Source organism: Magallana gigas, chromosome 8 (assembly GCF_963853765.1).
Source record: "Magallana gigas chromosome 8, xbMagGiga1.1, whole genome shotgun sequence".
Classification (NCBI taxonomy): Eukaryota; Metazoa; Mollusca; class Bivalvia; order Ostreida; family Ostreidae; genus Magallana; species Magallana gigas.
The window spans coordinates 8,846,495-8,908,219 of NC_088860.1; the positions used below are offsets into that span (position 1 = coordinate 8,846,495).

Here is a 61,725-nt window from a genome sequence, read left to right on the forward strand (position 1 = left end):
ATTACAATAGATGATTAAATAACAATAGTAATTAACTTTAAATAAGATTCATAAAAAAGTTATGAGTATTTGATTCTTTATGCTCTAATATTTTACAACTAAACAATCAATTACTCCCATTACTCATTTAATCAATGATGTAATTGATTAGATAATTTTTGAAAAACATAATCCTTGTGGTCTGAAAGCGCCATGCTAAATAAAAAAATAAAAATACGTAACATTTTTTTCTTTTTTATATACATTTTCATGAAAAAGGAAGGTGGGGTTTGAGGACGGTTTAAAGATTGCTTTGAAAATGTTCAATGCTTAGCAATCGGCGTTCTGAAAAGAAAGTGAGAACAAACGCTATTGAAATGACGCTCCCACAATTTTACCGCGAAATAAATCCATTGGTTACATCTGGCAACGTTGTTTTTATGTCCATATATGAAGATACTGTATAACTTTTGATAATACTGCAGGAAAGATAACCCTCGCGGATTTAACAGAAATTTTCAATGTGTATAAAATATTTTTAAAAATCTAAAAATTCTTATAGAATATACTTTCAAACAAACTGAAATTTGAAATTTAAGATTTTTTTTATTTTCTGCATTGATATAAAATTCATTTGCATGAACGTTTTGGTTTCTTTAGTTTTTCTTTACCAGTCATGCAATTGAACAGTGTTATTATCCCGAACGTTGATACATTGCATTGTATTCATTGATAGGTATCTATCTTCCAACCAGATAAGTCAGATTACAGTGGTAGCAACGTTATTGTTGACAAACAACACGCACGATTCTGATACACGAACGATCACGCACGATACACGAACGATCACGCACGATACACGGACGATCACTAACTTACTGAATCTTCACGATACAGGAACAAAAACGATTAAACACGCAACCGAACGATTCTACACCATTAAACACGCAAAATCAAAATTAATTTTTAAGATTTGAATTAAGGAAACGTATTACTTTAATTTGTATTGCTTTATGTTTGTATGTTATTGAAAAGCGGCATGTACTTTAGTCATGCACTGTTTTGTATTTTACGAGTTAACACTTTTACACATCCATACACATAAAGGATTCACACAAATTATTTTTTTGTTTCAATATCGAATATAAACTTCTATCATAAGTTAAAAAAATTTACATGAAATAGAAATGAAGATAATGCATAAACTACACAAAATTATCTACGTACGAGTTGACTGTTTATGTAATTTAATTCTCTTACGTACGATTTAATTATGCGGGATACAGGTAAATTTGTTACCTTGTTCCATAGAATTTCGATTTTTCACATCCAGTATTTTCATAATTTACAGTACATAATTGATTTATTTCTATTTGTTCTAAATTTTAAGGCGTCTAAATAAATTTTATTTCAAACAAATGTGTATACAATCTTTTATATAATAATGCGTATCGTATTCTCATTTGAAAGGAAAACGTTGGGAATAATCGTTTAGTTTAAGGAAGTATGGGACTCACGATTTTGAATCTACCGCGCAACTCTGAATGACGTAAACCAATTCGCGGTCGTTAAATCTGTTTGTTCAATTCTAAGGTATTAAACAATACAATTTATAGTGGAAATGGTTTTATAGTTTTTTTTAAATAATAAAGCGTGAATATAAATAAAAATAAGAGTTAATTTAACCTAAAATATTTTTTTACGACATAAATATCGGTTCAGTTTTCGGCAATGCGGAGGAAACGTGGATTTGATTTTGAACGCTGAGAAGACCAATCGTCACAGAAAGGTTGCTAAAGTTCAGAAAAAGGATGGTCTAGTGCGAACGTGGACTCTCTCTTGGGCGGACCAATCACATATTTTGATATTACAGCTGAAAAATTCTCATCACAGATGGAGGAAGATGACCCGACGCCAGCAAAAGCGATCTGTCCAGGTTTGACTTACATTCATTGATAGAGTAAAAGTATTGGTAATCTCGGCAGGATTAAGTTCGTCGAAACTGGAAATTTTTGATAGTCGTTTTTTCAGATTTTCAGTTTCGGCGAATCTTGCTGAGACTAGAGTAAAAGTAAAATTGGTATGGACATCATTGAATTTTTCTTATATAAATGCTATGGCGTTGTAATGCACAAGCATTGGTATGTAAGATACCTATGCCTATCAAAGTAGGCATCGTACATATTCGTAAGTAAAGCCCCAAGCACCTGAGATGTAATTTCATAATTAAAAAAAAAATTATAATTATCAGAGACATAAATAACATGTTATTTATGTCTCTGTAATTATATTTAAACAAGTTTTTGACAGTATGCCACTATGGTTCAATACACATATCAGAACACAGTGGAATTCTTTGTCTCTCATTATTCTGTAATAGTGAAACTAAATTCTAACATATATCAGAATTTGTATCATGTCGTCACATGTTTCAGATAATCAGATGTTTCCAGTAGTCGATTTTAAATGTATGGTTCAAAATGATGTCATACCACACATACGAAATCTCCTGTCGTCTCTATGCATATTCATTAGTCAAATTATCTGGTATTCAATTTATATTTATACTCTGTCCCGAGTTTTTGCTTCCACTACTTTTCACTTGATACTTTTATAATCATAAATACCTTTGAGGTCAAACTACGTTCATCCACTATTATAAAAAATGTCCAGATTATATGTTTTGAAACGCCCCCTCTACCTCTTCGGGTTTCAATACACATCTCAAAATAAAAAGTCTGCTGAGATTTTGCATTGCATCAGCCATAAATAAGCCCGGATGTTAACGTTGAATAATTGTGCGAGGTGTCCGGAGTACTTCCGAATGGAGAAAAGATGTAAACATTCCCCATTATAAATCTCTGTAAGAAATTTGTTTTTGTTCCTGTGAACTTTTATGAGTGAAAAATGATAATTTGTCAATTAAGATAAATTGGATATTTTCCCTTTTATCGACTTCAACAGCATTTCTTTCACAGGTATGTGTATTTTTATTAAAAATAATCAAAAAGTGATGGAAGCAGTAACTCGGGACAGACTATAAGCTACAAGTTGAAACTGCAAATGATGATGACTTTGATTTTGTATCAGTAATTTCTGATGCTATATATGAGTGAGGTTAAAAATGATTTAGTTTTGATAGAAATTGTAAACTGACAGCCATTATGTGTGGGGTTAAGAGTTAGACTATTGGAAACCCATGACGTCAGGAGATGTATTTTAAAATAGAAAGACAGATTGAACACTTTATGTACATCTGTAAAGGTATGCACTATGGTATACACATTAACTCATAATTTACATATTGACAGCAAAATAAATTTCAAATAGGTGTAAAATAGATGTCAAGTACAATGTCAACCTCAGATGGTGTCTTTTTTTTCTGTTAAAACACTTTTACAGTGTCTGGAGTTTTTGTGTGACTTTCAGTCTTTCACAATAATACTCCCTCAAAAATTACTTTTGAAGTTTTCACAGCCCCATGCCCTTCTCCATGTTGAAATATTTGCATTTATCTGATTGGAGAACATCTAATTTAAAAGTAAAGATTTCAGAAGTCATTGTCTTATATTAACTATTTCTCTCTTAGTAAATATTACATGTATTATGTTTGTTAAATCTGAGTTAACCTTAGAGTCTGTTTATGTCTTTATAATATCAAGTACATATGCATATATTTTTTTTACTGATCAACTTTGCAACCAACTGGTGTTCCATTTAAAATTCTCTCATGGTGCAAAAATTCCTGATTATGTAACTTAATATTACAGATGTTGACCATGAAGAGGTTGTCCAAATGTCTGATTGTGGTTGGAGACAGTGGAGGAGTTTGGTGGAATTAGGGATGTAAGCAGATACGCATTTAAGAGAGCTCGATGGTCGAGGCCATTTTTAGACTGTATTGATCTCCTAATGAAGAAGAGCTATATATAGAAATATGCTGGTTGGCAGAATAGATAGAGTGAAGTCATGAGGGTTTATCAGGTATTTGATAAAATACTAGTACATAAACTACTGGGTAATTTCGTTTGGTACAGTGTATCACTGTGATGGGTTTAATTTTCATGGATTTCAAGGGTATACTCTTTCATATCAACAAATTAAAGCCCCCATACAGTAAGGTAAAAGTTAATGTATTATTCCATATATATTTTGACTGAATCCTTAGTCCCAGAGATTATCACTGTGCAATATATTTTTTGTCATTTATTTTATTCTTTTTAATACTCTAAGCATGAGTGTGCCAATTGAAAGTCTTTCATTCATTTAAAAAGTTTGTTTATTATATCAGTAAATTCTAAATTATATAATTTTTGAATGCCATGGAAATCAAATTGCATGTAGTTGAATAAACCCTGAATTGTCTGAGGCCTAGTCTTTGTGAATCATAATTGTACATCCTAAGAAATCCTTGTGTTTGAATGTCTCAACAGTTTTTAGATATTTCTCTACATATAAGTATTTAAGTTGATGCTATTTCCCATCTTTCAGGTCATTCATCTGTGATCGGGACATTTTCTGGAAAAATAGAAAACTTTTCAGATCGAAATCCTGTCGCACATGTACTTTGTCTCTCAATTCCAAATCAACACCTCTTCCACATGATTGCATTATTAACTGGAACGGGAAGTTCTATGAAGGCCATGGAGAGTGACATGATAGAAGAGATGGTCAAGGATGTGAATGATGGGTCTATTTGTATAAAGACAATAGTTGGTGATGAAGATAGCACAATGATTTCCAAACTTCGGACAAACATTGACACAAATATTGGTAAAACATTGGATGCTTATCATGTGAAGGAAATCTTAAGGAACAATCTATATTGTGAAAAAATTACACACAACTTTAACTTTCAAAGTCATGCAGTATCTCAAAAGATGTTTATACTACATCTTTGCCCAAATAAAAAGCAGATGTTGCAAGGATAAGCCAAGGATGTGCTTTGTCTGCTTCAATATTTATGTTAGATATATAATAAAATTGCTGATAGCGTTCATTCTGGAGCGGTAATTGTCAGCTTCATTAGTTATGCTAGATTGGTAATACATGTAACAATGTTGAAAGGGCTTTTGATTTGAGTGCATTATTTGTATAAGTTTGTTGATCTATTACATTGTACATATACATGTGAGGAGTTAAATGTCCAGTATAAACTTGATTGGTATTTAAAAACATTCATACCATAATATATGGTTGTAACAGTAATGGATGTTGTTCTGCCAAAATAGCTTAAAATTATATTCGGCATTTGTACTGTGCATTTTGTACATGATGTAATGCTGATTTCAATCTTTTTTTTATGTTTCAGAGTTGAAAAAAATAATTATAAGATACATGTAGCAAATCATAAATTAAATATTTATTTGTTTATACCTACTAGAATTATTTTGTTCCTACCTGGTATATTGTTATAAGGTGCAAATGGTTTAAGAATTTGTATTTTAGCAGAGGAATTTCAAGTTAAGCAGAGGAAATTTGGGATTTAAATGAATAATATTTTACTTTTTTGGTGAATTTTAAAAAGTACCAGCATTGTAGTAAAGATATTATTAATTGACTCAATGTTTATTGAACAAAAAGTTGGTATTGATTTTTTATCTACACTAGATTAGTGATCAAGTGAAAATGGCGCGAAATTGTAAAAACAGACCAGAGTAAATTCAGATTGCAATATCTTTTTATCTAAGTCATTGACATATGAGTTTCTCCTTTTCCAGTGAAAGCATAACATTTGTATATTTCTTTTAAGTTCAAAAATAAAACTTCCAATTATATCAAAACAGATTTTTTGACCATTTTGCATTGAAGGTCAACACAAAAAGCAACAAATTTGAACCATGCAGAGGAAATTCGGTCGCACATTGTATGATACTGAGGAGGCTTTCAGAAATTTTTTTTTAATAAATTGTTATTCTGTCAATGTTTTATAAATAGCATATAAGAAAAATGAAATAAAATTACTATAAATGATGTAGCATTGCTTCATTTCTGTTATAAGTGGTGTATTTTGATGAACGGAAGTATTTCCAACAAGGGTAAGTTTGGATACCGTTACCATGGAAACAAACATATTAACCTATCAAAAAATTGTTATATTTTGTTAGAAAAAATGCAATGCTATTTGTTGAACCAATTTTTAAAATTTTTTAATTACTTTGGTGTCAGTCCCATACTCCCTTAAAACGGGGAATGGGTAAGCCTGGCCGCTTTCATTCAACGTGTCGCTTTTGAAATTATTTGTCAAGACACAATTGATGCTTGATATAGGCTGATTATAAAATTAAGCAAAACTAACTCGACCGAACAAAGGATTGAATGAGCTATGGAAATACAAAAATGTATTTAACGACGAAAGAGAGAATGAATGTTAACAACTTTCAATGTTTTAATATAAAAAAGTTTTATTAAATTCACATTGTTTTACAAAAACTACTTGTCTTTGTTTTGAGAATAAATCCTGGCATTCCGTAAAAAAAGTTACAAAACGAAAAAACCGCACGATCACGCACGAACACGCACGATAAAAAACGCAAACCAATTTTCCTGATACACGCACGATCCTGCACGTTACACGAACGATCACCCACGTTACACGAACTATTTAACACGATTGGCTTGTCAACAATAACGTTGTTACCACTGTAATAATAATGCATTTCAAGGGCTGTCACAGCTTAGAAAATTGTGAGTAAAATGTTTTTAGTATATTAACATTTAGCATTGGTGTTATTTTACTTTGCAGAATATATTGTTTTGTAAAGAAAAATGATTAAATTGTCTATCTATGAGTAACGCTGTTATCATATTTTCCAAAAAAGATTGAACAGTTATCAAACTTTGTTTGTAACCCAAAGATATCTGTCTTCCATTCCTCCAATCCAATCCCAATTTCTCTAACTAAATTACAGTCGACAAAAATATGTTCTATTGTCTCAGGGGTCTGTTGACAAAAGTAACACAACGAAAAGTTTTATATCCCTACTCTATGTTAATAATAATTTTTTGGTTAGATCTTGAAAAAAAATTACTATTAAGTTTTTAAACCGCTTCAAAAAATCGCTTTGATTCCTGCGGTAAATGGACCTCGTCCGGTCCGTATTATTATTAGGGACTATGAGTGATAAAACTACTCGCAACTTTGCATACATACTGATTCCTTATAAAATTAACATTTCTTGACCCAAAAATTGAATAAATGTATTTAAAAACAGTAATAAACCAACTAATTTTTCCATACGTCAGTTTTCTTTTATAAATTTTACATTATAGAATATGCCTGATCAAAAGCTTTTGGTAAGCGTTATCATTTATAAACACTATTTATGATATTTCAAGGTTTAAAAAAAGTAGACAAAAATGAATCTAGTTGAAGTATTATACCTATGCTGAGGTCCATTGTTAAATTTTTACTTTAAAGTAGGTTAAATTAATTTGTATGTAAATTAATTTTCTATAAACTATACTTCAATGGGGTCTTTGAATATAATTTTGTAGTAGTGATTATCATTTTCAAGAATACTTCTGGCATTATTTAACTTAAGCGTTTTCCCATGGACATTATTGCATTTATTTCCTTGGTTATGAATTATCAATGACTTTCGAATCATTTTTATTCGTGGGGCTCAATGTTTGTGGGTAGCCAATTTTTCCTTCATCATGGGCATTTAATTTCGATGGTTGTGTATTCGGGATAATTTTAATAAATATTTAAACAAGTGAATATGTATAGGTTTGTTGGGATGCAAATTCGTTCGCAAGGGTATCCAATGAAAGCCACAGACGTTCGTCCCCCACGAAAAACGAAGATTCCATAGTATTGCACAATCTTGTATTTTATCAGAAAAAAATAAAATGGTCATCAAGTAAACATGATTTTTCCGCTTATCAGCGTAATAAAGCTGATGCCTTTTTGCGAAAATACGTGGAACGTTTAAGGTCTTTTAATTTGATAAATATAATTTTAAAAAACACACACTCATTTATTTTTCTTGTGTTTATAACATCACATCACATCGCATGTACAACAATGCAATGACAATTAGGAAACAAATGAGAATGAGTGTAAGAGTGATATCTTAGTTATGCTGGCAAGTATCTATAGAGGGTGCTGCATTTATATAGAGTATGTTTGTTTGTATTAATACACATGTAGATGTTAAAATGAATAGAACTTCTTGAATGTGCAAGAAATAAAATCGAATGTTTATCATTCAAAACTTGAACCTCCTATATGCAGATGAAAAAGGCACACCTTGGTATTCGAATACATTTGAAGATGTCTATTGTGACAAATATTTATCAGTGACAAAAGCAGTCAAAATGTTTGGTTGAAAGAAATTCTTATTCTGTTTAGATCATTGCATTCGTTAAATCATTGATTAACTAGGAACTAATTTTATTAATTGGGTGCACAAAGAAGAATCTAGCCTAATTTAAAGCAGTTTTTAGATACTGTGGAATTATTAGGTCCCGTGATGGCTCAATTTTCTTTATCACAAATAAACATCCTCCACGAATTGATTAATTCATTATGGTGATAAAGTCATATTTCCTTGTGTAGGTATAAGAAAACATGCGAAATTACGTCCTTGCGAACCTTTAGAATTTCAGCAATCCACCAATATTGATCCCCACGAATTTTAATGATTCTACAGTAAACTGATAAACTTTGTCTGTTTTAAATTATGTTGTGGCTTCATTGTGATTATATTTAGAATTTTAAAAAATGACCGAAATTACTAATGACCGAATATGTTTTAGTCATAAATTAAAGGAGCGCCATAATGAATATTTTTTCACCTAAACGTTGATTATTTTGTTATTGCATGACCGACGCACTTCACCGGTCAAAGTTATTAGCTGAGATCAACGCAACATTTCTCTCTCTCAAAATATTCAATTCATAAATGTCATTGCATAGCTCTCTAATTCATATTTGTAAAGGTTTAAATAAACATTCACCGAAAACATCAATTTCATACTTGTATTAAATGTAACAAACACTAACATGAATGAAGAGGGAAAAAATAACATGATTGTAATATGAATCGCAACGTACCTGCTAATATTATTGTATTTATTCTTGATATGCATGATAATCATCTCTCTTGGATTTGTATTGTAAATTTCCAAGTCTATCTTTTTCAATTGTTTGTTATTTTATTCATATGGGTACCTTTTTGACAATCGGATAAGTAAGATCGACAGCAAGGCCTTTCAGGGACTGTCACTGCTTCAATCACTGTAAGTCTATTACTCTGATGTATTATTCCTTAGAATAAATATTCTAATGTTAGATAAAACGATTAGTGCCTGGTTCTCATTCACGGTTCTAATCCACTGTAAGTAAACTTTTACTTAGTTGTCATTGTTATAGCGAAAATGATCAAATATTTTCTGAATAAAAAATATGTATTGATTTTGTAATAGTCGACTTAAACATGTTAGCAAATAAGATATGAATACGGTCCGAATAATGTTTCTCTAATATTTTTGTCTTTCAATAAGGAATAATATAAAGAACATGCAATAAATTGTGTTATGGCTGTTAAACATTTGCTATTGATACACCAAATGTGTTATTGACAACCATTTCTGAACAACAAACAAATATCATGATGGAAATAAAGGTCACTACACATTTCAGTTAGTATGGTCATAACCCTTTAGAGACCATGGTCATTTCTCAAAATGCATCACAGTATTTTCAATATCTCTATCAAAAATTTTATGTCTATAAAATCGAATGATAATATTCCAATACTATAACCATGAATTTGCGAGAATTATTAAAAGGTATTTGTTATGCCAGTTTCATAAAATGTTTCAAAAATATGACTGCGTATTAGGCGTTCTTTAACCCTAGGCGTTTACTTTGAACTTAAGGCATTAACTTGTTTTATTTTACAACGGTGCACCATACTTTTACAGTGTCGCCTTTTAGGACTGTTTAGAAGTAGACTGTCAAATTTTGTTTGGCTTGAAATATGAGTTTTGACTAGAAAACATCATATAAAAGTATGTACATAAACTGACAAAACACCGGAAGTAGAGAAATATTCCCTAATTAAAATTTTTAAAATATGATTAAAAAGCATACATTCAAGTAAATGTAAAAATAATATACATGACTGAGAAAAAATACAAGATGGTGCGTAACCTGCCTAATCATCTCATAAAACTTAAACAAAAAGAAAATGGAGGTAGGGGAGATGGTTGATTGAGAAAAACTGCAGCCAATGCTTACAAATAATGAAGACTATAATATGCATGTAAGAAATAATGTGCAAAAATAGACCTAAAACTATTGAATAATTTATAAGAATTATCTATTTAAAATAAAAGATTTGAAATATTGTCCTACACTTGCAACCAACATTGAATAATTTATCAAAATATATTGCACGATATTAAGCAAACAAAATACATACACATTATTTTATACCCTCTCGAAACAAAAGTCTTTAAAGTTCAAAATCCCACAGAAATGAAATTTTAATAGCTATTTTAGCAAGAGGTCTGCCTTTTCTTATTTTATTCACTTTTCAAAGAATAGTGTCAAAGAATGTTGCCATTATAAAGGTGTATGAGGTCAACGTAAAAATATTTGTCAGATACCAGGAATATGACTATGGTTTCATAAAAGAGGGGTATTCGACCATGCAAAGGACTTGTGTATTGTTGTAAAGGTGTGTTGTCGGTTCTTTGATTTTGCGCTATTTCATCCTTGTGTTAATTTGTTGCAACCTTGATGGATTTGTTGTCCTTTTGTAGTTTGAGTCGAAAAGCTATGGTAAGCACGTGCAAAAAGCTGTGTGACTGTTTTTGCATCATTGACAAAGATATGCATTTAAACATGCAAGACTGCCACAATTCCCCTTTAAATAAGCATTTGCTAATATGGTGAATGTTTGTCAAACGTTGATTCATGTACAATTGCCACGTCTATCTTTTTACTACTTCACAAGTTAACAATCATTATAAGCCATAGTCATTGCATGTTGTTAAAAAAATGTTTCTTCCCTCAGTCTAACGTCGTGTTTCTATCTGCCTTTGTGTAGAATGAGATAATGTTACTGAGGTATGTACGTAGATTTTTTGGGTCTCTATTTTATCATTTAATTTGTGTTTAATCTAACATAAGTAGAGCGTGATCAATTTGAAATTTTTTTTTACAAATTACATACCTATAGTGAGTGACGATGGGAGTCGTTGTCCAGAACTAATCGTTGATATCGTGATTTGATCAAAAGTTGTTTGTTAATAGAAATCAAGTTAGACCTAACCATGTCTTACGTTAATGAGAATGGTGATCCTTTCTTTCTCGTCGAATGTGATTGAACTATTTTTGGTACTGGTTAATATGTAAAAAATAATTAAAAAAAAATAAAACAGTGACAGAACAATTAGTTACTGATAACATTTTGTTCGTTAAGTAAAGAAAAGTAAAGTAGCAAAATTGTCTAACTTGTATTATACATTCAAACAATACTGTTACATTAAGTAAAGTAAATATTATAGATTAAAAATGTAAACTAATAGTTTTACTGTTGGCCTATCAGTAAGATTGTTTGGTTCCCAGTCTGACATAGTGTGTGTAATTGATGACATTTTGTGTTTTATTTCTATTTACAGTAATGGAAATGCTAATAAATATCATACATATCAAATGTACTCAAGAACTTCTACAATTGTTTTGACTGGACTGCTATCATATGCCTCCTGAATAATAGATAACGCAAATAAAGCGTGTTACTAGTCTGGATCTAAAACTAGCAAATAAAAATTGTAATGATTTGAACATGTATAAAGCAGAATATTTTAACTGATTATTTTGAAAAGCGTCTAATTTCTAATATTTTACTCGTATTTGTCTACGGAAGAATAAAACTAAATATCTATTTGTTTAATAAGGGTACAGGATTAATTCCATTGCCACAGAATCTCAGTGTGAGCTCGTCTCTGATATAACGCTCTTAATTCAAGTTTTTGTTAGCTCACAAACCGATTTGTCAGGAAAGCTGAAACTTGTGTGGAGGAATCGCATGGAAAGATTCGGAAGATTTAGGTTTGTTCAAATCATGACCCCCAGGATAGGATTGGGTCACAATGTGGAGGGGAGGGGAGAGACAAATTTTTCCATAGGAATATATGGAGAAAAATCTTCTAAATAAATCTTCGATTTTACAAGACATTTGCCTAGAAACCTGTAACTTTAGTAAAAGTTACCTTCGGTAGTGTAGATTCAAATTCGTTTATATCAAAATCTTAAAGAGTAGGGTAGGGTCACATTCGGAATCCATTTTTACAAAGGAAAACATATACTTTAATTCAGAAAAATGAATAATGATATATCGTTGTATTTAGAAAAAAACCATTTTGACAAATTGCTGATTCTCTAAAATTAAGACTTTGGCACATTGGCGATTCTTGGGCCTCACAAGGGGTTCAGAGTTTGATGTTTGTTGCTTTATCCCAAGTATAAACAATTGTCTAGGTTCTTGTTGAGAACTGCGATGCTCAATATGTGATATGACTATAAAATTGTCCTGTTAAAAAGGGACTTGATTATAAACATAAGAATAACCAAGGGGGAAATGAATTTTATTTATACCCTGTGTCAGGATCTAGACGTATTATATTACATTGTCCAAATAGTTTACATTATGGCTCCATTAACCTGATTTCATCATGCCTATTGTTGAATAGAAATGATCGAGTGAAGATGCAACACAAGATTATAATGGAGTTCAGTAAAAGTAAAATAAAATTAACCGTGGCTGGCTGTACCCCCTATATTTTGTTCGATCAAAAAACAAAGCATTGAATTCACAGAATTAAAATATATTGAATTATTATCAAAAAGGACATTAATTCTTCTTTTGTTTTAAAAAGTTGAATCTCATCATACTTTATAATTTAAAATTGTGTTTTACTCATAAATCATCATACTTTGTACTCATGTAGAACCCTTGGCAGTAATCAGATTAGTATGATTAACAACAACACCTTTCTGTGATTATCTCAGTTTCAAACACTATAAGTGTGGAACGGTTTCAACTTGTATCTTATTAATGTGTCATCAGCACGATCTACTCATCAAACTTTACATGTTGAATGATGCCAGCACGCTTCTTTGTGATAAATTACGTGTCTGATAATTAATCAATTAATGGACTTCACAATGCCTACTAGTAGCCTTGCACATTTCCCAATATCTAGCCATGCTACTCTTAAACATACCTTACTAGAAAATGGCTGTTTAATATATCAACGGCGTCTTTAGTTAAATGTGTTATGCAGTGAGATAATCATTACTTGCTCGATTTTTATTTATAGAAAATACGGATTTTTTTATCCTAAACGTATCATGAACTATAAAAATTACATGAAAAAAATGATTATTACGATATTTTTTATTTATTTGGCAATTATATATTTTTTTTCAAGCTGACATAAATCCATGAAAGTATGTGGTCGCCAAATAGTTCTCGATCGCTTCTTAACTACTACTGGGGTCTATTTAACGGTCGAAAAAGTTATGTTCGGTTGGTTTTTGATCGAGGTATACTGATTGCATTGACTTCTAAGTACATGAACAAGCGTAATTCCAAACATTTGGATCACATTTTTATTTGAAAAATTGTCTTTAAATATGACGATAAGCTTTTAAAAGGAGAAAATAACCAAAATACGTATCAAAAATGCAATTGAAGACCATTTGTAGATTATATCCGTCCTGTGAAAGGGGTGTGAAGACTATCTAACTCAGGGAAGGAACTCTTCTTACATAATGTTCGCCTTTCGAACTAATGCAAAATTCTTTTAGATTAAATGCGTGTTCGCGTACAGGTTAAAGTATAGTGGATAATAAGCCGGTGTAATGAAGAATAATGACCCCCGTAGAATAATGACCGGGGTCATTTTTCGACGTAGAATAATGACCCCCCGGTCATTATTCTACACAGACCTACACACGCCTTGTTTACATGACAAAGAATTGTGAGCCCTGTATCTTGCTTATAACTTTACAACTGACCCTCAAATTTCATTTGATCAGTAGAAATGCTTTCCGTAAGCATTGAAAATAATGAAAACAGAAAAAAAGAATTTGACCAAAATCGTGACCTTGCCCCTTTAACAATTATATTTACATATATCTATGGTGTTCTAATAGGGCCACTCCGACCATAATATAGGGCGAAGATGCGAAGTTGCAAAGGCGATAAGGCGAAGGAGCAAAAGTACGAAGATGCGACGACGAAGCGCGAAGATGTGATGCCTAAAGTGCGAAGGCGAAGAAGCGATACTACTATCGCTCCTTCCCAACTTCGCACTCTGGCCTTCGCATCTTCGCATTTTCGCACTTTCGCCTTTTTGATTGCATTCAGCAAGTTTCGGTCGATGACATAAAATTTAATGCAGGCACCGTACTCGTTAAGGTTTTTCGATTAACCCAGGCTATTATTGGTACGCATGCGCTAGGCCTTCGCGCTTACTATGAATGTTTATAAATATTTTAATGTGTACATGTGACATATATGTTTACCAGTGCTGGCTATGCCTAATCATTATATACTCCACACCAAATTTAATGCCCACCATAATGTGTACATACATGTACAATGTATGCACTTTCAGACTCCTATCACTTACCAGCCGTCTGTTTACCGTGGACCAAACACAGTAACATTCTAATTTCATTATGCGACACTCCTTGCTCATGCATGGATCTAGAGAGGGGAGAGGGGGTCCGTCCTCCGGGAAAATTCAATATTAATAATTTCACGCAGTAAAAGGGGAGAGGGGGTCTGGACTCTATCCCCATGAATAATTTAATTTTATTAATTTAATAAATAACACTGTGCCAGATAATTATGCCAGTGTCAAGGTGGCATTTTTGCACCCGCTTAAGAGGCATATATCGAAAAATTCAAATATGCCATATGATAGACCATTGCTTAAAGAGTTAATAACAACCTTTGTTGTCAGTGTATCTCACCTGTCAGGTAAGATATTTACCTTTCAATAAATTCCTATAGGAAAATAATTTTTCCCATAGGAAAATCAATATTCCTATTGGTAATTTGAAATGTCCAATCGGAATACAAGAACTTCCTGTAGGAATTTCAATTCCGATAGGATTTGATAAAATCCGATAAGAAAACTTAATATCCTATAGGTAAACTACATGTCTGAATCAAATTCCTACAGGAAATACTATTCTCCTGAAGGAAATATAATTCCTACAGGACTTTTTAAAAATCCTATAGGATTGCCAATATTTCCTGTAGGAGAGTCAATTCTTCTATGGGAATTATCATTTTCCGATGGGATATTAATTTTTAAAGATAAATATTTCACCTGTAAGGTGAAACACACTAAAAACAAAAGTGATTATATACTCTCTAGACAATGGTCTATCATTTGGTATTCATGGATTTTTTCGAAACTGCATCTTTAGCGAGTGCAAAAATACCACCTTGCCCTGGCAGAATTATCCGGCACAGTGTTAAATATAAAATTTCTAAAATATGCCTCGGAACTCTTAAACGATAGAGAGCTCCGCAATTATATAACATAGGTAATTACAAAGTTCACCGAGACGAGACATCACCTTTATGAGGCATCACCTATATGAGACCACCTTTATCATATTATATGAAAACCATCCTTTATGATCTTGGATATTCATGGATTCTGTTTTGACACATTATCGTATATCATCTGTTAAAAAATTGTATGATAATCATATGATCATATGTTAATCAATACAAAAATATAAAATTAAAAATTGCATCCTATCATATTTACAATATATATCATATAATACCATAAAATACCGTACAAAAATTGTGAGATATGATATTGTAACGTATGGTATGACATTGTATTGTGTTATACATTATTGTATTGGATCAAATAATACAATATCATAAAACATAATACAATATCGTATTATATAAAACAATATCATATTGCAATAATTCATCATAACATTGAAATATGTGTTATTATATTGTATAATATAGTATGATATTGTATTGTATGATACTGTATCATATTTGATAAATAATATGATATTGTATTATATGATACAATATAATTTGATACAACATTGTATCATATCAAATGATACAATATCATGGGATAAAATAAAATATTATATAATACAATTATCACTGTCGTGTATCCGCGCCGGTAGTGACGTGTTTGGATAAAGTGAAAATGGTGGTTCCGTTTGCTTCTTGAAAAGTTTTCGCGTTATTTAAGGCATACATTGTCTACTTTTACATTAAAAAGATCGTCAGATCTATTTAAAAGTGTATAAAATCTTTAAAGTTTTACGAAGTTTATGTTAAAATTATGTAAATAAGCAGTTTATGTCGATTAATTTTGAACAACGGAACAGGTTTGGATGACCTTGTTTTTCAAAACAGAACGGTTTGGATACGCATCTGATACGGTTTGGATGTAATTAATATGTGAGTGTAAACAGTTCCTTTAATTTCCCCTCGCGAAGGGGATATAGCATCGCTACTGTGCGATATACATGCCCTCATTGAAAAGCATGCTTTCAATATTATGGATATCATCATGTGATAGACATATAAAGTCACATTGTTTAAAAAAATAAACATACACGTTAAAGACTTGTGCATTTAAGCCAACAAAACTTACTATACCGTAATTTGAATTTAATTTTACACACGCTTCAAGTAACTTGCAATTGGCTTATAAAATGGCATACAGAGTGCTTTACAAATATGTTAAGTCTGTTGTATAATCATAATAATTGTAGAAATTTCTTTGTCTAGCGATGTACAGGCTTGGTATTGAATGAAAACGAGGCTCGCTTTCATAGTAGTATTACCAAGCACGTTCTCCGTTCAACTTACTTCACGATTATAAATATCATTTCAGAATAACTAAAAAACACATCATATAGTCGCTTGCCATAAAAGTAGTAGATAGTTGTCTGTTAAAGGACATATCGCATGTTTTTCAATTTTCGGATTTTTTAAAATAAAAAGTTTCTATACTCATTAAAAATGAAGTTTATTATCGTTTTCATAAAATAATCTGGTTAATTCGTGAGTTTGAAAGCGATGAAATTCAAATGTCGCGATATGCATAGTTAATATGATGTATTGATTTTCAGGTTAAAGGTGAAAATCTTTTTTTTTTTTCTTCTTTTTTTTTTTTATATTTTATTGTGTTCCTCATGTTTCAACTCATATTTTCTTTATAATTTAAAATTAAAGAAAGTAGTCTTTTGAAATGTTAGTAAAAAAACTTGATATAACTATATTTACAGTTTTCAGTGGGTTTTTTTCATGTGATAACACTAAGTATCAATTTGTTCATATTCAGTCCAGTAAATTCAAATGACGTTTGCTTATTCAAATATTTAAAAGTACAATTGCTTTGAATTAAATTAATATAAGTAATAAGAAATCATTCTTTCGATATTGTGAGGTGTAATTTCGTTTCAAGCTTTATTGGGTTTGACCACGCCCCGACCAAAATAATCAACTCATGATATTCGATCAAAGAATGATTCCTTATTTTTTAAATAGTCAATTTCTGATCAATTGTATACATGTACTAAATACATTTGTATACCATTTAATCAGAGGAAAAAAACATGCTTGTCTAAAGAAATGAACCTAGTCATCCAGTTTTAGTTCCCTTCGAACATGTGGAAGTATTTTGGTTTCATCACATAATTTTATAAAAATCTCGGACAGGAAAGAAAAATTCATCGTCTGTACATTATGTTCTTTTTACCTGACTTAAAATGCATCTTTTGCATGCTGTGTAATTGAATGACCCAATATTTTTTAAAAAGATGTATCTTCAGTTGCACACCGATAAAATGCAAACTGCTCTCTTTATGTCTAAAATATCAAAAATGCTATAACTTAAAATTATTCAAACCGTACCATTTGCACAATTTATATTTTAGCATCCAAACCGGAATAATTTATTTATCCAAACCGTACTACTTCTTTAACAGGTGCATGAAGTTATTGCTATTTTTATACATATTAATGTATTAAAAAAACATCGGTTTGATTTTATTTGGTTACTTTAATGTTTTAAATAAATTTTGGCTGCTTCAGATTTTTAGTATGTGTTATATTATCTACGTAATTTAGAAATAGTTCTTGGTTTTAGCGTTAAAATGACACGTTAACGATCGATTTTTCTACAAATAAGTCGTTTTTATTAACGATGAACAAAAATAACGCACACTTTTTTCAACTGCAAAACCTTCAGAAAAATATAAACGACTATTACGATATTTTAATTTATATTTACCTCGTTGTCGATAGAAAAAAGGACACAACACTCATTGTTTTTGCAATGGATACGCCATTTTCACGTTATCCAAACATGTCACTACCGGCGTGGATACACGACAGTGATTATATTATACATATTGTATCATATGATACAATAATATATATTACAACATCATAAAAAACAATTTCATGTAAGATGATATTAATATCATATTAACCAATATTATATTATATAATATCGTATGATACGATATTTTATAATATTACAATATCATATATACAATTTGATTTGATATAATTCTATACTACAGAAACCAATATAATATTATACAATACTGTATCATACAATATCATAGAATATACACTATTATATCATAGGATGCAATGTTATATATTGCAATATCATATGTAATAGTATAATGTGATTTTATAATTTATTAATAAAACAATATAATATTATACAATATTGTAATATAATATACAATACTATACAGAACAATATCATGATACAATATCATATCATGAAATATTTTAAAAAATGATTCAATATTATATCGTATCATATAACGTTTTACAATATAACGTATGGTATTATATTGTATCCTATTAAACAATAGTGTTTCATACAATACTTTATCATATGAATCATGTTATATCATTTAACAACAACTACATCTATCTATCAAGCAGGTTTGAGTGAGGTAGGAGATTTCTTTAGCATCCTTGATAATGGAGATCAGGCTCTGCATCTGATGCAACCTCTGCGTTTCATTTTTAATATAGTTCAATCAACTATGCAAGCTTTTATCTATAAAACATGTGACCTGTTCCGAATAACTAAACCTCATCAAGCATCATAAACCTATGGCTCAGATTCAGCATTCAAGCCCATCAGGTGCATCAGTATCATAAGACGCACCATCCATGCAAGTTTGGTGAAGTTAGGACCAGTAATAACTAAGATATCATCATCAGAGGGCACCAGCAATTAAAACCTTTACCTCCTCAAGCATTCCCAACCTATGGCTCTGATTCAGCATCCATGCCTGTCAGATGCATCTGTATCATAAGACTCACCATCCATTCAGGTTAGGTGAAGTAGTAATAGCTTAGATACAGGACCTGCACCAAAATCTTTAACCAGCTCTAGACGCCAACGCCGGGAGTATAAGATAAGCTCAACTTGACTTCGTCTCGATGAACTAAAAAGGCGAAAGCGCGAAGATTCGAAGGCGAGAGTGCGAAGGTGCAAAGGCAAAGAAGCGATAATAGTATCACTTCTTCCCCTTTGCAACTCGTCTTCGTCTTCGCATCTTCGCGCTTCGCCGTCGCATCTTTTATATTCTTCCCATTGTTAATGAATTATACTTGCATTGAGGATTTCCACTATTACAAACTGCTGGTTATGCAAGTGCATCACGCTGAATTAATGATGAAATTAAAATCATGAAAAGTTTACTCCACTGTTAGGCATTATAACCAAGCTGAAGTTAGTGGGCAGTGACAGCAGCCATTACGCCAGTAGAGGTTAACAGCCAATAAGGAAAATTGTCAAAGTATTGAGAGTACTCGTACATAAAATATATTTTACTTTATCGTCGGCATACTTTAGTAAGTTTGTTAATATCAAGATGATTAACAGGTCGAGACCACTATATTTTGTGAATTCGGCATAGATTTGCATACTAAATTAGGCATCTGTTTACTTTTATCGACAAACCAATCAGATGAATGAGTTGCAAGGCATTGTGAGCTACTACAAGTTTCAGTGTATACAAAGCGTATTGAATATTAATATATACCATTCTGAATTGTCCTTTGGAAATTCATTTTGAATGATTTTCCAGAATTTATGAAAGTAATATTGTAACGTGCGCCGAACTAGAAATCTAAAATTAGCCCAAAACTTTCCCCAATTCTAAATATAGCTACACTTACAAAAGACACCAGTCAAAACGATTAACGTTTACACATTTAATAGATTACACATATATCAAAACACACAAACGATAAACAAATACAGAATCAAATAATCTTAACAAAGTTTCACAGATACTCAGCTGATTGAATGGCGACAGGACGGTGTAGTTTTACGGGACGATACGCGCACACGGACGAATCACAGTTCCCAAGAAGATCACAGTTAACAGACGGATCACAGTTCACAGAAAATAAAAGACGGTCCAACAGTCACAGTTATATCTAGATCCCGCACAGCATGGCCGAATTACCGAGTATTCCTCAACGTCTTTTTCTCACCGATCCCTGGCGTCCCTCTAACCTCGCAGACGACACTACACATCCTGTCGCGCGCTATGACGTCACACATAAACATAAACACAAAACAGCTGATCATCATAACATCTCCCCCCCTTAAAGAAAAGTTTGAGTAAACGAAAACTTTTACACATTACAAAGTACACACACAAAAAAATATTACACAATAAAACTTCAATCTACAACAATTCTTGACAAAGCATCAGCAATAATATTTTCTTTCCCTTTAATATGTTTAATCACAATGTTATGCTCTTGCAGTTCTAAACTCCATCTCATCAATCTCTGATTTTTATTTCTCATTTTGTTCACAAAGGTGAGAGGGTTGTGATCAGTAAAAACAACTACTGGGTGAGCAGACGAATATAAATATACATCAAAGTGTTGCAATGCTAATAACATAGAAAGGCATTCTTTTTCAACAGTTGAATAGTTATGCTGACATTTAGAAAACTTTTTAGAAAAATATGCTACAGGATGACAAACATCATCTTCATCCTCTTGTAACAATACAGCACCACATCCCACATCACTTGCATCAATTTTTAACACAAATTCTTTGTCAAAATTTGGTGATGAAAGAACTGGAGAGACCATAAGAATGGCTTTGATTTGTTCAAATGCCTGCTGGCATGCTTCATTCCAAAGAAATTTAGAACTCTTTTTCAAAAGACAAGTCAATGGGTTTGCAATAGTTGAAAAATTGGGACAAAACTTCCTATAATATCCCGCCATTCCCAGGAATCTCATCAGTTCTTTCTTACATTGCGGTACTGGAAATTTTACAATTGCATCAACCTTTGCAAGAACAGGTTTTACATGGCCATTACCTACAACATGACCATGGTATTCTACAATAGCATGGCAGAATTCTGTTTTCACAAGACTAACAGTTAAATTTGCATCTAACAATTTCACAAACAATGCTCGAATATGTAACAAATGTTCTTCAAAAGTATCACTATGCACAATCACATCATCAATATACGCTTCACTCTCATTCAGATCACAAATCAAATGATTAATCATTCTTTGAAAGGTCGCAGGCGCATTCTTCATACCAAAAGGCATGCCCTTATATTGATAAAAACCTTTGGGAGTAACGAAAGCAGAAATCTCCTTAGCCCTCTCATTTAACGGGACCTGCCAATACCCTTTTAAAAGGTCGAACTTACTTACATATTTGGCACAACCAATCTTGTCAATGCAATCCTCAATTCGAGGTATAGGGTAAGAATCTGTCTTTGTTACTGCATTTACCTTGCGGAAGTCAGTGCAAAACCGAAATGAACCATCTGGCTTGGGAACAAGAATACAAGGGGAACTCCAAGGACTATTGCTATGTTCAATTATGTCATGTTCTACCATGTAAGCTATTTCTGAATGACAATATTCTTGTTTCACAGGGTTCATTCTATAAGGATGCTGTTTAATGGGAGATGAATCTCCAACATCTACATCATGATATACCAAATTTGTCTTTTGGGGTACATTAGGGAACAAGTCTGAAAATTCTTGTATAAGATTTGTAAGCTTCAATCTTTCAGTGTCATCTAAGTGAGCAAGTTTTAGCTTTAGATTAGCTAAAATGTCAGAGTTCTTCAACTTTGGTGTAGACTGATCATGGCACCAGTTCTGATTTGTAGTATATGTAATTGAAGAGTTTGATGCAACTACTTGTTCTGACTTGCAATAATGTGGATCTTGTCTGTCATGATATTGTTTAATCATGTTAATGTGGCAGAGCTGTTTGCTCTTGCGTCGACCTGGAGTTTTGATGATGTAATTAACATCATTGACCTTTTGCTCGACCTCAAATGGGCCAAAATACTTAGCATGCAATGGTTGACCTGGAATGGGTAATAAGACAAGGACTTTGTCTCCAGACTTAAAAACTCTAGATTTACTATGCTATGAAGGGTTCATCAAAAGCAGGGATTGGAATTAAAGGAGCAGGAGGAATTTTTTGATTGGGTTTCCCTACAACTTGGCACACATGACAGGACCTACAGTACTCAACTACATCCTTTCTCATCTTAGGCCAACAAAAATGAGCCAAAACCCTACAGTAAGTTTTCTTAATGCCCAAGTGACCTGACATAGGCGTGTCATGAGCGAGACCTATGACTGTTTGCCTGTATGCCCTAGGTACTACTATCTGATGGTGGACTTGCCACTCATGATCTACAGGAGCATCACGGGGACGCCATTTTCTCATAAGAACACCTTGATTCTTATAATAACAAATAGGGACCTTTTCTGCTTCCTCAGGAGACAAGACCTGGGTTCTTAGACCTTTAATTTCTAAATCTGATTCTTGCTCAGATATCAGCCTATCACTAGTAAGAGGTGTCTTATCAAGCATTTCATGTAAACCCAACACATCATCCTTAGATGCATGCTGATGTTGGTTCTCAGAGGAAGTATGACTTTCTGATTTCAACAAATTGGACATAAATGTCTCATTTAGACCAATATTTAAGTCATTTCCCTTTTCTAACCCCTCCCGACTTATCTTCAGATCAGGATCTCTAAGTTTCTTAGCCATGGCTCTAGTGACTGCACAAGAAGGAAATAACTCTGTATTCTCCTCCTCCCCTATGATACTAGGCCTATTACAAACAACTGGATCAGGAACAACCTTGCCCCCTGCCAAATCATTTCCTAACAGAAGAGATACACCTTTAACAGGTAAAGTAGGTCTTTGCCCAACTACTACATTTCCAGAGACTAAATCTGATTTCAAACCTATCTCATGAAGAGGAACTTTCACAAATCCCAACTCTACACCCTGAATCAACACATCGGAACCAGTATACGATTTCTCAGACAGTGGCAGCACGCCCTCTAAACACAAAGACTGAGAAGCACCTGTGTCCCTCAAAATTTTAATAGGATGCAAGTCAGTACCATCTAAAGACACAAAACTATCAAACACAAATGGTATAAATTCCTCCCTAAGAATATCAGATTCAGACTTTACTTGGGGGTTTTCAAACTTGCAACAGACAAACTTACCTTGTACAGAAGTAAGAGCACTGGGACTGGGACTATCAGAATTTAACTTCTTTCTCTGTAATGCCCAACATTCTGATTTAATATGGCCTTTTCTCTTACAATAATTACATATAGGACCTGACTTGGTAGTCATGTCATTCTTGTCAGTGACTTTCACTTGCTCGGATGAAGTTGATTTCGAACCAAGTGTTACCTGTGAATTGTCTGGTCGCCCGCGAGAATTGTCATTATTTGAATTTCTCTGCTTTGTAAATGACCCTTTATGACTTAGTGCATAGTCATCAGCTGCAGTTGCAGCCTGCTCCAAGTTTTCAACTTTCTGTTCATCTAAATATGTTCTAATTTCTGGATGAATGCAATTTTTGAATTCCTCAATCAAAATAATTTGCTTTAACTTTTCAAAGTTTGAACCCACATGCTTAGATGAGCACCATCTTTCAAACAAATTCTGTTTTTCACGAGAAAACTCAACATGAGTCTATTCATTGAATTTCTTATAGTTGCGAAACTTTTGTCTATAAGATTCTGGCACAAGTTCATATGCTTTTAAGACATTCTCTTTGATAATATCATAATCTGAACTTTGGTGCAGTGACAATGCCCCATAAATTTCACGAGCTTTTCCGATAAATGTACTTTGAAGCAAAAGTGGCCATATTTCTTTAGGCCAATTTAGATTTCGTGCCACTTTCTCAAAATGAATAAAGTACTTGTCAACGTCTTTCTCTTGAAATCTAGGAACAAGTCTTATATTTTTTGCGACATCAAAGTCAGGTTTAGATCTAGCATTTGCCTCAGCTTCTTCTCATTTCAATCTTTGAGTGTCAAATTCTAATTGCTTCATTGTCAATGCATGCTCATGTTCTCTTTCACTTCTCTCTTTTTCATACTCTCTCTCTTGTTCTCTGGCGAATCTCTCCTGTTCTCTAATCAACCTCTCTTGTTCAAATTTTCCCCTTTCATATGCACGTCTTTCTCGCTCTTGCTCTATCTCTAATTGTTTAAATTTCAACTCAAATTCATAATCTTTTTTCACAGGCTTTTCTACTTCAACAACTAATGACATAGCACTTGACTCTAAAATCCCTTCTTCTACCAAATACTGCACAACAACATTTCTTATCTCTGCTTTTCTAAAACTACGTTTCACATTCAATCCAAACTTTGTTACAAACAAAAACAGTTCATCTTTTGTAAGATGTTGAAGCCTGCTTGCGTCAGGAGATTTCAAAAAATCCTCTACGCTAAAAACCATTTTGACTGGCGTTTATAAAAATATTTCAACAAATTATACAAAGTTAATAAAAATATTCTAGATATCGACCCCTTTTAGCATTTACCAAATAAAATGCCGAATGTTCGATATCCCGGACGAGCCACCAATTTATAACGTGCGCCGAACTAGAAATCTAAAATTAGCCCAAAACTTTCCCCAATTCTAAATATAGCTACACTTACAAAAGACACCAGTCAAAACGATTAACGTTTACACATTTAATAGATTACACATATATCAAAACACACAAACGATAAACAAATACAGAATCAAATAATCTTAACAAAGTTTCACAGATACTCAGCTGATTGAATGGCGACAGGACGGTGTAGTTTTACGGGACGATACGCGCACACGGACGAATCACAGTTCCCAAGAAGATCACAGTTAACAGACGGATCACAGTTCACAGAAAATAAAAGACAGTCCAACAGTCACAGTTATATCTAGATCCCGCACAGCATGGCGGAATTACCGAGGATTCCTCAACGTCTTTTTCTCACCGATCCCTGGCGTCTCTCTAACCTCGCAGATGACACTACACATCCTGTCGCGCGCTATGACGTCACACATAAACATAAACACAAAACAGCTGATCATCATAACAATATGGACAATTATGTCTGAACTCCAATTTCTATGCTCACATTTAAAAAATATTGCATATGAGGACTTATATAATCAACCTATTTAAATACCCCATTGTCACTGTTTAAAAGAGAGGTACGTCCTATAGAATTAGAAGCAGCGAGTACCGTTTTTTCACGTGATATCCCATATTTGGGACAAAATTAGTAGAACGCGCGTTGATATTTTCTTCAGGGACATTCATCAGAATGCTTAACGGACAAACTACTTTATGCTGCATATAGCTTGCGCTTCTGCGTTTGTATATTTGTGCATTTCTACTACCGTGGCTATTCACGTATGTTAAAAATGTACAGTTACCTGTATTTATTTCTAGTGCACAATGATAAAGTCACCAATACACAAATGTGATTTTTTTTTCTTATCAAAATATGTTTGTACTTGTATGTGTATGTTTGTCAGTCGTTTGATACTGATCATTTTTGATGCAACAATTAATCAACTTAAAACAACAGTATTTTTTAATTCGAGCATTGAACAAAGTTAATGGTACGTAATCTTTCCTTTTTTACCTTCTAAAGTAGAAATCAAGATGTACAAACATTCCGGCAAGCAATTAAATATTGTGTATAAAACAGACAAATACCACGTGCGTTTGTTGAATCGTAAACACGTTATAGACCGTCATGCATTGCAACTCATTCACTGGATTGGAGAATCTGTTTGCCGAAAATACTGTCACGTGTTAAATAATGCTATCCATATAAGGTAGTGTACCCGACCTGATTAATGCATCAACAGTTTGTATGAACATTGGTAACTGTGGATACAATAAAGATCGTGTGATCAAAATCAAGGGGGGGGGGGGGTATAAACCCCAAACATGGGCCCTAACCTCTTATCAACGCTTTTAGAAACAATCTTTTCTTATTATAATCGATCAGTGTTTATTATGTATTAAAATTTACTATAGTCAGGTACTCTTAGCACATTTGCTCTAAAAGAATAAAGTCTATTCATGATCACAAATACAACATTACAACAAATGTTTAGAATATTGATGTTCATGTATCACGTAGAAGAAAACAAAACTAACGCAAAATGATTTTTTAAAAATCACTTTCCTCAAGAAATGTAAATAAGAAGAATACATATTCCTACGTTACTTGTCCCCTTAGTCTTTTTCCATAAAGATATATACATGTATCATTCTAAGATTGACAATTCATTCACCAGTGAATATTGCTTATATTATAACAACAATTATCCTTATGTAGCCGGTGTTTTATTAAGGAAAACAAGTCCGGTTGTGGGTTATCTCACTTTATTGCCTGACCCCAGGACTATATTATATATGGGATCAGCCCTACAATAATCAACATAAATATTAATATACAATATGACAAACAATAATTTCATTTGCACGCTAACATGTATTTGTTATATAAGTAAAACACACAGTCCCACAGCCTCTAACATTGGTAATAAAATAATTACGTTTATGTTATTGAACTTGATAATTTAAAATGATATCAGCAACTATATACTCAGTTACTTGCTATAATTTGCTATAAAATAGTACTCTAGAATTACATAGAATATAAATGTAATAATGTGCATATCTAAGGATATCGTACCGATTTATGGAATCGAGCTGAATCTAATCTAACTATATCTGGGCAATGTAGCTGTCATATACCTGGAACAGTGCCGTATTTCAATTAAAAAGTACATGAAATATTAGAGGATAGAATACAGCGTTACAAGTAAACTTCAACATTACGTTTTCATTATTTATAAAGTAAAATTATCAGAATACTAAATTAATATATACGTCTGGCAGACTATAAAACTATTCATTCATTCACTCATTCAAAAGAGGAAATATTAGTAGGAGATAAAAACTACTTACTGTGCGTTCTGTATGAAACTATTTATATGTACGTAGTGGCTAGAATATGCTCTGCCTACGCCCTGAGTCGTAACTGGTCTGGTCACTCTCAGAACCTGTTAACTGTTTTTTTATAAAATGCACGACCCGCCAAAGTGGCTAGGCCAATCAAATGCGTTGATATTTTTACATACAACTGTCTCGTCGATCAGGTCGTTTAGTTATTAATAGTAACATGCAAAAGAAGAAGATGTATATAGAATGAAATGATGATTTGATGAAAACAACATGAACATGAACACATATTTTATTTTATTTAAACACACATATTGATCTTTTGATTTAATAAACAAACACACGCAAAATCAACACTACCACATACTCCCCCCGACTGGAAAATGACGTCCTCGTCATTTAACTACGCATATTATATCGAACACGTTTTATATGATTATAGTTATGAGGTTATCATATGAAACCATACGCATAACTTTCACTATTTACAGTAAACGCAATTGATTCTCGCAACGGTATATTATCATCGGCATAAAAACAGCTAAAAATAAAACCAATGTTTAATAATATCGAGCATCGTTTCGATTATCTTATTCTCAAACCCTTTACAGGTACCTGTTAAAAGCATACTTTGGAGGTATTTCAACTTTTCACCTTGTTTCCACTCCAGATCTTTGGTTTGCTTTTGTTGAATTGTGTTGACGTACTCACCGCTTCTTAACCATGCTGGTTGTTTTCTTGTTCTTGTGCTTCTTCTTACATCTCTTTCTTGTCTCTCTTCATTTTCATATTCCAGTGCTTCCAATTCCTCATCAGATAGAGCATTAACTGCATCTGTTTCTTCTCTTTCATCAGCTAAAGGTTGCTGATGTTCAGCAAAACTGTTGTCTGTGTCATCAGCTTGTTGGGCGTCCCTAACGTTCTCCCTTTGCTGATCTTCTCCAGTAACATCTTGTACATGTACATCATGTGGTGTGTACTCCTCTGTTACTGCGTATTGTACCGGTACATCTATTTCCGATTCACTTTCACTGGATTCGTCACTAAGTTCTGATTCATCCTCTCTGATTTGATGCTGGTCATTTTGCGGTGTTATAGCGGGTGGTATTTCTTTGGTAGTATATTTCGACTGTTTTTGCCGAAATCCATCCAAATGACCAATGGGAAGAAGTAGATTTTGGTGGAGTGTCCTTTTCCTTCCTTCCCCATTTTCCTTGAATACCATGTAAACAGGAATTGCGGGTTGGGCTGCTTCTGGACAATGTAAACATCTTCTTCCCACCTATCTGCTATTTTATGTTTACCCTCGAAACTTACAATTTTTACAAGCACCCGATCTCCTTCTCTGATGTTGCATTCCCTTGCTTTCAAATCATAATAATCCTTTTGCTTATCACGTGCTTGTGCTGCTGCTGTTGATGCAAGCTCATATGCCTTCTTCATCCTCCCCCTAAGATCCTCCATGTATTTTGTCAGTGTCTTTTGTTCTTGCACATTGATTCCAAATGCCAAATCAATCGGGAGTCTGGGTTCACGGCCGAACATTAGACAATACGGCGATTCGTTTGTACTCTCATGACGAGTACAGTTGTACGCGTGAACCAGCGGTGCAACATGGGACTTCCAATTGATTTTCTGATGTGGTTCAAGGGTTCCCAACATATCCAAGAGAGTACGGTTAAATCTCTCAGTCATGCCGTTCCCCATGGCATGGTAGGGTGTTGTCCTCGATTTCACCATCCCCGTGATGTTACATAACTCTTTTATGATCTTGCTCTCAAAGTTGGCCCCTTGGTCGCTATGTATTCTAGATGGTATCCCGTAATATGTTATAAAGTTGTTGTGTAAAGCTTCTGCTGTTGTCTTTGCAGTCATGTTGCGTGTAGGTATTGCGTGTGCCAACCTAGTAAAGTGGTCTGTGACTACTAATATGTGTTGGAAACCTCCTTTAGATTTCTCAAGCGTCAAAAAGTCCATACAGACAAGTTCTAACGGGTAGTATGTTTTGATTCCAATAAGTGGGGCTCGCTGATTAGTTGATGTTTTCCTACAGACGCATCTCTGACAATTTCGTATCCAGTCTTCCGTATCTCTAAACATCCTGTCCAATAGAAACGATCTCTAATCAAGGACATTGTTCTCTCTCTCCCTCCATGTCCAAACCTATTATGCAATTGTTCTAATACAGTATTGACATAACACTTTGGAAGAACAAGTTGTCTTTTCTCATTTCCGTGGACTGTTGTTTTCCTGTACAACACACCATCTTCGATGTACAGTCTTTTGAAGTTCTTGATTAATGCGTATGAGTCCTGGCCAAATGACAACTGGTGCATCTTAGGTTTCTTCCCCAACTGAACATGATGCTTCCATTCCATAAGTATAGGGTCAGTATCCTGTTTTTCTTTCCAGTCTATTACAGTTGCTACTGCTGAGCTGCTTGTATCACTTTCAAGGGTCTTTGTATTTAAGGATATGCTACAAATCAATCCTTCAAAATACATAGAGTGGCATATGGCTTTGACAGAATCATTACCTATAACCTCTGTATCATGGGTCATTCTGCTAAGTCCATCTGCATCCTGATTTTTCTTGCCTGGTCTTTATACTATGTTAAAATTAAAGTTGGATAGTTCTGCAAGCCACCGATGTCCTGTGGCATCCAGCTTGGCGGAAGTTAACACGTACGTCAGCGGATTATTATCCGTATATACAGTAAAGGAATTTCCATACAAATAGTCTTTAAATTTTTCCGTTATGGCCCATTTGAGCGCAAGAAATTCCATTTTGTGGGCAGGGTAATTCCTTTCCGCTCTGGAGAGACTCCGACTGGCATAACTTATCACTCGTTTTGTTCCGTTTTGGTTTTGGTATAAAACAGCACCGAGTCCCTGTAAACTTGCGTCAGTGTGTACCTCGAACGGTTGAGAGTAGTCTGGAAAACCCAGGATTGGCGGTGATGCTAAGCAGTCTTTCAGTCTCTTAAAAGCTTCCTCTTCTGTGTTACTCCATTTCCATTTCTGTTGCGCTGATTTCTTCCCCTTCTTTTTGTCATTTGATATTGGCATGAGCGCTGTTAATGGCTTGGCTATCTTACTAAAATTTTTAATGAATCGACGATAATAGCCAATGAAGCCTAAAAACCTCCTCACATCCTCAGGTGTCTTTGGTGTTGGCCAATTTCTCACTCTTTCTGTCTTCTCTGGATCTGTCTCTATTCCTTTCTTAGAAACAATGTGTCCTACATATTTGACACGCTGCATCAAAAAGCTGCACTTCTTAGGTGATAGTTTGAGACCTGCTGTTCTTAATCTGTTGAACACTTCTTCTAATCTCTTCATGTGTTCCTCATACGATTTCGCAAAAATGATTATGTCGTCCAGAAAAATCATGCAGGTGTTAAGGTGTAAATCGCCAAGGATCTCTTCCATTAGCCTCTGATACGTCGCAGGACTATTTGACAAGCCAAAGGGCATCCTGTTATATTCGTAAAACCCCAGAGGGCCGACTGTAAATGCAGTGCGCTCTTTGTGCTCCTCTTTGATGTTGACCTGGTGGTAGCCTGACTTTGCATCTAAGACAGTGAAGAAAGAATTTCCACTCAGGTTCTGCAAAATTTCTTCAACTATAGGGAGTGCATAGGCGTCCTTCTTTGTTCTGCTGTTTAATTGCCTATAGTCAACACACATCCGCAGTTCATTATTTTTCTTCCTGCATAGCACGACATTGCTGGTGAATGGAGATTTACTCTTTCTGATGATTCCAGCATTTAGAAGTTGTTGAAGATGGTCCCTCACCTCTTGGTACATAGCAGGAGGAATGCGTCTCGACCTCTGCTTAAATGGTGTGTCATTTTCCAGTTCAATGCTGTGTTCTACTGAAGTGACATGTCCAATATCTGTACTGTTCCATGAAAATAAATCCAGATTCCTAGTGAGAAACTCTTTTGCCTCTTTATACTGAGTAGCTGTTACATTTTCTATGTCAATATGAAAGCTGTCTACTCTAGGATTGATTTCACTATTTCCAATAGATAAATCCTCTATGTTCACTGCTTGTAATTCGCACAGTATTTCTCTGGGTGAAATGGTTACTGTTGAAGTTGTTATATTACAAATGTGAACAGGTACAGCATCCTTTCTCCCATATTTGTAGTTGATGATAGTAGGAACTATGTCCAAGTCTTTGGGTATACGAGATTCATCTGATGCTTGTAGCATTGCACATGATTCCTGATACCGCATTTGTTTATCAACATATCCCATGACAGTTTTCTGGCTGTTTGGTGGAATAGTGATCTTTGCTTCCTCTGCAGATTTTACAATTCCAAGCTTGTAGCCATTCCTTCTCAGCTCTTTCTCTCTCTTGGACAGACACTGAAAGGCTAAAAACCAGGGTGTGTGAAGATTGGCTTTCTGTAAATACCTTTCTCCATGAATTGCTTTTGTATCTTCTAGCAAAGTTTTTAGAATATTTGTTCCCAATAGTAATGGTACTGATTGGTGATAATTAGTGTCTTGTACTATCAGGAACAAACAAGGATAAACTCTGTCATTCTGCAGTCCGGGAACTATGATCTCTGCTTCTATGTATCCTTCATATGGCAAAGACTTTCCATCCACACCCTGTAATTCTAAGATTCCATCAAAACTTCTTATTTCCGTCTGTGGAAAATTTTCTTTGTAAAATGATAGCGCTAGTGTTGATACTGTCGAACCGGTGTCTAACAATGCTCTTGTCATTTTGTTTTCAATAATCAAATCTACTTCACATGCTTCTCCAACTAAATTTTCTCTGGTGACTTGGCGCATCTGCTGTATGCGACCTATCGTCCGCGCCTTGACAAAGGTCGTCTGAAGTTTAAAGCTCTGTTTGATTGGTCCAGTCTGACTCTACAACCAATAGCTATATGTCCCTTCTGATTGCATCTATGACAGGTAGGTTCTTGGTTATCTTCCGTATTTCCCATGCTTTGCTGATTTCCCATCATGCTTTGCTGAGGATCCGTATCCTGGATATATCCTCCTCTAGGCCTCCACTTCTGGTATCCCCTGTTGTAGGGTCTATTCCACCCTCCTCTGTAATATCCTCTGTATCCATCATTTATCTGTTGTATTTGAGTACAACTGTCCTGTGTACTTTGTTTCCCTTCATTTATATCTTTTTTCATGTCTGTCACATCCAGTGATAGTTTCTGAACCCTGTCTTTTAGTTGATCTATGTTAGATTGAGACTCTGTTGTTGTAACTTGTTTTACTTGACCAGATGTGAATGTTTTCCTCTTGTTCATTTCTTCCTCTTTCCTTCTTACAGTTTTTCTGAGTTCATCAAAGTCTCTTATTTTCTCAAAGATGTAACCTGTAGTATCCTGCAATGTTGACTTCATTCCCTCATAGAACATATTCCGGAGCATTTCATTTGCCTCTGATGGTTTGACTTGTTTTAAATGTATGGCCTTATTAATCAGATCTTCTAGTCTGCATCCCCAGCTTGCTACATCTTCATCATCTTTTTGTTTTGCACTAAAAAATTCTGAAAGGATGCTTGACTTTGTGTCAATTGTTCCAAAGATGCTTTCCAGTTTGTACAAAATGTCATCAACTTTTGCATCTGCTCCTAGTCTCATGATGACTCTGGCGGCCTCTCCTCGAACGGATCTACGAATTGCTTGTGTTATTGTGGCATCTGAGTACTTGTCCTTGCATAAACACTCAACTTCGTACTTCCACAGATCAAAGGTGGCATCTCCTATTTTATCTCCAGAAAAGTTAGGAAGTCTTGGAGTTTGGTATGTATTCGGAGATTTGTCCTGTGTGGATGCGCTGGCAGTTGCCCCATCAGATTTTGGTTTTGCTCCTGTGGAGAAATCAAGTAACCACTTTTGAAATTTTTCTTTAGATTGCAGGTTAGGTTTGACTCCCATCTCTGTAAACCCTTCCGCCATGGTCTTAAGTTCGTCATCCTTGAACTCATCTGTCAGTGGCATTCTTAATTAAGTACAATATTTCTCAATCTAACCCAAAAAAACAAAATCAACAATGTGACAATAGAAATAATCAGGTTTCAAACATCAAAAACACACCTGAATCTAGGTCAAAAAAATTAAACAAAATTAATCCTGCTATCAAACAATTGGTTTGGGCTCCGAGTTGATTAAAAATTAATTTCAATCTATGAAGAAAAAAAATTTCTGAATAAAGGAAAAAAATTCCAAATATATCAATAACAGAAAATAATGGATAAGTTTTTTTTCAGGAAAAAATCAAAATAATTTACTGAGTAAATTTAAAATGTGCCTAACAAAATTTAAGTTAACTGATCAAAGGGAGGTAATCCAAATTTTTGAAATGACTCAAGGTTACACAGGTAAAATATTTTCAGAAAAAAATTAAAGAAAAATGATAAACACAAGATATCTAAAAAAATTCAACTATCTCTATCCAAACAATACCTTAAAATAATTTGGCCTTAATCAATAAAGAACAAAATTCTGTGTTACAAAAATTTTTTTTTCAAAATTCAGATTCAATACACATAAGCAGAAATAATATTTGACCGGTCAGTATTCCAAAAAAAATCACCACAAAAAATCTAAATCAAATATGACACAAAACTATCTAATCTACAAAAATCTTGGAAAAAAAATAACTCAATATGAACAACCCAAGTACCTTTTAGAAATTAAAATAGCGCAGCTGTCTTCACTGTCAAAACGCCGATCACGCGAAGTGCACTCAGTCGGAACCGAAGGTCGGAAACTAGAACGATTTTTTTTCCGATTCGAACACGGTATAGATATGCGTACAGAATGGATTTGCGATTTAAGTAATACTGATGTGGACTACAAGTATGCAAAGTGAATGAAACAATGAAATGATTTAAAGCATGCAATTAGAAGGAAATTGTAAGTTTCGTCACAGGTATACTCAATGTATTGACAACAGACAAACTTTAAATCAGACGCTTCCTATCTATTCGCTCTGTCGCTATACAAAGGGCAGTGTACTTGATGTAATGTGGTTTAAGTGCTATGGGATGAAGGATATTAATAGAAAGTATAGTATTTTCGCTATCACCCTCTTTCACTACTCGTTGACAAGTAACAATTATTCGAAATAAAAATATGTTACGATATCAGCCCAGGTGAGACTACAATATATATCAATCAGCTGATTCTCTGAGACTCAAATAAAATGATTACTCTAGCGTAACGATGAATACAATAGTAAACACTGTAAAAAAAAATTACAGACCTTACTCGGTGGGACTGTGGAATTTCACATATTCAATAAAACAATGAATCACAAGAATGCGTGCAATATAAGTTGAAATGTGTCCGTGATGAGAGAAAGTCCGGATCGTCACACGTTCGGGCTCCGCTGCTGATCCGAAGAACGAATCCGTCTTGTTCTCCTATGGCAAGGAAAGTCCACCATTCACGGCCTTCACAAGCTAGTAGTGGGTCGAGTGGATGGTCCTCATAGTCCGTGGTCAATCACGTTGGGCGCCATTTGTAGCCGGTGTTTTATTAAGGAAAACAAGTCCGGTTGTGGGTTATCTCACTTTATTGCCTGACCCCAGGACTATATTATATATGGGATCAGCCCTACAATAATCAACATAAATATTAATATACAATATGACAAACAATAATTTCATTTGCACGCTAACATGTATTTGTTATATAAGTAAAACACACAGTCCCACAGCCTCTAACATTGGTAATAAAATAATTACGTTTATGTTATTGAACTTGATAATTTAAAATGATATCAGCAACTATATACTCAGTTACTTGCTATAATTGGCTATAAAATAGTACTCTAGAATTACATAGAATATAAATGTAATAATGTGCATATCTAAGGATATCGTACCGATTTATGGAATCGAGCTGAATCTAATCTAACTATATCTGGGCAATGTAGCTGTCACATATACCTGGAACAGTGCCGTATTTCAATTAAAAAGTACATGAAATATTAGAGGATAGAATACAGCGTTACAAGTAAACTTCAACATTACGTTTTCATTATTTATAAAGTAAAATTATCAGAATACTAAATTAATATATACGTCTGGCAGACTATAAAACTATTCATTCATTCACTCATTCAAAAGAGGAAATATTAGTAGGAGATAAAAACTACTTACTGTGCGTTCTGTATGAAACTATTTATATGTACGTAGTGGCTAGAATATGCTCTGCCTACGCCCTGAGTCGTAACTGGTCTGGTCACTCTCAGAACCTGTTAACTGGTTTTGTATAAAATGCACGACCCGCCAAAGTGGCTAGGCCAATCAAATGCGTTGATATTTTTACATACAACTGTCTCGTCGATCAGGTCGTTTAGTTATTAATAGTAACATGCAAAAGAAGAAGATGAATATAGAATGAAATGATGATTTGATGAAAACAACATGAACATGAACACATATTTTATTTTATTTAAACACACATATTGATCTTTTGATTTAATAAACAAACACACGCAAAATCAACACTACCACACTTACATGATTATTGTTCGTTAATTATCACACAATATCCTCATTGTGTATGAATCTGTCTTTATTTGCGTCATTTCCCGCCGTATGTCGATGAGAAAAGTGACGTAACTGTTAACAATCAATTTGTGGCAATATAAGAGTGTTTTGTGTGTGCCTGCTACGGATATGAAAAACTATATACAACGATTTAATTACAAATTGTGTGTTTATAACTTCAAAAGCAGTGGAACAGAGTGAAAAATTAAGTGAGTTTCAAAGGCATATCTTGGATACGGTGTAACCAATTTCTATTCATGTTTACGGGGGGGGGGGGGGGTCATTTTTCTATGGGGGTCATTTTTCTTCATGTTTAACATGAAAAAAAATAACCCCTGGGTCTTTTTTCTTCAGAAAAATCCAATTATTCTTCAGCTAGGGGGGTCATTATTCTACGTCGAAAAATGACCCCCGGTTATTATTCTACGGGGGTCATTATTCTTCATTACACCGGAAGTTGCAAATTTTAAGGAACCAAACAACTCAAATGAGTGCAAAGTATTCTTATGTGTTTGAAGAAAAATAGATGACATACTTCATCTAGCAGAACTGTACATCAACAAAACAAGTTGGCAGATACGAAATGGTTGATGTCTTTGAAAATGATCATATTTTATTGTAAACAATATGTCTGGGTTTCAGCGGATGAATACACTTGCACCGATACACATGCGATAGTTAGGCATATATACAGTACTGAGATCAATTTGGTTATGAAATATACCAGCCTACAAAGCAGATTATTTTGTATCCATATCGAATATTGACTATGCACAAATGTTTGATCTTTTAGAAACAAAACTTCCTACATCAAGCGATAAGTATATCTACAACCAAAAGTTATTTGAAACCTTTCACTTTGTAAACAACGTGAATGGGTGCTTTCTTTTATCTACCCCGATCTTTTCGACCCGTGTCATTTGGACCCATGTAAATTTTAAATCAAGTTGATAATAAGAGACAGAGTGTTTATCAGCAGTATACAATATATAGAACCAAACACAATCATAATTTTAATATTTAATGCTATATGAATACAGAAAAAAAATCTTTAAAGAAATTTAACTCCTAAGATATTTCTAAACTTATATTTTTAATTAACATTCAAAACTTTTTAAGAAATAGGTGAGTTAATTTGTAATGAATTGTAATTTAATTAGCTATGTGATAAAAACATATTTTTTTTAAAGTTGACTAATGTATTTGTTTTTATATTTGTTTTTCAAAGGTAAGTATGACTGATACCAATTTCTAAATGAATGGTCAATAACCAAATCAGAATGATTTTTGAAAATATATAAAAAAAATCACACTTAATTTTAATATTTCTATTATTTTAGTTGACTGCATTAAATCTATATCAAATTTCATTTTTTGTTAAATTGACCGCCCAACTCAATTTTTATAAAATTACTCTCCAGCAAAACAACAACAAAACTTGGTCTCATGTTAAGCACACACATTACTAAGAGTAACAGATTCATACTTTGTTTTAAGGATTTTTTTTTAATTTACAGTACCTAAGTGTACGTTTGATCAATGAAGGAGAACCATAAATTACACAAATAAAAAAATAAGCATTTTTGTAATAGTGGAGATTATTTCGACTTTTGAAAAAAAAAATATTTAGGTTTTTTATTCTTCAAATTAACTTTAACTCGACGCCATTGTGGCCCTTCAGGCCTTTGGTTTTACTGTTAGTTCTGTCGTTTCACTGTCTGTTCTATGAAGTAGAATCTAGATCTAGTCTGATATCTTCTGAAGATTCATTTAATTGTTCAATCAAGTTTTATATTTATATAATTAAGAACTTCTTTTAGGTGTGTGTTGCCAAAAAAAAATAATCATTTAACCCCAGAACTTTTCACAATTTACCAAAATAAAGTTATATAATAACAAATTGAATTTAACTTAATACTGGTTATTTTTTTACTCAAATAACTATATATGGAATGAAAGACATTTTTTTGCAGATTTTAAATTTGATTTAAAAAAGTCAAATATGCGGTTGCCATGGCAACGTTTTGGGCTTAATTCATAAAATAATATTTTTTCATAAATTTTTCATTGAATAGTGTAATATTTTGATACCATATTGAATGATAAAGTAATATACAGAATATTCTACAGAAAAATACATTGTAAAGTATTATTGAACAGCTGGAGTTCTAATCAAAACAATTTGAAACAACTTTTTTTATGTTGCTTTGGCAACATTTGGCATTTTCTGATCAAAATAAAAGTAACAACAAACAATTTTAATAAAGTTTCAAAGTGTGTCTTTAGTGACCCAAAAAAGGCAATAACAGTCTACAATGTGGTTTATACTGTTACCGACGATATATTGTTTTTCTAATTATACATCCTTAAAAACGCAAAAACAATAGTTACCATAGCAACAAGATCACAAGCTTATTAAGGTATCTCAATAAAATTATTTCATTATGAATACAACAAAATTCAAATGGAAAGAAACCAAGAAGCTTTATCAATTTTTCAAGAAAATCAATGAATAAAGAATTCAGCTTTGGTATACAATAGAAATATTAAATACATGTACATAAATTAAAAATGGTTGTCATGGCAACAGTTACCAACACACAGTGATGAATAGTTTATTTCTTTTCAATAACATATTTAGATTATTTTTTTAGATTTAGGATTTAAAAATACATGGTACACGACAAAATCACATTTGAAAAATTGCAAACCATTTGAGTGGATTAGATAAGTGCTTGGAGCCACCAAATAAAGTAGACGCATATTATTTGAACAAAACATGCAATTATAAACAGACATTACATGATATATAAACCTATTCCATAAGCAAGTGATGATAAGTGTGATAGGCCTGAAAACAAGCTCCTCTACACAGATGTACATTACAAATGCTACAACCAAAAAATGTGTCACTTCTTCTGCCATTCTTCTTGCACTGTTTGCATCTTCCTCGCGGTCTTGTCAACTTTGGGCTGATGTGCCGGTTGATGTTAGCAACACTTATACCTGCAACTCCCCTTCCACATGAAGGTGCCCGCTTTCTGCTAGAGAAATCACCAATAAGTTTCTCCGCGATAGACAAGTTGCAGTCAACCATAGAGAAATGTTTTGTTGGTTTTCTTGTTCCTGGGGTTTCAAACCAAAGAATGAATGTGTTGATCAGAGAAATTTCAAAAATATAGTTGACAAGATATTTCCAAAACTTTTTGGATGGACGGCCAACTGGACACTTGGATCTGTATTGTTGTGTTCTGTCTACACCATAGTAGTGTTGTTGGTGGTGCTCAACTGCAGGCGGGCGCTGAATGATGATAACACCACCACCCCGAACCCTTCTTTGAGCTGGGCCATCTCCGAGAGGGTCAGATGTTGTAGATGTGAACCTGAGATTAAATTTATATGAAAAATTAAATAAACCTGTCTTTTGGAATCATTTGAAAACATGTTTACTCTCGCAAATATCCATTGGTTTTTTTTTCACGTAAAACAGATAAGCACTGAAGCTAGACTTTTACAAATACAACACCTATTTTACCACATAAAAACTACGTACAGGTTTAGCATCATTTCATACGGTGGCAACAAGGTTATTATGTTGCATCTGTTCAGCATCTCCTCTCTCGGGAAGGTGTGGGTTCTTCAGCTGTGAGGGAAACCCTTTCCTGTTTGCCATTATAGTCCCACAACCATATACACCGTAGGATTCAAGAGTTTGGAGAAGAGGGATAGAAGTGAAATATATGAAGGAAAAGAAAACCAACAATATAATGAACTTAAGGTGGTATGGGACATCTGTCAATATTAATATGGATTAAAATACATTATAATTGACATACTTTCAACGTTTAATTTTCAAATTTTACAATATTTAACCAAAAATAGCTTTTAAAAATATTCTATCTGAGAGGTAAAAATTGTAAAATCCCCAGCAGGATTCGACCTTATGACTTTCATATCCATAGCAATCCCTCTAACTCACTGCGCTAAGCTGTTAGGTGACAATATTGGGAAAGAAACTAGCTACTTATATAATTACACTTGGTTTTATTGTTTATTTCGATGAACAATACGTCACAACATGGAAGTGTCCCATAGCACCTTAATTTCATAATTTTAATACAATAATATTAAGAAAAAGTCATATGACTGATGGACTGATTCTGATTTTTTATAAAGTCGTTAAAAATATGACTGCATGCACGAGACACGTAATTGTATGTTCCTTTTATAAATTCAGTCATTTCAAAATGAGACATCAAACTTAATTCAATAATCAGAGACAATATTTTACCCATTCCCATTTCAGTCTCGAGCAACTATGACAGGATAGAATGTAAAAATATGTAAATAATCCCCTAAAAATGGAGCAGTATGAACACGGTCAAGATTGTAATTCAAAACTTTTGCCATTGGTTTACATATTTGTCAATATAGCAGATACATACTAGTAGAGATATAGTAGAAGTATACAAAAGTTTTCTATTTCACAAGAACATAAATGTGTCACATTTCCTGCAAATAAATGAAGAAGCATTCAAGCATTTCATGCATCTCTAGAAAAAGTTGCCCCCCCCCCCAAAAAAAAATAAAAAAAAATAAAAATAAAAATAAGATAAAACACACAACTGATAAAACCCATCCTGTGTCACAGCAAATTTATGGTGCATAAGCTCTGAAATTCTTATAACCTTTGTTCATAAAAAGTCATTTTAACTTGCATATAAACAGACAGACATTCTGACAATAATTAATTTACCTATCGAAGAACACATGATGACCTTTCCACTTCAGTGGCTTGCATAAATGTTTGACGACTCGTTCCCCTAGTGATGGGCCACACATTGAATCATGTTTACCAAGATACACTCTGTAATCATCGGTGTAGCCACTTGGTTCACATCTCATCCATATCTACATGAAAATAAAGTTTCCATGTCATAACATTTATGATATTTAACGTTTCAATATTTTTTCAATTTCACATAAAAAGTGTCAGTAAACTTTCTGGTTTTTTAAGATAAAAATTTTAAAATATAAAAAAAAAAATAATGATCCAAGGTTTTGAAGCAAAAAATATGAAGATTACAAAAGTTATAAATATTGAAATACCTTTAGACCGCGCTTTCTTGGTTTTCCTGGCGTGTACTGCTGTGCATAATGGTGTCCCTTGTACCTTTAAAGAATATGAGAATTGAATCATAATATAGGCAAATCTATACATACTGGATAAAGTAATGTAGTAGGAAAGAAAGAATGAACATATAAATATATTGAAAATATATGGCTTGACTGGAAATCAAGGCCAGGACACAAGCAGCTCTCACAAGCATAATGCTAACAAGTTGCGTTTAGAAAGCGGATAGAAAAAGAGCAAGGATGAAATGCCATGACATGTACCTTATCATTCCTTCATCTATACTCTGACACTTCCCTGGTTTGTAAAACTTCTGGAAATTTCCTCTTGTCATGTCGATAAGTGGTCTGATTTTATGAAGTCTGAAATGTAATAAAACATGTATTCTAAAATGTATTTGCGGAGGGGGGTTGTGGAGGATTTCAACTGCAAGCCTACACACCCTTTAAAAAATTCAAAGTAATATAGTTCACATAGTAAAGTACCGTAACTACAAATAGATCTTGGAACCCATCCACCCCTTCCCTGGCAATCAGAATTTCTGCATCCGTGTATACAATAATATACTTGTTCACTGAGTTAGCAGTTTTGTATTTTAGTTTTGATATTTCGGTTTCAGTCAAAACTCTAAATCATGGTCTAAAACCTGACATGCCAAGACTCTACTAATACTGAACCACTGATTGTGACTTAGGACATGTCTTTACATCTGGTTATTCATGTTATTTTCTAAGTAAAATGGTATGTGAATAGAAGTAAGCTATGAAAATCAAAACCAAATACAATTTATATTACTTTCAAACAACTTTTAAAAAAAATGATCCAGTTTACATTTCATCAGGGTTTTTTTTTTTACTTTTCTCCCTGTGCAATGCACGTGTCGGTTGGAATCACTCATACTGGGGGACCAAGTTTTATTACCAAAGGAACTGAATGATATAAAAATTGTTTCCAGTATTTGTTCAATGTGAATATTTTAGCACACGCTTTTCTGTTTGCTAATTTTTTTAATTTTTTTTTTTACAAATGTGTCTTTACAATCTTTACAAACAATTAATAATAGCAAACGAAAATATATCAAGTTCCCTCACAAAAAGAAATTAGTTTTGTATAAACCAAAGCAAAACCATGTATGATACCTGTCATAATTCGGTAATCCAGCAGGTGCTTGAGCCTGGTTGTCATTTATGTGCAGATACTGCAGCAAATTTTCAAACCTTGTTCTTGTCATGCATTTCTTGAAGCCTTCATTTCCTGGGAGAATGAAAACCAAAAATATTAATTCTAAGGGGGTATATTATTTAAATTTCCTCTTTCTGTGTGGCAGGTTGTTTTTGTGGTTTTTGTTATTCTTTTTTTTTTTTCAATATAGACCAGTACATATCGATGCGAGGTAACTGATTTATTCCCATGATGATATTCAGTCCAAAGAAAGCTTTCATTTCTGGGCTAGTTGTGGGGTACCAAATCGAATCGCGGGAACCTTTGCGAGTCATTTCCTGTTCTGCATATCTGTTCGTCTCCTGAGCCGCGGTTTTAAAGAAATCTTCGTTTATCATAAGATAAAAATACTTCAACAAGTCATCGTCAGGCAGTAAAGTATGATCTGGCCCTACTTGTTCAGTAAATGGTGCTATGTCCACTGGGTGGAGATCGTAAGACCAGAAGTCATCATCAGTTGCTTCTGTTTGTTGGCTGTCAGGCTCCATTGATGACTCTGTCTGCTGTGTATCATCGTCACTGTCTGTGTCCGATGAAAATTCATGTTCACTAAATAGCTGGAGATCGGAACCCTCAGACAAGGTATCGCTATCGTCATCCGATGAACTGTTCTCAATTTCTATTGTCAAACTCGGAAATCCCGCGCTTGTTCAATGTTTACATTGTAGCGTAGTAACGGAAAAGGGAGATAAATTCAGCTTGTTGTGATTTGTATTTTATAAAATGTTGACAAAATATATATGATTATAAGAAGTAGTTACTAGCTTGGTCCATTTTAGTTTTATATACAAATATAAATACGTAATGCAATTGATACTAGCCTATACCGCGTGGATGAAAACTAACAAATATATGTACAACAACGTAATACTATTGAACCCTGTTTATAATTTTGTTCTTCTAAAACAATCACATGAAACATGTATAAAAAATATCAAGGATGTTATAAAAAGTGGTATATTACTTGTTTACTTAATATTTACGGGAATTTTTTTTGCTGTAAAATCCGCCGTTGTCGGACAATGCGCATTCAAAATGAAGAGTTAAAAATCATTTTAAATTTTAACTATGATTTATTTTTTAAGTTATTAATCATTTTTCTTTTATTACTCCTGTTTTCCTGAGGATTTGTATTTTCTTTTGATACCTAGTTCCTTATCATACGATATAAAATAAGCGAGTAATTAAACTTTTAATACATGTATTATCAAAGTGCGTCCAAATGCGTCAATGGGGGTTAAAGGGTTAATTAAATGACTATCATTTGTTAAAGTGAGGTCTTATGATGAATTAGTATGCAATATGTAGGCCACTTAATATGAGTACATGAGTTTTACTTTGGAAAACAATTTAAGAAAAAATGGTGAAATATGAAAAGTTTTAATCTGAAAATGACTGTAAGACAACATGTAGATGTTGAATCAATGTTACATCATTCAATGACACCAAGCACTTTTCATTGAACTTTCTCCTTGTATAGCTCTTAAATTCCGAAATAAAGTCCCCTCGATTAAAAAAAGCATGTAGTTGCCCTTTTTTGTTTTTGTTGTTGTTTTTTTTTTTGTTGTTTTTTTTTTTTACAAATATTTGAACAGTTTATATTGCAATGCAATGTGCTTTATCACTAATTGCTATTATTAAGAAAAATAATACGCAAATGCCACTGCAGAATAATGTACATGCAAAACAAGATAAGGTTACTGAACGCTATATAAGGTACCGTACATGAAAACATCCATGAAAAGCTATCAATCATCTAAAAAAAACCTAGAAAACGAATTATAAATTCAATGCAGAGCAACACGGACCGCTTAAAAGATAGAGGTAGGATCAGGTGCCTAAGAGGAGTGAGCAACCTCTGCTGACCGGTCACGCCCACCGTGTGCTCTTTGTCGTAATTGAGAAATTATAAAACAGTACTTTTGAGTTAAAAAATTCGTGACTCGGTATATGATACTTTTACCAATTTAATACCGTTGAAGAGTATTTGATCAATATATAATAAATATATGTTGGAGTATATATTAACAACATCAACATCATTATGTATACATTTAACAGTTTGTTTATTGTTAAAAACTGTCAATCGTGTAATTATCGTAATTATGAGTTCCATTTACAGAAAACGTTAATAAAAAAAGTAATGATGAAATTAAAGTTGTTTCTAGATAAAGCTTTCGTCATTTGGCCAGTGCAAATTGGTTAACAACAAGGTGCAAAAGCAAGTACATGTAAATTTATCGACCTTTGTTTTCTTGAATTCTCGAGTGATGCGTCGGAGTCCTTTTGCTAACCATATATACATAAAAAAGTAACCATTTATACATATAAAAGCGGCAATGATTTGCGAAGATAAAGAGTTTTTCAAAGAATTATACTTCTACGTAAATATAAAAAATAGCAACGTATTTTAGGACTGTCAACAAATTGGCACCTCATTACCCACACATTTAATCATATACTAGTATGATGTTCGAAAAAATATTTTATTTTAAGCTGATCAGATCTAATGTCTGGAACATTTGTCTTCAAAATGATATTCATTGCCGAAATCAGACAAATAATTATTATTTAGATAAGAACATATTTTGATTAATAGTACATTCACTAGCCACTTTTAAACACAATCATGGCGAAACATCCCCGTCTTGAACATACAAAGGGAAATACATTCCGGGTTAAGAAGTATCGGAATGGGGTTGGGGAGGGCGAGCAATCAGTAATTAAGATTCGCGAAGGAGACAGTATTCTTACTATTTATTTTTCATGTGTCAAATTAAAAAAAAAATTAAGAATGTAAGCATTTTTAGACAGCAATATATTTAAGCTGGTTATTATGACAAGCGTCTATATTGACTCGTAACGTCAGTACTTAAAGCCTTGGAGTCGTTGACTCGAACCCGTCGTTATTGTTATGACTTTTACAAGCACTGTAAATGCATTAACAAACATTAGCAGTCAAACAATTACATTGTATAAAGAATATTTTTATGTAAGAAAAAGTTTCGTCGGTGACTATACTGATTATGGAATTTGAATGAAAGGGATATTAATTTAAACGCTGGAGCAAGGTACAGAATGTTAAACTGCTATAATCCGGAAAGATGGAAATACCACACAGAAGTGTTTATATATTTCTTTCAAGCCAACATATGCAAAAATACTTTTATATATAAAGTGTTACTATCTTAATCATGGTGCGTATATACTTTATTGTTGATGATGGACAATATTTAGAAAAAAAAAATGTTTTATGTACATAAGATAAAATAAAATAACATAACTTCATTACTTCAGATAGTGATGTTATTTGGCAAAGATTGTTTGGTTGCAAACAGACACCTGGGAGCCTAATATTTTGGTAATTCATCCCAGGAATTATTTTTTGCTCTAAGGGTTTGATATACTGAATGCATATAATTAACATACACAATTGTAAAAAAAAATTGAAAAAAAAAACAAAAACAAAAAAACTTTGCCATACAGTGTAAGTAGCCCATTATGATTTCAGATCTATAAATTTGAGTTTAGTTAATTCTGTGTACGATGATTAAATTGGAATACATATAAAATATATTTGCAAACGCAAAAAAACTGGACATTTAACTCAATATTTGACTTATTGCATGGATAATTCATTTGCACACGCGCTTTTGTTTCTTTTGGGTTTTTTTTTTTACCAGGCATTCAATTTAACAATGTACGAGGGTTGTCCCAAATTAATGTAGACAGGACACATAATTTATAATCTGTTCACTACAATTTCATTAGACTTCTGCGATATCTACAATGACCCTTTGGCAAACAATGCTGAAAAGTTCAAATCTGTACTTCATTTATTTCTCGAGAAAATGAATAATTAGTAACAACAAGTTTTGTCAGGCGGCGCAATGTGCGACGTCGAAAATTTCCAGTTTTACGTTGTTGCTAAACCCTCCACATCGTTCACGATAACATTTACGTTTTATTTCCGAAAATGTCTTAAAAAATATTATCTTTGAACATGTACTCTGCGTGCACATTCAATATATATTTCTAGTTTTGTTTTGTTTTTAAATATTTTCTAAGTACAAACGATCGGTCGGCTCCAAACTTGCCCTGTATTACTTGTTGTCTAACGTCCGTCTTACCGAAATGTGTCGTTCAACATTTTGACGTCCATTGATATCGTTCGGGGTTTCTTTTTTCCACTTATTGTCATCATACTTGTTAAAATATTTTCAATGTTGTTTAACTACTTATTCACAAAACGCATTTCTTATCGATTTTGTTAATTTCATTTACTTCCAAAGCCGCTTAGGATTTATTTCATGGTCTTTACAATATTGTATCAGTTACTGCTGCGCCGCCTAAAACGCTGACAACGTCATTTTATTATCAGTTAACTTTTCAACTTGTTACAAAACGCGCTATAAGATATTTAAAAGTTTGTTATAGCCAAAACATTTTCTGAGTAAATAAAAGAATTATTATCAAATATCAGTGTATGTTTTATTTGAATTTTTACATTCGAAAAGTACTTTTCCGCCCAATTTTCAATTCATTATGTTGATTTTAACTTTTTGTTTTTGACATTGCGCCGCATGTCGAATTTCTGATCTAACATGCTTTCATTTCACTAATTTAATCTCAAACAATATTCAATTTTAAAACATTGTTTGAATGCAAATTCCTTGAAACCTTTGTGGCACAAATTTCATCTTCCTTTGTCTTCGATTAACTGAATAACGCCACTTGTCTACGCTATTTTGGGACAACCCTCGTAATTACCCCAAACGTTTATTTCTTGTGTTCATTGATAGGTCTTTATCTTCAAACAAGATTAGTCAAATTGACGTCAATGCATTTCAAGGGCTGTCACAGCTTCGAGAATTGTGAGTAAAAACTAAGGTTTTTTTTTTTTGGGGGGGGGGTTTGGAAAACGGGCTAATTGATGACCGGTTCAGCGAGTTCACGCCAGGTAAACAACAACAGTTTAAATAGACGAAGACACTGGACTTTTTGCATGTTTTTAGAAATTTCATTTGAGCGCATATAGATAGATTATTTTACAAAAAGATAAATTTTGACAATAAACATTGACCAGCTGAAGGAGGAAAATGTTTCTAATTGCGCTTGTGTGCTTTAATGGCTTTAAATGTGGGACGGAGCTCAAAGTTTAAAAGATTATGAACATGAATAATGATTATTTATATCTTTAATGTGATTGATTTCTTTTTATTCTTTTTTAAGAAAGAAATTTCACAAGAATACACATATTTGAAGTTAAATACATACAAAATATATACAAAATATATACAAAAAGAGAAATTCTCAAATTGACTGCCAAATTACTGGAGGCCGTATTTCAGGCTATCTTTGTATAAGAACAATCTTTTTTTTTTAATTTAAATGTAACAGTTACACGTGGACGGAATTTTGTTTAATATCAGCATTTTACCATGATGACAGCTAAAAAGGGTAGACCTTTTAAAAGGGTAAAAGGTTTTCTACAAAATTTAAATTATATCATAAATTATCTTATTCTGTTTACGAATAATAGGTCATAAAATATCCTCTTTGTAAAGGTTTCGGATATTAATAGCATCATTCATATCATGTTGCATGAACTATATCGGGCGGAGCTTAGTACAAATCGTAGGGAGAACCAAGAACAATTAATTTTGCTACTTAATCCTTCTTTTAAAAAGTTGCATCCATGCTTTTATCCTATTTATAAAATTGGATTACCCGACGACAAATCGGTTATGATGCTAAATGCATTAAAAAATCAAGTACAATGCGTACTGGTAAAGAAAATTATTCTTTGATTGTCCTTTGTCACATTATGTAATAAGCAAACGTAGCTGCAAAATTACTTTTTTGAATATAAATACAACAAAATCAAACATTTATACAGATGCATAAAGCAAAAGAATAAAATTATGTATTGATATCAGGAAGAAAATAAATTTCTAATGTCTGCTGGTAAAGACAGTCAACCAGTTTCATTAATATTAAACTTTTGCAAACGTTACTGCAAAAGCACAATGCAAATGCAAACAAAGCCAAAGCCTTTAAACATATGTATAAAAATTAATGAAAGGAAAAAATCACACCATAAGATATTTATTATATTGATTGCATGCAGTGTTCTGTAATACTGTTCTAGCTTAAATTTGTAGGTATATGATATAAACATAGAACTTGAATACTATTGGTATGTACTTGCCAATGAAACTACAAAGAGAACAGAATGTTTTACACTTGCGCAGTAAAAAAAAAATTTAAGATAAAACGATTCAAACAATAAGATAACAATATATGCCAAATCCTCTCTATTTATAAATTTAAAAAGTTATTATCGCCCGAAGATTTATACATAAGTCACTTTAAAATTAATATTACAAATTACTGTAACATATAGATTCGCTTTTATACATACAAAATTAAGAGAAAGAACTAACGCAGTTATTCAATTAACCATGTTTTGCATAGCAAAATAAAGCTATGGCAAATTATATATTAGGAATAGTATTTATAAATTTTAAAACATTTCACAATAAATAATATGTTGATGATATTTAAGCTTCATTCATCAAACGCTTTTTTTCTGCCAAGTGTCGTAATCGACAGCAATATATTTAAGCTGGCATGCGTGGAAATATTGACGGAACAAAACATTTTTTATCTTCTACTGAATACGCACTCTAAGTCAACTGAATATCGCCTATTGTGTCATTGTTAACATTCCATCAATATTCATCAATAAAAGAATAAAGAGTTACAAACAAGGATAACATTTGCTAAAAGGAGGATCTTATGGAACCTAAACCAGAGTCCATCATTTTAGATTCAGGATTACGTAAAAGGTTAAAGAGCAAATTAAAGTTTTGAAACAGATGTTCTGTTAAACGTGTCACACATGTTGTAAACGTTCTTACTTGAAAGGCAGTGATAATAGGAAGAAACGATAACATTAATGTAGGAAGCAGAATTAGTGTCAATTAAGTTTAAATTTTGAGTGTTTAGAGCAACATATTTGTTTAACTTTATGTTAATATCACTTCTATATATTGATTATCATAAAACAATCACAAAACAATAACAGTGCATGTGTAGGCGTGTTTAGTACTCACCCATTAAAAAAGCATACTATTAAACCCATACCTTCCATCCCTAACCGTCTTTCAAAAATCATACAAATTAAGTTAAAAATCACGAATTTTGTACATAAAACAACTCAGAAATGATAAATTTGTAAATTATATTAATATTTTCATTAATCACTCCAGGCGCGTGATAATGATAGTTAATAGAATAGTTAAATATATCAAAATATTTTTATTTCTGTTTGTCTCACCACAATTTAAATAAAACACCAACTTAAAGAACATAGATTGTAAATCAATAAAACTGATAATAAACTTTATTTAAAAGTAAAAAGTAAAAAAAAAATACTGAATAAATTGTAGCGGCCTGTTTCTTAATTGGTTTAAAGTCATAGATATAATAACAAATTAGATAAGTGCAAAGCGATAAAATGTTCTACGTGTTAGATAAAACATACAAACTTATATTATACGTTCGTATAAATTGCTTCTCTTCATACTTCATTATCTTAAACTGTGTTTTACTCATAAATGAGTATACCTTGTACTCATGTAGGTACCTTTACTGCAACCAGATAAGTAGAATTGACAGCGACGCCTTTGAGGGATTACTGCAACTTCTGATTTGTCTATACCTTCCTTATTTATTTATCATCTTTACGTTCTTCCCAATAATTATTTCAAAAGTTGTATTACATGTTAAACGTTGTTGTTTTACTAATAATGAACTAAGCAATACCTGATAGTAGTTTTGCACATATCTAAGTCTCTAGCCATGCTGTTCTGAAACATTTGATCGTTTAATGGCTAGTCACATGGACATGGTTGCTTAACAGTGGCGTTTGCTAGGCCGCGAGGAATCCTTACTTGCTCTAATTTAGATGTTTTATGCAAAATACGAATTTATGATCCTGAATGCAATATGAACTATAAAGATTTCATAAATAAATGTTCATTTTAACATTTCTGATTGATCAAACAATTATGATTGTATATTTTCCATGCTGACGAGAATTAATAAAAGTATTTGATCGCCATGTTATTTGTTGATCACATCTCAGCTGCTACTAAGATCAATTTACAAGTCGAGAGAGTTACGATCGGTTGCTTTCCCGACAAAGCATCCAACTTACATATACTTCTAAATGCATGAACTTTTTTTTAGTAATGTGTTTAAGAAGTAAACAAAATCTAAAATCAATGAAAAATTAAAAAAAAAAGGTTTATAATTTGAAAGATTCGAAAGGTACCAGTATAAAAATAGTGCTGCCTTACTTTGTGCGCTCATCGAACTCTTATGTCTTTTATACAAAATGCGAAATGTGTAAATCATTATAGACTACAACTGCACCTCTTATACTATGGTAAATAAGCGGTAGTAAATCAAAAAAAAGATGCTGTTACATGTACATGTACTACAGTGTATGGTTTGAAAATGTGCGATGGTATAACAGTATGTCATAGGAAACGTTCTACAGTGATTTACGACGATTTTGAAATATGTGTGCTTGAATATCAGTTTTGATATGTCTTTCATTGGACATTCCTTACCATGCAGTTGTTATTTGTTTTATTTCTTAATGCGATTCTGCAAATCTTTCCTTTCAATGTATCGTTTTGGGTTGAATAAAATACCTAAATCTGGCGAAGAATGAAAAGTAATCTTCGCCACAAGAGGTGTGCAGAGAAGAGCGTAACAGCTTATATGGCGGTATTAGGAGATAAAAGGATAATAATGCGTATTCATGAACTCATGTTATCTTAAATCTTGCAAATGCTCGACTACCGTGTCGTTTTATCTTGCAAATGCAAATTATAGAGATGAACAAAAATATTTAAAAATTTTATGAACTTTGAACTTTAGGTCGATATCTCTACTTTATGTAAATGAAGATGAAACAGTTATTTTGACAGTTAATGCGATGTGCAAGTTACGTTATAAAAAAAAAACTATAATATCGCTTCTTTAGTAGTGATAGTTGTAGTGCTAGATTTTGTTTCTTTGTTATTACCCATGGAATCAGTAATTACCCATGGAAAACAAAACATAGCACTACAACAAACACTATAAAGAAACAATAACATAGTTTCTTAATTAGTGTTAGATTTTGTTCTCCTTCATTTTATCCATGTCAGGACTGGTTGTCTCAAAAATTTAAATTATCAATTGTTGGTGTCGTTAGCCATTTTCGGTGCTTTATATATTCTGTTTACTGGCTTAGTATCTATACATTAGATCCGACACTATATATACTTTTTGCTGTACCAAGGCTTTATTATCTTATCTTATCTTATGTTTTATATATATATATATAAATATATATATATATATATATATATATATATATATATATATATATATATATATATATATATATATATATATATATATATATATATATATATATATATATATATATATATATATATATATATATATATATATATATATATATACATATGTGTGTGTGTGTGTGTTGGTTATTCAAAATACTTAGCCGATTCGGTACATATCACGATACATGAGATGCGATACGATACATATCACGATACATTGCAACTAAATGTAAACATGAAGAAGGGTTTTAAATCTATCTAAGTTAGTTTCTTAAGTTTATGAAGTTAGCTATAAAACATTTTCTCAGTAAAATGGTATATTTCTGCATGGTTTTTTGCCTTGGTATCCTTTAAGACTGGCCCCTTAAAATTATTAGATATTTTGATAGCTTTTGTTCAAAAAAATAAATTTAGATAGAATGTTCTTAGGGGCATCCCGGCCCTGGGGTCGAATTTTGCAAAAAACCGACAAAAATTTCGGAAACTAATGTCTATCATTGTGGTCTATATTTACATCTAAAAGTGTAAGTCCTAGAGAGGTCAGTAGTTCAAGCGCTGGCTATATATTTGTGCCATGGTACAATTCCATTTTTGAGCATACTTTTCTTTTTTAAAATTAACGACATTTATAAACACTGATGGTTTCTTTTATGCAGAATTGTGCATTTCGTGTACTAAACTTCTATCTTCTTCCTTGAATATACATTTTCTCTTTCAATTAAAGATGGAAAAAATAGATTCTTAACTACATGTAAAGCAATAAACTGGAACTATACCTTAGTGTAAGCACAATTTGTTTGAGGACAAGAATCATTCACTGTGTTACTCGAAACAGGTGGCACGTAAAAATAATTATGCCAAAACTGTTTAGTTTGCGTTTCCAGAACATTTATAGGTACTGGTAAAATTGAGGGAGAGTACTGCAAAGTAGATTGAGAGCATTGATGATGATTTATGCCACAAATGCGGAGGATGGTTTATATATTAAAAAATTATGGTGGGTCAGACTTCTAATATCTTATTCTTTGTGCTACTAAGCCTAACAATAAAAAATCGAAAATAACTAATTTTAATTGTCGGGAGATAATTTTCTTTTCAAAATATTTCTGTAATGGATGTGAACATAAGTCCTTGCCGTATTATTACTTGGGTTTTGCGGATCAGTTGTCAGATGCAAATACCACTGCGACCTCACACTGCTTAAAATGAATTTGCTTGACAGGCAACAAACTGATAGATACATTTAAACAATAAATAGAAGTCGACAATATCAATTTAAGTAATAAGAGAAATAATATCAATAAAAGCAAAAGAAAAACAACAAGTGAACTACAATGCTATAATTAAAACAAACAAGACTTTAGCATGTACAAAACTATCAAACAACTTCAAAATCTAACATTGAATTTTTTCCGTACTTATATCTTTTATGTGCTTTGAGCAATGGACCCTAGGCTCATCAAGTGGTTTTAGACTAAATCAAAATTGGAAAACAGTTTAAAAGTTTTGTTTTTACATGCAAAAAAAGAAATAAAATTGTAATTTATTTAATTATTCCTCTTTCCTATTCACTATCTACTCATTTCAAATATAAATCTCTGATGAAATATTATTATTGAATAACGCATATTTTGACTTTAGTTCTTTAGTTTTGATGTTAGTACTAATAAATGGAGTTGAGAAATAGAAGGCAAGACTTCTCCAGTCTGAATTAAAATCAAACCTCAAATAAGTTCCTTTTATGTTGATTGTAGCGACGATCAAAATAAAGGGAACTAGTGGAGGTCAGACTAGACTTTCGCGCGCAGAACCTACTGTGCCATTGCATCTTACACTGCAATTGATCACTCATTTATTGTTATTAGTTTTTTTAAATGAGTTTTCGGATTTATGTGAACTCATCCGCCCGTGTCTAAATGCATTAAAACAAAGAACTCACGCTTTCATCTATGTCAACAAAATTCAGTTTTCCTTCAGATTGGTGAATATTTTTATTTTTATCGTAAAATGTTCACAATGTTTTTCATTCAATAATTGTAGGGGTCATAGGTGCTCCCTAACGCTTATTATGAATACCTCCTGAGGTTCTCTACCTCATCCTCGTGTTTCCAAATTCTTGTGGTCAATCTCAAGTGAGATATAAACCTCTGAAATGAGCCAGAACCCTTGGGAGCCACTTGGTGGTACCCCTACAGCCCAAATTTGAGACCAGGAAATAATAGCCCTATATGCCCCCTACACTACCCTGTTATTCGTTTGATGCGTACTTCAGAGATAATAAAGATAATGGATCACGTTTCATCCCTATTTCATTGTGAAATGCTAAAAATGACAAAGTTCGGGTGAGTTTACCGAACCCTTGTAGGGGTCATAGGTGCTCCCTATTGCTTATTATGAATACCTCTTGAGGTTCTCTACCTAATCCAAGTGTTTCCAATTTCTTGTGGTCAATCTCAAGTGAGATATAAACCCCTGAAATGAGCCAGAACCCCTGGGAGCCACTTGGTGGTACCCCTACAGCCCAAATTTGAGACCAGGAAATAATATCCCCATATGCCCCCTACACTACCCTGTTATTCGTTTGATGCACACATTAAACATAATAAAGATAATGGATCACGTTTCATCCCTATATCATTGTGAAATGCAAAAATATAACAAAGTTCAGGTGAGCTAAACCGACCCTTTTCATTTTCTTTGTTGTACTCGAAGGTTCACGTCAAAATATGCCTGAGACAAAATAAACACAATTTTACCCGATGATTTTCGCTGTTTTTGACTGCGACATAAGATAATTTTCTTATGAGAATAAGAGCACAATGCTTGGTGTTCTATAATGTCTTTTTAAATTTCGATTGATGTTGTCTCCAGGGAAGTAAAAAGGCCAAAGGATAATTTCTTTTAACTCGCACATGTTCAACTTCGCTTGCATATCACTTTATACGATGCATATAGTTTTTCTATTTGTATCAATAAGTCTACACTTAGGATAACATTATTTCCATAACTTATTACCCATATGGACGTATTTCATTTGTATCCAACAAAGACGCATTTATAACTCTTCTCCAGGTGAGATTTACTGCTTCAGAAGTCGGCAATGCTCGTACAAATTATTGAGCATTAATCATTTTGATATTAATTAAAATATGTCGATAATTAAGTAAAATATAATTTTCTGTTCGAGTACTCTCAGTACTTCGATGAATTTCCTTTTTGGCTGCTAGCTTCTACGGGCTTAGTGGCTCCTGTTAGTGGCTGCTAGATTCAGCCTGGTTTACATTTTAATAGTAGGACTTTCTCAAACGAAAGTTAAATTAAGTGAGGAACATCACACAATAATAGGCCAGAATGCTTATACACATATGTCAAACACAAGATCTTATTGACAAAAGATTATTTTAAAAAGGACATACCTATTGCCCAACCAAAAGTCATTTTAAAAATAAGTTTTGTTTAGAGATACATTCAATCAACCGAAGCTAAAGCCTATCTAAATAACGATCTAAATAAGTGATACAATAAAAAAAAAAAACACCGTATAGTCAACCAAATGACAAAAGTCAAATTGACCAGGATACTTTTTAAATAACATTTGAATAACTAAAACGTTATCAAATTATTTTTAACAAATAAATATTTATCAACGAGATAAAGGATAACTTTATACAGCATATTTCAACAGCCCCTTTTACTGCAATGGATCATAGAATGTATAATGATAATTTTCAAAAATTTCTAACAAAAATTGGATATGTTGTTATGATTTATGACCCTGTCCTTACGATGAACAACAAAAGTGAGTAACTGAGCCTTAGTTTTGTAAATTATAGGCCTTTGAAAGGATTCGTAAATGATGTTTCCTTTCATTACCTTATCCATTTTCACTTAGTATTTTCAACGGATATTTGTGTTATCTCTTAGTGGCATGTGTGAAAATGTTATGGGAACAAACCATTTTTTTTTTTATCTTCCACTGAATACATCTAATATATCCTATTGTGCTAAGGTTCATAAATTCTATCAACATTCATCAATAACGTATACAGAGTTACAAAAAAGGGTTACATTTGGTACTGAAAGGGGGATCTGATAGAAACTAAACCAGAGTTCATCATTTCAGGTGCAGTATTACGTAAAAGGTTTTTGAGCATATTAAAGTTTTGGGACGGATGTTCTGTTAAACGTGTAGACCATGCAGTAGACGTTCCTACTTGAAAGGCAGTACTTATAGTTAGGAACGATAAGAATAGCAAAGGAAGCATAATCAGTGCCACCAGTATTAATGTCTGATGAAAATCATGATGTAGTAAATCTGTACAAGATAGAGGCACATGATTCCTGATATTAATAGTAGCCCAGTACCAAAAGTTTGCGGTTACAGTTTACCCAGCCACCATTAAGTTAAAATGATAACGCAACTGATATAATAATCGTTATCTTTAAAAAAAATCATTACAACTCATGAAGTTGTGTAAGTATGCTACGTTACAAAACTTAATCAAAATATATACATCCAGCTATTTGTTAAGAAAATATAAATCGATGCTGTATTGAGCCGTCTCATTCAACTTATTTTCCCGAGGTATGACAGAGTAAAGTATTATTTTTTTCTTGAATATAAATATTATTTCTTCAGTCTATCCTCTGCCTATTTTTTACAAACAGTAATTCTGGGAGTTGTATGTTGTTTTTTTTTTTTTATTACGGTGGATTTCCCTTCTACCTTATAATAAATAATGTTAAACAACAACTTTGGTAGCAAATCACAAGAACCTTAAACTTAAACATACTTTAAGTTTTGATTTTGACTGACATGAAGTTTTTATTTTGAGTGTTAAGGACAACAAATTTCGTTTAACTTTATATTCATATCACTACTATACATTGATTATCATAGAACAATAACAGTGCCTGTATAAATGCAAAGGCGTTTTTAGTACGCACCCATGGTAAAGGCATGTCATATAACCCACCCCTTCCATCCCCAACTGCCCTTTCAAAAATCCTACAAAGCAAGTTAAAAATCAATACTCTTGTGCATAAAACAACTCAGAAAAGAAAATTGTAAATAATTTTTAAAAATTCATTAAATGAGTGCATAGAGATAAAATATACTACGTGTTACATAAAACATACAAACTTGACTTATACGTTCGTAAAAAGTGCTTCTCTTCATAGTTTATAACCTAAAATTGTGTTTTAATCATAAACGATTAAAGCTTGTACTCTTGTAGGTTCCTTTATAGTAACCAGATAAGTCGAATTGACAGCGACGCCTTTGAGGGATTACCGCAACTTCAAACACTGTAAGTCTAATCTTTCTATTCCTTTCTTATTGATCATTTTTCCGTTCTACCCAACAATGATTTCAAAAGTTGTATTACATGTGAAATGTTTTTTTTTTCTTCTAATAATGAACTCAGCAATGCCTGGTACTAGATTTGCACATATCTAAGTCTCTAGCCATACTGTTCTGAAACAAGTCACATTTTTTACCAGGATATTGTTACTAAACAGTGGCGTTTGCTAGATCTTGAGGAACCCTTACTTGCTCTAATTTAGATATTTTATGCAAAATACGAGTCATGATCTTTAATGCAATAAGAATTATAAAGATTACATAAATAAATGTTCATTTTAACATTTCTGATTGATTAAACAATTTTGTTTGTATATTTTCCATGCTGACGAGAATTTATAAAAGTATTTGATCGCCGTATTATTTGTTGATCACCTCTCAGCCGCTACTGAGATCAATTTACAAGTCGAGAAAGTTACGGTCGGTTGCTTTCCCAACAAAGCATCCAAATTACATATACTTCTAAATGCATGAACCTTTTTTTAGTAATGTGTTTAAGAAGTAAACAAAATCTAAAATCAATGGAAAATTAAAAAAAAAGGTTTATAATTTGAAAGATTCGAAAGGTACCAGCATAAAAATAGTGCTGCCTTACTTTGTGCGCTCATCGAACACTAATGTCTCTTATACAAAATGCGAAACGTGTAAATCAATATAGACTACAACTGCACCTCTTATACTATGGTAAATAAGCGGTAGTAAATCAAAGAAAAAGATGCTGTTACATGTACATGTACTACAGTGTATGGTTTGAAAATGTGCGATGGTATAACAGTATGTCATAGGAAACGTTCTACAGTGATTTACGACGATTTTGAAATATGTGTGCTTGAATTTCAGTCAGTTTTGATATGTCTTTCATTGGACATTTCTTACCATGCAGTTGTTATTTGCTTTATTTCTTAATGCGATTCTGCAAATCTTTCCTTTCAATGCATCGTTTTTGGGTTGAATAAAATACCTAAATCTGGCGAAGAATGAAAAGTAATCTTCGCCACAAGAGGTGTGCAGAGAAGAGCGTAACAGCTTATTTGGCGGTATTAGGAGATAAAAGGATAATAATGCGTATTTATGAACTCATGTTATCTTAAATCTTGCAAATGCTCGACTACCATGTCGTTTAATCTTGCAAATGCAAATTGTAGAGATGAAAAAAATATGTAAAAATTTTATGAACTTTGAACTTTAGGTCGATATCTCTACTTTATGTAAATGAAGATAGAACAGTTATTTTGACAGTTAATGCGATGTGCAAGTTATATTATCAAAAAAAAAAACTATAATATCGCTTCTTTAGTAGTGATAGTTGTAGTGCTAGATTTTGTTTCTTTGTTATTACCCATGGAATCAGTAATTACCCATGGAAAACAAAACATAGCACTACAACAAACACTATAAAGAAACAATAACATAGTTTCTTAATTAGTGTTAGATTTTGTTCTCCTTCATTTTACCCATGTCAGGACTGGTTGTCTCAAAAATTTAAATTATCAATTGTTGGTGTCGTTAGCCATTTTCGGTGCTTTTTATTTTCTGTTTACTGGCTTAGTATCTATACATTAGATCCGACACTATATATACTTTTTGCTGTACCAAGGCTTTATTATCTTATCTTATGTTATATATATATATATATATATATATATATATATATATATATATATATATATATATATATATATATATATATATATATATATATATATATATATATATATATATATATATATATATATATATATATATATATATATATATATATATATATATATATATATATATATATATATATATATATATACATGTTGGTTTTTCAAAATACCTAGCGGATTCGGTACATATCACGATACATGAGATGCGATACGATACATATCACGAAACATATCACGATACATTGCAACTAAATGTAAACATGAATAAGGGTTTTAAATCTATTTAAGTTAGCTTATTAAGTTTATGAAGTTAGCTATAAAACATTTTCTCAGTAAAATGGTATATTTCTGCATGGTTTTTTGCCTTGGTATCCTTTAAGACTGGCCCCTTAAAATTATTAGATATTTTGATAGCTTTTGTTCAAAAAAATAAATTTAGATAGAATGTGCTTAGGGGCATCCCGGCCCTGGGGTCGAATTTTGCAAAAAAAAACGACAAAAATTTCGGAAACTAATGTCTATCATTGTGGTCTATATTTACATCTCAAAGTGTAAGTCCTAGAGAGGTCAGTAGTTCAAGCGCTGGCTATATATTTGTGCCATGGTACAATTCCATTTTTGAGCATACTTTTCTTTTTTAAAATTAACGGCATTTATAAACACTGATGGTTTCTTTTATGCAGAATTGTGCATTTCGTGTACTAAACTTCTATCTTCTTCCTTGAATATACATTTTCTCTTTCAATTAAAGATGGAAAAAATAGATTCTTAACTACATGTAAAGCAATAAACTGGAACTATACCTTAGTGTAAGCACAATTTGTTTGAGGACAAGAATCATTCACTGTGTTACTCGAAACAGGTGGCACGTAAAAATAATTATGCCAAAACTGTTTAGTTTGCGTTTCCAGAACATTGATAGGTACTGGTAAAATTGAGGGAGAGAACTGCAAAGTAGATTAAGTGCATTGATGATGATTTATGCCACAAATGCGAAGAATGGTTTATATATTAAAAAAATTATGGTGGGTCAGACTTCTAATATCTTATTCTCTGTGCTACTAAGCCTAACAATAAAAAATCGAAAAAAACTAATTTTAATTGTCGGGAGATAATTTTCTTTTCAAAATATTTCTGTAATGGATGTGAGCATAAGTCCTTGCCGTATTATTACTTGGGTTTTGCGGATCAGTTGTCAGATGCAAATACTACTGCGTCCTCCTACTGCTTAAAATGAATTTGCTTGACAGGCAACAAACTGATAGATACAATTAAACAAAAAATAGAAGTTGACAATATCAATTTAAGTAATAAGAGAAATAATATCAATAAAAGCAAAAGAAAAACAACAAGTGAACTACAATGCTATAATTAAAACAAACAAGACTTTAGCATGTACAAAACTATCAAACAACTTCAAAATCTAACATTGAATTTTTTTCGTACTTATATCTTTTATGTGCTTTGAGCAATGGACCCTAGGCTCATCAAGTGGTTTTAGACTAAATCAAAATTGGAAAACAGTTTCAAAGTTTTGTTTTTACATGCAAGAAAAGAAATAAAATTGTAATTTATTTAATTATTCCTCTTTCCTATTCACTATCTACTCATTTCAAATATAAATCTCTGATGAAATATTATTATTGAATAACGCATATTTTGACTTTAGTTCTTTAGTTTTGATGTTAGTACTAATAAATGGAGTTGAGAAATAGAAGGCAAGACTTCTCCAGTCTGAATTAAAATCAAACCTCAAATAAGTTCCTTTTATGTTGATTGTAGCGACGATCAAAATAAAGGGAACTAGTGGAGGTCAGACTAGACTTTCGCGCGCAGAACCTACTGTGCCATTGCATCTTACACTGCAATTGATCACTCATTTATTGTTATTAGTTTTTTTAAATGAGTTTTCGGATTTATGTGAACTTATCCGCCCGTGTCTAAATGCATTAAAACAAAGAACTCACGCTTTCATCTATGTCAACAAAATTCAGTTTTCCTTCAGATTGGTGAATATTTTTATTTTTATCGTAAAATGTTCACGATGTTTTTCATTCAATAATTGTAGGGGTCATAGGTGCTCCCTAACGCTTATTATGAATACCTCTTGAGGTTCTCTACCTCATCCTAGTGTTTTCAAATTCTTGTGGTCAATCTCAAGTGAGATATAAACCACTGAAATGAGCCAGAACCCTTCGGAGCCACTTGGTGGTACCCCTACAGCCCAAATTTGCGACCAGGAAATAATAGCCCTATATGCCCCCTACACTACCCATGTTATTCGTTTGATGCGCACTTCAGAGATAATAAAGATAATGGATCACGTTTCATCCCTATATCATTGTGAAATGCTAAAAATGACAAAGTTCGGGTGAGTTTACCGAACCCTTGTAGGGGTCATAGGTGCTCCCTATTGCTTATTATGAATACCTCTTGATATCCTCTACCTAATCCAAGTGTTTCCAATTTCTTGTGGTCAATCTCAAGTGAGATATAAACCCCTGAAATGAGCCAGAACCCTTGGGAGCCACTTGGTGGTACCCCTACAGCCCAAATCTGAGACCAGGAAATAATAGCCCCGTATGCCCCCTACACTACCCTGTTATTCGTTTGATGCACACTTTAAACATAATAAAGATAATGGATCACGTTTCATCCCTATATCATTGTGAAATGCAAAAATATAACAAAGTTCAGGTGAGCTAAACCGACCCTTTTCATTTTCTTTGTTGTACTCGAAGGTTCACGTCAAAATATGCCTGAGACAAAATAAACACAATTTTACCCGATGATTTTCGCTGTTTTTGACTGCGACATAAGATAATTTTCTTATGAGAATAAGAGCACAATGCTTGGTGTTCTATAATGTCTTTTTAAATTTCGATTGATGTTGTCTCCAGGGGAGTAAAAAGGCCAAAGGATAATTTCTTTTAACTCGCACATGTTCAACTTCGCTTGCATATCACTTTATACGATGCATATAGTTTTTCTATTTGTATCAATAAGTCTACACTTAGGATAACATT

The 61,725-nt window shown here is 32.7% G+C and overlaps 1 protein-coding gene and 1 pseudogene across 1 annotated transcript; both read right to left on the bottom strand.

Moving 5' to 3' along the window:
- Positions 1-27,153: 27,153 nt before the first annotated feature.
- On the bottom strand, positions 27,154-29,450 carry LOC136270855 (uncharacterized; annotated as a pseudogene).
- Positions 29,451-40,578: 11,128 nt separating this feature from the next.
- On the bottom strand, positions 40,579-42,946 carry LOC117688474 (piggyBac transposable element-derived protein 4-like). Its single transcript, XM_066068968.1, has 5 exons — positions 42,406-42,946; positions 42,176-42,290; positions 41,300-41,398; positions 41,012-41,075; positions 40,579-40,813 (listed from the first exon to the last, which is right to left on the bottom strand). The coding sequence occupies exons 1-5, from the start codon at positions 42,743-42,745 to the stop codon at positions 40,655-40,657; spliced, it is 777 nt and encodes a 258-aa protein (XP_065925040.1). The 5' UTR covers positions 42,746-42,946; the 3' UTR covers positions 40,579-40,654.
- Positions 42,947-61,725: the final 18,779 nt, after the last annotated feature.

Excerpts from the sequence above, each read along its gene's own strand:
- LOC117688474 (XM_066068968.1), bottom strand. The coding sequence starts at position 42,745 with ATGGAGCCTGACAGCCAACAAACAGAAGCAACTGATGATGACTTCTGG. Across the intron at positions 42,291-42,405 it reads CATCGATATGTACTGGTCTA|GAAATGAAGGCTTCAAGAAA; the intron begins TATTGAAAAAAA and ends TCATTCTCCCAG. Across the intron at positions 41,076-41,299 it reads ATAGATGAAGGAATGATAAG|GTACAAGGGACACCATTATG; the intron begins GTACATGTCATG and ends TATTCTTTAAAG.